Genomic DNA, 54,209 nt, shown 5'->3' with positions numbered 1-54,209 from the left:
ACAGATGAGCAGATCAATGAAGCAATCATGGCATTCTGCCACCAACCACTATCATTCGAATCGACTTGCTCTGTTCAAACAAAAGGCCCAGACGAGGCAACCGGTTTTGGGAAAATGGCAACCAGGATCTTGGAAAAGAATCCTTTGCCTCAGGAAGCCATCACACCTAAGAAGGAGCTGAAGAAATTGCCCGAGAGTCTAAAGTATGCCTACCTTGGATAGGATGAAACTTTCCCAGTGATAATAATAAGGCTACTTGGTAGAGGAACAGGAGACTGAGTTACTGGAGGTAATTAGAAGGAACAAGAAGGCCAAATGATGGACTCTCTCAGACCTGGTAGGAATCAGCCCTGATCTTTGTATGCACCACATCAGACTGGAAGAAGACGCAAAGGCCTATAGAGATCCACAGCGAAAGCTGAACATAAGGGAAGAAGTTCTGAAGGAAGTCCTAAAATTGTTGTCCTTGGGAATTATTTACTCCATTCCAGATAGTGAATGGGTTAGCCCAGTTCACATAGTGCCTAAAAAGTCAGGGATACAGGTTATAAAAATGAATTGGTACCGACTCAGTTGGTGACTGGATGGAGAATGTGCATTGACTACCAGAAGCTTAACGAAGCCACTAGGAAAGATCATTTTCCCCTACCCTTCATCGACCAGATGTTGGAAAGATTGGCCGGGAAGCAGTACTTTTGCTTTCTTGACGGATACAGTGGGTACTTCCAGATATATGTAGACCCTGAAGACCAAGAGAAGACAACCTTTACCTGCCCGTTCGGCACTTATGCATACAAAAGGATGTCGTTTGGTCTATGCAATGCACCTGGAACCTTTTAGCGCTGTATGATGAGCATCTTTTCAGATTTGCTGGAAGTGTGCATTGAGATTTTCATGGATGATTTCACTGTGTATGGAAATTCCTTTGATTCTTGTTTAGCCAACCTAGATCTGGTACTGAGAAGATGTCAGGAGAAAAATTTGGTCCTAAACTTTGAGAAATGCCATTCATGGTGCCGGAAGGAATAGTCCTAGGTCATGTGGTCTCGGAGAGAGGTATTCAAGTGGACAAGGCCAAGGTGGATGTTATCTCAAAACTACCATACCTTACGAATCAAAAAGAAGTCAGAGGATTCCTGGGGCATGCAGGATTTAATAGGAGATTCATCAGGGACTTCGCGAAAATTGCTCAGTCACTTACTCATCTCCTACACAATGATGTGGAATTCGTCTTTAATGAAGACTGCAAGAAGGCATTTTAAATGTTGAAGGATAAGCTTGTTTCTGCCCCGAAAATCAGAGCACCAGATTGGAATCACCCCTTTGAGGTGATGTGTGATGCAAGTGATTTTGCAGTAGGAGTGGTCCTGGGTCAGAAGATCGAGGGAAAGAGTTATGTCATTTTCTATGCCTCGAAGACCCTCAACCTGGCTCAGAAGAACTATAACACTACAGAGAAGGAGATGTTGGCCGTGGTATACTCATTTGAAAAATTCCGACCGTACTTACTAGGGTCGAAGGTGATAGTCTACACTGATCACGCAGCCATTAAATATCTCCTGGCCAAGAAAGAGTCTAAACCAAGGTTGATCAGGTGGGTTCTACTACTGCAAGAATTCAACTGGGTGGTATAAGATAAAAAGGGCACAGAGAACAAGGTCGCAGATCATCTAAGTCGAATATTTCAAGGGGACATAGACGAAGCAATACCTGATGCCTTCCCCGAGGAACTTCTTTACTATCTTGGGAAATCTGCTAGACCTATTAACTGGGAAACAGTGTTGGTAGTAACGGGTCCAGGAACAACAGACAAAGGGAAATATCCGATGAATACAGAGTCATGGTTCGCTGACCTGGCCAATTACTTAGTCACAGGAGAAATGTCAGGTTCCCAAGAAATTTCCCGGGCCCAGAGGATGAAGTTGAAGAGTGAGGCCAGATACTATTTTTGGGGCGATCCTTATCTCTGGAAAATGTGCTCAAACCAAGTAATTCGACGATGTATTCCAGAATGGGAACAGAAGGACGTGCTCAACCATTGCCACGCCCTGGCATGTGGAGGTCATTTCGGACCCAGGAAGACTGTCAGAAAGGTCTTGGATAGCGGATTCTATTGGCCAACCCTGAACAAGGATTCTTTCGAATTCTGCCAAGTTTGCGAGAGATGTCAACAGACAAGAGGTATTTCAAGAAGAGACGAGATGCCCCAAGTTCCAATAATAGTTTGCGAAATTTTTGACGTCTGGGGAATGGATTTTATGGGACCGTTCCCATCTTCTTATGATAACACTTACATCTTGGTCACGGTGGAATATGTGTCCAAATGGATAGAGGCAAAAGCTACACCCACCTGTGAATCAAAAGAAGTAGCTAAGTTCCTGAAGGCGAACATTTTCAACAGGTATGGGGTGCCTAGAGTAGTCTCAGACCAGGGAACACACTTTTGCAACCGCACCATAGAGGCATTGATGAGGAAATACGGTGTACACCATCGGTTATCTACCCATATCATCCCCAGTCAAATGGTCAAGCTCTCGAACAGAGAAATCAAGAGCATTCTAGAGAAAACGATGAACACCACAAGGAAGGATTGGAGTAAGCGCCTTGATGATGCTCTCTGGGCCGATAGGACAGCTTACAAGACACCAATTGGGATGTCACCTTATAGATTGGTGTTCGGAAAAATGTGCCATCTGCCCGTGGAAATGGAACACAAGGAATATTGGGCCATAAAGGAGATGAATATGAAGGCGTTGGCTTGTGAAGAAGAAAGGAAGCTGCAACTACAGGAACTGGAAGAACTAAGGCTAGAAGCATTTGACTCAACAATGTGGTATAAGGAAAGAACAAAGCTCTGGCATGATAAGAACCTTTGGGTCAAGGAACTACGAGTTGGGCAGAAAGTACTTCTTTTTCAATCTCAGCTCAAGCTGATGCCTAGGAAGTTGAAATCCAAGTGGATAGGACCATACACTATCGTTGGCCTTCGAGCAAATGGAGCAGTGGAAATCTAAGGAAGCACCCCAAATTCTGTTTCCTTCCTCGTCAATGGACATCAGGTAAAGGTATTTAGGGATAATTCGGAATTGTATGTAGTAGAGGAAGTGCCACTGCATGCATCTGTAATTGTTGCCTAACTGGTCAGGCAAATGACTATTCTCAATTAATTCCTAGGTCGAGTAAAATGAGAAATACAAGTTTATCTGTGCACTGACCTAGGGGATCTTGAGAATACTTTTTTGCAGGTGTAAATAGTTTAACTGTTTTCAAAAATACGAAAATCCAAACAAAGAAAAAATTGAATCTTCCAAAAATATTTTCGAAGCACCAGGCTCTTCAGGGAAATTGTTGTGTCACTCATACTCCTCAACCTGAGAACTTGGTATTTCACCTTTATTCTTGTATGGAGTCGTGAGTTACTAGGGAGAGGAAGGATTTTCAGAGCAAGATTTTGGTATTTCACCTTTATTCTTGTATGGAATCCGCTTTTCTAGGAGGCGTACAGTTGCTTACATCACCTTGCAACCGTTCGCCTGCCTCTTCTAAAAAAACAAAAAAAATTATTCTCTTCCCTTTCAAATCAAAAATTTCAACCGACCTTTCTCGCTCTAATCTCACGATTCTCTCTCTCTAATCTTTACCAAATTCTCTCAAACCCTAACCCCGAATGTTACCCTAGATTTCGTGAATCTTTGCAGAAAAACCATAGAGAAGGCACCAGATACTACTGCAAGGAAGGAAAACCTCACCACAAAGCCACCGTCCGGCGATTCGTCCAAACAGCCGGTTGTTCTAGCGCAAGCAACTTTTCCGGTGCTGGATATACGATCTGAGTGGCGTTCAACCTCAGTTTCGGAACCCCCTGCCGTCGAGAACCCAAAGGAGGCGGCGTTCTTGAAAGAATTGGAGGAAAAGTTTGGCAGCAAGGAGAAGGCCAGGAAAATCTTTGCCCGCTTCTCGGCGATTCGTCAAGAAAGGTCTACCGGAACCACAGCCACATTGCCGCATCCGCAAATAATCCCTGAAGAATCAACAGCCCAACCGCCGATTCCACACTAAGAGGGGGCCCAACCCTCAACCGCTTTAGATCAACCACATGTAGAAACTGAGCCGAACCCAGACAGCGTAGAGCAAGAAGGCATTGGTGGACGTGAAGGGGAGCAGGAGAGTGTTCGTGGCTTTGCTGAAGAGCTTGACGGAATGACGGTGGACGATTTTGGGAATGAGGACGCAAAAGAAGGTAATGTTTTTGTGGAGATGTCTGTTGAGGGGGAAACCCCTGTCTTAAAATCTACCGTGGGGAAAAACCCAAGGAATGTCGAGGAGGAAACCCCAAATCTGAATGTCGAGGGGGAAAACCCAAATTTGTATGTTAAGGGGGGGACCCCGTTTGAGTCTGAGGGGGCAACCCCGACCATGTTTGCTGAGGGAAAAATCCCTTAAAAGTATGAGGGAGAAATCCCTGAAAAATCTGTTAGGGAAACCCCGATAAACACTGAGGAGGAGACTCCGAAACCATCTAAGGGGGCAACCCCGACCATGTTTGCTGAGGGAGAAATCCCTGAAAAGTATGAGGGGGATGAGATCCCCGTAATTGCTGATACACAGGAGCCCAGAGAAGAAGGGCTGAAGGTTATTGTAGATTTGGTGGATGCACCGAAAAACGACGATACACCAGTAAAGCGGAAGGAGTTTAGGAGAAAAACAAGAAGGAGTCTGCTGGATGAGGTCGGCGACATTGACCAACCCCAGGAACCAAGAGGTACACAGGAAGTAGCAATCCCTGGGTCAGAAGACAGTGAGGAGGCAGAAGGGAGTCGCGTAGCAATGGAGCGGAAGCGTAAAGGAAAGCACGTGGCCACTCCTCGACCTAGGAAATCAACAAGAGTCGCTTCCATCAGAGAGGAAGAGTCACCACTCCCCGCACCTATCAAAGTTCCTTCCACTAAGGGACAAGCAGTTTCTGGGTCTGGCAGTCTGGCAGAGGAGTACGAGTCCGAAGAAGAGTCTGAGGAAGAAGAGGTGCCGAATTATGAGCAGACAGAGATCTGGGTCACAAAGAAATTGCTGGTATCCATGGCGAAATTCGATGACCCCAAGCGAGCCCAAACATACAAAGAGAGGAGTGCAGTGGGCAAGTTGGCTAAGTCTGGAAAGCGCTTTGATATGAAATCCCTAGAACACATCGAGTCAGAAGAAGAATTTTTGTCCTTCATCAAGGACATTGGCTTCGAATGGTTGCTAAACCACAGTAACCAGGAGGTACCGCTCATAGCAGCGAGGAATTTTTCTCAACTTTCAAGCTCAAGGCAACCACTGACCCGGATGCAGACTCGATCTCTTTCCGCCTTTTCAACATAGAGCACGAGATGAGTATCAGAGAATGGTCTCTGCGTATGAGACTGTTTACTAATGCAGAGGATGACGAAGGGATCTGGAATGATCGGATGTTTGGACCACCAAAGCATACCCCAGGTTTTACACCATAGACCGCATGGGAGTCTATCACGCATGGAAGGAGTGGACAGTTCAAGACGAGTGTCTCGAATGGTCTACACATCACAAACCATTTCTTGAGATTCGCACAGGAATTCATTGGATACAATCTGATGGGAATCGCGAGCTCCGCCCTTACCACCACCGAGTTATACTTCACATGGTGCATGTGCAAAAGGATCAAAGTCCACTTGGGTTATTGGTTAGCCCAAGCCTGCCATCAAATGGCCGCAAATTCCTCTCGCCACATGTACACTTGTCAGTTGCTGGGTGCCTACATCCAACGTAATTTTATAATGAAGTTCGGGAAGGCAGAACCGGATGTGACGATGTGTGATCCACCGGAGGTGTTTAATATGGACTATTTTTTCAACAAGGGGCTGTTGTACATTGAGGGAGAAGAGGTGTGCTTTTATGATCTAGGGGCAAATGTGGACAAGGTGAAGAGGGAACCGGACCTGGTGGAAGGTGTGATGACTGCGGACGTGGCAGAGCTGCGAAAAGAGATGGTTGTGATGAGAGAGGAGCTCGGAGGAGTAAAAAGGGGGCTGTAGGAAATCAAGGGGAGTCTGGATGTCCTAGCCGAGAGGTCGTCAGCGCAGAACGAGAGGATGACCGATGCGGTCAAATTAATGAAAAGGATGGCAGAATGGCTAGAGGAGAAGCTTTCCCAGACCCAACAAAGGCAGCCTCTTAGACCCGGTAGTGCGAGCACGCAGCCAGGTCAAGGCAGCTCATCCCTTCAGAGACCCCCGCCTGCGTCAAAGCCTTTGGAAGCCCCGTCTGTGTCTGCAAAGAAACCCTTGTCAAAAACCCCCGTAACAACTGAGGAAGAAGTGCCGGCACCGCCGGCTAAAAAGAAGTTGAAGTTGAACCGCCCCAACGTACCATCCAGGTCTGGCTCCAAGGGGGCCAGACTCAGAATTGAAACCCCCCATTGACCAAGTAAATTTTATATTTTAGTCGTTTTTTTTTAAATTTTCTTTCTTATGTTTGTGTTTTATTTGTGCTGAGCATGTGTAGTTGTTGTTCTCCCACTTAGCCCAATCCTTGGTCTAAGTATGAGAAGTTTTTGTTTAAGTTGAGCATGTTGTTTTTCTGTTATAATTCTGCTTTCTCCCACTTAGCCCAATTCTTGGTCTAAGTGTGAGAATTTTATGTGTATACTCAGCATGTTATTTCTTGTTTTGTATATCTGTCTTCTCCCACTTAGCTCGTTGTCCGGTCTAAGTGTGAGAAGTTTTCTGGTGTTTTTAGTGTGTTTTCTATGTTTTGTTTTGATTGTGTGCACCAACTCCCTTATTTCCCCTCTTCACTAGGATAGCTTGGAGACAAGCTGGAGTGAAGTGGGAGGGAGTGGGGGAGTGAGTGCAATCTGTGCTCAGCATGTGTAAAAGTTATTAGGTCTAGGAGTTAGTTTTTTTTTTTTAGGATTTATATATTTAGCATGAACAGGTGATAATAATAAGGCAAGATTCCCTTAGTAAGAGTAATTGAAGATAGGATGCACTACAACTTTGAGATCTCTTTCCTTTAAAAGTTGAAATTGGTTTGGAAGAAGCAAGATCGATAGAAGGTGCCTTAGCTGACCTAGTTGTGAAGCCCCACTATATAAGTGAGTTATAAGCCTTAACATTGAGTGCTAACATAAAAAAGGGGCTACCACCTGATGCTTAAGGAGAAGAATTTAGGAAGGAGAAAATAGGGGAGGAAAAAAAAATTAAATATCTGGAGGAATAAGCCGGATGAAGTCCAGAGGAAGAAAATGGAAAAGAAAAAAAAATGTATTTTGGAGGTATAAGCTGGACGAAGTCCAGAAAAATGAGGAGGTATAAGCTGGACGAAGTCCAGAGTAAAAAAAAGAAGAAAAGAAAGAAAAAGAGAAAAGAATAGGAAAGGAGGATAGAAGGAGGAATTATCATAACCCGAGGCATCAGTGGCAGGAAATAACTAAGAGTGATCGATCCTAACATCTCTGGTGAGGAATGAGTGATCGAGCGAATCCAACAATTAGTAAAGCTATAGGCTATCTGGACGAGCTGACAGACCGACTAGGTAGATGAAGGGAAGAGGAGGATTTGGAGTGTGTAGACTATTTGATTGACCTTAAGCTTGTGGGGACGACTGCTTAAAAGTTTGAACTAGTTCATGCCTATATGTCTTGTTTTCTTAAGTGTTTGTTTTTCTTTTACTTTCTCTTTATGTCAGTAGAGTGTCTAGGTCTAGGAATCTTTAGGGGTCGGTCATGGAATAACCATGCATTGAAATTCGCCTTATTTCTCTTTCTTGTCTTTATACTTGAGGACAAGTATGGTTTAAGTGTGAGCAGTTTGATAAGGCTAATTTCATGCATTGGTTATGGGGTTAAATTTTGTAATTTCTTGGGTCTAACACGGTTTATAAGCCAAGTGTGTAGAGAAAAATGCCAGATCCAGGAAGAAAGAAGAAGATTGCCTGGAGAAGGAGTCTGGCAGAGAAAGTGAGCAGAAGGAAGAAGAAAATCACCAGACGGAGGAGGATTCTAGAAGAAGGGCAGAATGAAGAATTCAAAGAAGGATCTAGAAGCTCAACTCCACTTTTATAAATAAGAGCACGCAACAAGCCTGAGGGCATCCACGAATCATAATCACCTTTAGCTCTTAGCTCATCTTTCATTCTCTACACACACACGCACTGGGGGAAAATCAAATTGGGGGTTACGGTTCAAAGTTCGTCGGTAGTTGTGTAACACCGTCTCTGCGGGAGGCGAAGATACAATCTATTTCTTGCTTTTTAGTTTACATTCCAGAATTTCCCGAATCTTCGCAGTTCGAAGCTCGGCAGTATTTTGTTAAATTCCCGTTGGATATTGCGCTCTTTTGCTATGGAATTCACTACTATGGTTTGGTTTCATGTTATCGCTTTGTTTTCTGTTTGCTTTGATATTTTTGCGATGAATCTGAGTTGTTGAGTTGAAGTTACGTGGAGGTTGTTGTTAATCGGCTGAATCTGGTTAAATCTGTGTGATCGGAGATGGAATTTGCTGTGGTTTGTGGTGGATGGCTTGGATCCGGAGTGGATGAGGCATCCCGTAGCTAGATCTGTTCATTTCATGCATGGTTTTTGAAGTTTAATCTCTGTTTTCTCGTTTACCTCGTCTAGTAATAGTAGATCTGCTTTGGTTTCAGTAGTTGGTCGCATTAATCGGTTTAATTTAGTTTGCTCTGTTTCGTTTTATGTTTATTGATCTGTTTTTCCTCTGCATTTCGTGATCAAGGTTTTTGAGAAGATGAAGTCACTGTTATTTAAGCTTTTAGTTATTTAATCTGCTGCTTTTCATACGTACCCTGCTATTTTGGGAAATGGTCCCCACGCTCTATTTTTCCTCTGTCTAGGCTAGTTTTGGGAAGTTATTCGCTCGACCTGGTAATTGTTTTAGTTGAAAGGTTATCTTGAGTACGTTTGGTGATCATTATTCATGTTTCTGTTATTCCTGTCTAGGTCTAGCTTTTAGGATGGAGCATTTCATTTCCCAAGTCTAGGAATATAATCTCAACCCCAAAATGCGTGGCAGCAGCCAAAAACAATTTCCAGGTCTTCTTACATGGTACTTACATGTCCCAATAAATATAAAACATTAGGTTATCGGCACAGAATTTTATAAATCATTGTTCTATGAATTAATGAAGCCAGAGTAAAATAAGAGAGATGCAAAAATAGAGATGGTATTGTTTTCATTTTAGAAATTGTTTCATTTTTAAATGAACAACCTAAAAAAGGAAAATATTTTATTTTTAACGAGATAGAAGGATGTAATTTGTATGCTTCATGGCGGACACTAGTAATTATGGGGCTGCAATTTATCAGAAATCAGTTATAATTATGCTATAGTAGTTGTACCAGTGGACATTCAATCACCAATCCGCTACTAATAGCGTCAGAGTAAATTTCGATGTTAACACAAGTTTTTTTACGCACAATGAACATGTTTTCTTGTTTTACAGAAATTGATCGGCTATAAATGACTGCAAAACAAGTTTCTTGTTTTACGCACAATGTAACGATTCCATATTCGTTTGGAGTCGGGTTGGGTTGCTCTCACGGGTCATCGTTTAACATCTCTTGCAATACTTCCACCACCCCTCCCAAACCCTACATTTATATTGGTTATAGTGATACCCCTTTCGAAGTGGTCAAAATAAGAGTGGACAAATGAGGACGTCCAAGCGTGAAGCCCACTTGCCCCCGACGAGCGGACTTCTACTATGACCATTTTAAAATTCATTTTATTTAAAGAAAATTGTAAATTAATTTTTTATTCAACATTTTCACTCCAATATTCTAAATATATCCGTTATATTACTATTTTTTACTTATTTTTTTTTTCATTTTTTTGTAATATTTTGTTTTTTTGTTTAAGTAAATTTTAGTTAAGTTTTTATTTATATTAATAATTTTTTAATTAACTGTAATTTTAATTTAAAGAAATAAAAAGTAGTCAACTGAAGAAATAATGAATTCTTAGTGTTATTTCTTGGGTAAGGAATGGAGTAAAAAATTATGTGGGCTTATGAACAGTGTAGTCATGGTAGAACCAAGAGACAGAGACATGGGTCTTAATCCCCTACTAAACTCATTTTTATAAAATATTTGCTTAGATAAAATTCAGATTTCAGAATTTATTTAAAAAAAAAAAAATTAAAGTTAGGAACTAATTATTATACTAGGTTTAAAATAAAGACAAAAATAAAATCAGTAGTATACAAAATAATAATTGTTCGTATTTTATTTAAGAATTATACACAATATTTTTTAATAATTTGACAATATTAAAATATGACATGGTAGTAATTTTATAGACTATAATATGACAGTATCTTTATAAATTTACAAATTACTATTGGTTTTAACTTTAGTACGGTGTATAATAGAAAATTCATCTAAAAATATATAAAACTTAATCCTAAACTAAAAAATACTTAGTGTATTAATGAAAACAAGAAATTTTTAAAAAAATGAATGAATCTAAAAAAATAAATGTAAAAATCGAATTTATGAATTGAAATTTTAAAAGTAACTAGAATTAAATAGAAAGGGTAATCATAGTGTAAAGTTTGGAGCATTAAATGAGATATTTAAACCACTCATATCCATAACATCTAAATTTACAAAAAAACATTTTATGGATAATAACAAAGTGATTGCATAGATTATAATTTATTGCTCTTTTTATCCCTAAAAGAGCAATAAATTAACTGCATAAAATCTCGTGCCACCCAAGTAAGGGGTCATCTTCCTTGGAACAGAGGGAGTACATGATCTCAACTCTCAAGGTAGATTCTTTTGGTGGAGTAATAAGAGTGACAAGCCCTTGTCCGCAACAAGAAAAGTTGTAAAGTAAATGTAAATCGACACCTAATTTGCATGTTACGAGGATCAGTTTCTATAATTTCTATATGCGGCTTGCTAAATTGGTTTTAGAGATAGATCTATTTTCTAAATAAGTACTCCGTGTAATTTCGTAAATATCCTATGTGATCTTTCTATCTTGGGAGTGTAAGAACTTCAATAATTTCCCAACAATGAAATCATCTTGTAGTTAGCATGGTAAGTAAGATTAATACTAACTATTTCTCTATTCAATGCGTAGATGTTATCTGTTACTTCTGAACAAACTGTCTATAACGTAATTGTGTATGGATATCATTCTAAGTGACCAACTATGAACTTCCAGGTTAGTTTATCCTTAATTGAATCATTGTCAACTGAGAATGATTTAACTACTTATCTTCAAGCTATGACCTGCTCAAAATACATAGATTATATTGGAAATTTTCCTAAAATTACATATGTTGATCTTGAGTAACACTGTCAAATGTTTGATTGATTTTGAATTCTTTTAGAAAGTAATTCTATACTAATTGCCTAAATTTAGATTAACCTAAAATTTAGTACTCCTGATTAGACTAATTGAAAACAATTGAAATTATGAAGAGTAAAGGAAGTTCCAAATAGGAATCTAAACTCAACGTACCTTGAATTCAAATAGAAGCATATTCCATTAGTCCCGCCCGATTCTTCTTGGTCCCACCTATATAAACCGACTTGTCTCTGTCACTCAATTCAATTGTATCGCCGCATTCTCCGCAAAATGGCGTAAACGAGCTCTCAACTCCCTCTCGATAGCGACGGCATCTGCATGCTCTGTAAAGAGAAGCCTTCCGAGGAGGCCACTCTCTGCTGCGCCACGTGTGCCACGCCTTGGCACATGTCCTGTCTCTCTCAGATCAAAAATTCCTCCCTAGGGTTTGAGTGCCCTGACTGCTCCGGCGACGCCCTCACCGGAGCTCCCGCGCCGGCAGACGCCGATAGCAAAGATCTCTTCGCCAAGATCCGTGAGATCGAGGCTGATGATTCCTTGTCGGAGGCCGAAAAGGCTAGCAAAAGGCAGCAATTGCTGTGCGGGAACATCCAAACCGATGCTGGAGAAATTTCTGAGGAAAAAGTGGACAAATCGTGTGATATTCTGGCTGTGATGGGCGAGACTTTGAAGTGTGCTTATTGTATGGAGCTTCCGGAGAGACCTGTTACGGTATTGATTTTGCTTTACTCTTTACTTATTTAGGCATTTCAATCGATTTCAATTGAGATTAGAAAGCTAGGGCTGAGAATCATTCAATTGAAACCTAATTGAAGTGTTTTGTTTGAAAACCAGACGCCCTGTGGGCACAATTTTTGCTTGAAATGCTTTGAGAAGTGGATCAAGCAGGGAAAGCGTACCTGTGTAAAGTGTCGTAGCAACTTGCCGGACAAAATGGCCAGCAGGCCGCACATCAACTCTGCGCTTGTGGCTGCTATGAGAATGGCGAAGCTGATGAGAACAATCACCTCTGGCTCTGTTGCCCCCCAAACTATTCATTGCTACTTACATGACCAGGATCGTCCTGACACAGCTTTCACTACTGAAAGGGCGCAGAGAGCGGGAATGGCCAATGCTGCAAGTGGGAGGATTTTTGTGACTCTCCCGAAAGATCACTTTGGACCTATCCCGGCAGAAAATGAGCCTGAGAGGAATCTAGGGGTTTTAGTTGGAGAAACGTGGAAAATGCGTATGGAAGTCAGGCAGTGGGGTGTGCACTACCCTCCTATAGCTGGAATTAGTGGGAAGGCACATTATGGCTCACAATCAGTTGTCATTTCTGGAGGTTATGAGGATGATGAAGACCATGGTGAATGGTTTATCTACACTGGAAGGTTATTCGCATTTACAACTGTTTCTGTTTTTATGCTGTGCTTTCTGTTTTTATTCACATTTGGAAGGCTATTCACATTTGCAATTGCAATACTTCAACTATTTCTGTTTTTGTGCTGTGCTTTTTGTTTTTATCTTATGTTTATGTTCACATTTGGAAGGTTGTTCTGATTTGCAACTATCTTGATACTTCAACTGTTTATCTTATGTTTGTCAAGAGTGTAATATGGAAAATGGACGGTATTCCCATCTTATATTTGATGATATATGCCATGTTTCCTTTTACACCCATAACATTTTATGGATAAGAAAGTTCACTAATCTACTGTATTTCATGTATGTTACTTGTTACTGTATTTTATTTTCTTCTCCTTATTGTTTACGTTGATTTCCACCACTAACTGCCTAATCTTCATTACTAATCTTCCTTATTTTTTTGGGCTTTCTTTCTATGCAGTGGTGGGAAACAGTTAACTGGAAATAGACGCACAAACAAGGAGCATTCATTTGATCAGGAGTTTACAGACAGCAATCAAGCTTTGAGAGTTAGCTGCATGAAAGGTTATCCGGTTCGTGTTATCAGGTGATAGTTTTATGCTTTCAGCTTTCTACACCTTTATTAGATGTGCATTTATTGCCTATGCACGAGACAGCTCAGCCCCATAGGAGTTGTGCACTTCTCTTTTTTCGCTCTTTAAAGTGAAGTTCCAAATCCAATCTCTATAAAATTACTATATGCAACCCTAAGATTTTAAACCTTTAAAGAACAACTATTTACTCCAAAGTGGAGCATATAATTAATTTTTATGACGATTTAGAGTAGAAAATCTTTAAGTTTTGGCAAAAAGGCAATAAATGTACATGCCAAAGTCGCCAAATTTTAAGAAACAAACTTTTATTACACCTTCCTAGACAAATTATGTTTCTCATATATTAGTAGTAGTTTTCTATATCAAATCAAATACATCCCTACCTTATATTTGTATATTGACTTTAAAGCTCAAATTTCAACTTTTTAGCTATTTATTCAAAAAATTCTAATGTACAAAGCCGTACTAATCGATACATATGTTAAATATAAAATTGTTTTGTATGCCTTAATGTCTTGATGAAACATCGAGAAATGTACATATGGAGTATTTACTGATCATTCTTGGTCTTGCTTCCATTTTGAATGCTTGCTAAAATCTTGTTTTATCAACTTGCTAGATGATTCTGTATTTCTGTTGTTTTAATTGATACCCTAATCAGTCCAAATTTGTAAACCTAGTTAGAAATATTTAAATGAAGAACACTTCATGCTTAGTCTTTGTTTATTGAGTCCCCAATAACTTTTTCTGTGGTTTGTGGATGTGTAATGCATGTAGTCACCCATTGACATTGGCAACCGCCCTTTCGTAACTCAAAATCAATAACAACTTAAGTTTTGAGTTACCTACATGATTGATATAGTTCATGGTCATACTATGTTAGTTTTTGAAACACCATATAGTTGTGATCCACTTAAACATCAATGAGAGCACAAAGTATATTTGACAAAGTTTTTGGTATGCGAACTATATAATTTGTGGATGCAAACTCAGTATAATAAATAGCCCCTCATTTTTTTTAATTGAACAGATCTGAAAAAGATAAGCGTTCTCCTTATGCCCCGGAGAAAGGTTACCGGTACGATGGGGTTTATAGAGTAGAAAAGTGTTGGAGAAAAGCAGGAATACAAGTATGGCATTTTGTCTTGATGCAAACCTTCCATCTTATCTTTTTGTCTGTGTTTGCTGATTATTGTACCTCTTTTTCTCTCAGAAGTTCCTTGTTTGTAGATATCTATTCGTAAGATGTGATAATGAGCCTGCTCCGTGGACAAGGTTCTTGTTAACACCTGGTCTTATTTATGATTAAATCTGAGTATACTGTTTTTTCAATTATTTTTATCACTTGTTCAGCGATGAGCATGGAGATCGCCCTCGGAATATGCCAGTCATTGCGGAGCTTGAAGAGGTTCTAGATGTTTATGAAAGGAAAGATAGTCCTTCGTGGGATTATGACGTAAGCAGTTGTCATTTTATATTGATGTCATTGATCTCTTAAGATTTTATGTTTTGTAAGTGTATGAACCATATGACAAAGTGAAGAATACATAGAATACACTATTAAAAGATTCTCTATATGGCTTGCTGATTGAATGATTTAAGTGCAAAGCAGTCAACCAGTTATTTAAAATCCATTTAAAGTATAGTCTCCATCTTAGACCCTTTTTGTGTTCACGCTATGCATTCATTCTTTTTGTTCACCATCACTTTTTTACTAAGTTGGGTATAAACTCATCGCTTAAGTCCATAGAATTCCAAATTGTAATTGAATTAGCATTCAATTCCAAACCCTATGTTTGGTAAAATGGAGTATTTGATATGGAATTGAATTTGAAAAATTTGTGCACACATTGCGCACACTCACACGCAATGCTCACACGCAATGTGTGTTTGTATGTGTGTGCATTGTGTGCAGTGTGTGTGCATTGTGTTTATGTGTGTGTGCTATGGATATATGCATTGAAGGTATCTAATTTATAACTATTTGGAATTCCAATTGTCTATTCTAGATATAAAATTCAAGTTGTGGAACTGAGGGATTTGGAATCTATATATATTTTTGTGATACCAAACATTGGATTTGGAATTGAACCTTCAATTCCAATTCCACACCCCAATTCCAAGTACCAAACGGAGCCTGATAGTTAACTAACCATTGCCCTTTGATTTTGATCTTAGGTGGTAGAATGTTGTTGGAAATGGATCAAGCCACCACCTCATAGTGAAGAAAAAGTGGTCGATGTAAATCCCGAAGACAGGGCCAAGGCAAAATTGGTGATTAGGAAAGCTCAAACAGTTTCAATGAGTGAAAAACTTCTACAAGGTATTATATTCCGTAGTTTGTGGCACTTAATCCAAACCACGTGACCAACTTCTGCTTGTTAATATTTTGTCATAATGGTTATTGTAGACGATTGTTTCACTTATGGTGTTATTTTGCCCAGTGACAATTTCCATTGAATAACATTTTCCATTGTTATTCAATCCGTTATTTATTGTAACCCACAAGGAAACATTTCTATATCAATATAGAAGTTGAGATCAACAATTTCTTTATTTTTCTTCTGTTTGTTATAGGGTTCTGCTGCCTCATATGTCTTCTGTTCGTTATAGGGTTCTGCTGCCTCATTTGTAAAAAAGTGATGAATCAACCCTTGACGACTCCCTGTGCACATAACTTCTGCAAGTCTTGTGTTGAAAATGCATTTCAAGGCCAATCATTTGCACAAGAGAGGGTATGCCAGAATGGGCGAAGGCTTCGCTCGAAGAAAAATGTACTAACATGCCCTGCATGCCCAACTGATATTACTGAGTTCCTTCGCAGTCCTCAGGTATGCTACCTATGTACTTAAAATATTATTTGGATCTGTTCAGTACACGGAATTAAAATTAGAATTCTACATAATTGAATTATAATTCAATTCTAAATCCTTTGTTCGGTATGTGAAGGTGCCCAATTTTATAACTATTTGGAATTCCAATTGTAGAATTGGGAGAATCATTACAACTCCAAATATTTTACGGTACCAAAGATTGGATTTGGAATTGAAAGTTTCAATTCCAATTTCCGCAGCCATGGTGCTGAATGAAGCCTTATAACCATTTCTTAAAGCTTGAATGTTGGCCTATAAACTAAAAAATGTCCAATGTTCCTCATATTTTAGGTAAACCGGGAAATCATGGAGGTTATAGAGAAATTGCAGTCTGGAATTGATATGTATGCAAACGGTGATGCCAAGGGCTCGGAGGAAAATAGTACTGGGAAGGGGAAGGACGACAGTCAACCCATCAAATGAAGAAGCAGAACGCCAACATGAAAACTGGCTTAAGAGAAAGAGTAGTTCGGCTAGCTTCTCCGATGAAGAAGTGAATACTGACATTTCCAAGAGAAGCAAAGTGGATGTTGGTGATGGCCATTCAAGTAATGGTGATACAACTACTGTCAAGGCAGAAGCCGAAATTTGAGATATGGAAAGTCTCTCTCTCTCTCCTCTCTCATCTGTTTATGTTCTAGCTTCATTTTTTTTTGAGCACCACATATTTTGTGGAACCACAATTTTTTTAATTTACAATGTACAGTACAGTCATGAAGTTTTGAAAATTTATCAGCGGGAAATGAAATGAATTTTCCCCATTTTGGTTTTTAGATTGAACCATTGTTTCATCATATTATATTGCCCGGAGAGCATGTTTCACAAGTAAAATTGCCAAGATTGAAATATTTGTTCATTATAAATAGTAAAGGTCAATTTTAGTCCTAAACATATGACCAAAAAATTTGAATTTGGTTCAAAACATTCATTTTTTGAAAAACATGTCCATAACAAATGAAAATATCGACGAAGTAGTCCTTTTTCTGAAGACACGTCAAAAACTTAACGGTCAACGCTAGTGGCATGACCGTTAGTTTTTTTACGGAACTGTAAAAAAAGGATCATTCCGACAAAGATTTTATTTGTTATGAACCTATTTTTCATAAATGGAATGTTTTGGACCAAATTCTTATTTTGATAATATGTTTAGGATCAAAATTGACCTTTACTCTTACAAATAAGCAACTCACAGACCATGTGCAATGTTTTTCTGTACAATCCGACGTAGCTTTATTAGTATCATTTTATTGTTTATTTTGGTGTAGTGAAAACTTAGGATAGTTATAAAATTTTAGCAAGGAGAAATTTTACGATATGAGTCTTAATTTGCTGACCTTTTATATAATTTGAGAATAAATTCACTGACCTTTTAGAAAATGATATTGAAGCACGCGAAATTTTCAGAATAACAGTGTGTTTGGTTTGTCATTTACAATGATCCACATGATCCCGGGCAATAGCAAAGTTCAGTGCTCCATCAAATAAGAACTTCGAAAAAATACTATGCCAATAAGAATATACACTGCTATTCTTGAAGGCTAAAGGACTATTGAAATCACTAAGTACTTCTAAGTATCACATAATAGGGAAAAAAATGTTCATCAACACAATGGAAAATGGTAGAGAAACAATTGTGAACAATAGGGTTTAAAAAATGAGAATTCCCAATTTTCTTTCATCTCCACCAGTTTTGCTAATCTGGACAATTCTATCAATTTGCATTAGAATTCTCCAAGATTTCTTTTTCTGTAGTGTTGATTTGAGATTGACAAGTAGGTTCTAATGTGACGAATAGACTGCCACTGTGTGTAGTGTATATTATGTATACTAATAATTTCGTTCTATGGTAGTGATCCATAGTACTCCCTCCGTCCCGCTTAAGATGACACGTTTTGCTTTTTAGTTTGTCCCAACTAAGATGACACATTTCCTTTTTTGGTAACTTTCTCTCTCCAATTAATACACTCAACCACTTTTTCTCACTCCTATTAAAATATTCATCTTTCTTTATCTCTCTACTTTAATACTTACACCCACCTTCTCTCTCTCCAATTAAACACTTTAACCAATAACTCATAAAATCTCGTACCGGCTAAGCAATGTGTCATCTTAGCCGGGACGGAGGGAGTACATTGCAACCGACTAGTTTATGTAACGGACTAACGGGTTTAAGTATTGAAATGTTTCGACCGTATTGAAAGGTTTCGAGCAATTATTGAATGACACTGCCAAATATCCTAGTTAATTATTTTTTCATTAGAAAGTAATTGTGTCCTAATGACCCTTGGCCCAATTTTGATTAACCTAAAATTTGATTTGGCTCCATTGAACAGTAGACGAAGTTTTTAAAATGGAATCTAAACTCAGCCAATCAGAAACAGAAGTACTCCTCTATAATATTTTCTCTTATAATTTATTTTTTCTCTACTATAATTATTTATTAATTTTTTCAAAATAAGTGAAATGCTTCTATCAAAATAAACTGATGGAATAGTATATTTCATAGGATTTGAGTGCCCTGACTGCTCCGTCGACGCCCTCACCGGAGCTCCCGCGCCTGCAGACGCCGATAGCAAGGATCTCTTCCCCAAGATCTTGGAGATGGAGGCTGATGATTCCTTGTCGGAGGCGGATAAGGCTAGCAAAAGGCAGCAATTGCTGTGCGGGACCGATGCTGAAGAAATTTCTGAGGAAAAAGAGGAAAAATCGTGTGATATTCTGGCTGTGATGAGCGGGAGTTTGAAGTGTGCTTACTGCATGGAGCTTCCGGAAAGACCTGTTACGGTATTGATTTTGCTTTACTCTTTACTTATTTAGGCATTTCGATCGAATTCAATTGAGATTAGAAAGCTAGGGTTCCATATATGTTAGGTTCATTCTATGTTAGTTGAAGATTGGAATTTAATTGAATTGTTTGTTGATGTTTTGTTTGAAAAGCAGACGCCCTGTGCGCACCATTTTTGCTTGAAATGCTTTTAGAAGTGGATCAATCAGGGAAAGCATACCTGTATAAAGTGTTGTAGCAACTTGCCGGAAAAAATGGCCAGCATATGAACTCTGCGCTTGTGGCTGCTATGAGAATGGCGAAGCTGATGAGAACAATCACTTCTGGCTCTGTTGCTCCCCAAACCGCAGAGAGTGGGAATGGCCGATGCTGCAAGTGGGAGGATTTTTGTGACTCTCCCGAAAGATCACTTTAGACCTATTCCGGCATAGAATGATCCTAAGAGGAATGTTGGGGTTTTAGTTGGAGAAACGTGGAAAATGCTTATGTTAGTCAGGCAGTGGGGCGTGCACTACCCTCCTATAGCTGGCATTAGTGGGAAGGCGCATTATGGCTCACAATCAGTTGTCATTTCCAGAGGTTATGAGGACGATGAAGACCATGGCGAATGGTTTATCTACACTGGAAGGTTATTCGCATTTGCAACTATCTCGATACTTTAAACTGCTTTCTGTTTTTATCTTATGTTCGTATTCACATTTGGAAGGTTATTCACATTTGCAACTATCACGATACTCCAACCGTTCCCATTTTTGCGCTGTGATTTCTGTTTTTATCTTCTGTTTGTCAAGAGTGTAATATGGAAAATGGACGGTGGTCCCATCTTATGTTTGATAAAATATGCCATGTTTCCTTTGTACGCCCATAACATTTTATGGATAAGAAAGTTCACTAATCTACCATTTTTCATGTACGTTGCTTGTTACTATATTTTATTTTCTGTTCCTTATTGTTTACATTTATTAATTATTGACCTGATTATTTCCTTTATATGTAGAGGACATTGTTTTAATTGTATCACTAACTGCCTAATCTTCCTTACTAAGGCAAGGCATATCTGATTTTACTATTTTTTTGGCTTTCTTTCTATTGCGGTGGTGGGAAGCAGTTAACTGGAAATAGACGCACAAACAAGGAGCATTCATTTGATCAGGAGTTTACAGTCAACAATCAGGCTTTAAGAGTTAGCTGCATGAAATGTTATCCTGTTCGTGTTATCAGGTGATAATTTTATGCACTCTACACCTTAATTATATGTGCATTTATTGCCTGGGCATGAAACAGCTCAGCACCATATTAGTTGTGTGCGTCTCTTTTTTCTCTCTTTAAAGTGAAGTTCCGTTCCGTTCTCTATAAAATTATATGCAACCCTAAGATTTTATTTCTTGAAGAACTACTATGTACTCCAAAGTGGATTACATGTTTAATTTTATGATGATCTAGAGAGAGAGCTTCTTTAAGTTTGGGCAAATAAGGCAAAATTTGAACATGCAAAAGTTGACAAATTTGAAGAAACAAACTTTTATTGCGCCCTCCTGAACCAATTATGTTTCTCATATACACATATACTACTCCCTCCGTCCAAGTTTAAGAGTAAGATTTAGTTATGGCACGAGTTTTAAGAAATTGTTAGAATGTGTAATAATTGAAGTGAGGTAGTGGTTGTTGGAGTGCGTAATAATTGAAGTAAGGTAGTAGAAAGGGGGACCCTTTTGACTTTTTGTATGTTTAGAATTTTGTTTTGTTTTATTTTTATGTAAATAATGGCATTTTGATGTAAATTTGATGAATAATGGGGATAAATTTTATGTCCCAATATGATAGAGTCTAATTGTGACTCTTAAACTGAGACAGACTTAAATGGCAAAATGGCAAAATAGTACTCCCTCCGTTCCATTAGCGTATTCCTTTTTGGCCCGTCGGACTATAAGTGGGACATTTCCTTTTGTGGCAAAAAATCAACACTATCTCTCTTTTACTTTATCTCATCTCCTATTTTTCCTTTATACTTCTTTCTCACTGCTACATTATTCTCTCTTCATTTAACCATTAAACACCACTACATAAAAACCTGTGCCCAAAAGAATGAGTCACATGTAATGGGACGGAGGGAGTAGTTTGTTATATCATACGCCCTCCGTCCACAAAAAATAGGGCACATTTATCATTTTTGGCCGTCCACAAAAAATAGAGCACATTCATTTATGGAAAGTTTTTTCAACAAAATAATAACCCTACACGTCATTTTATTTACCACATATGCCATTAGAATTAAAACTTCTCTCTTGCACTAACACTATTTCTCTCGCCTTCTCTCTTACTTTTTTCCCTTCTCTCTTATTTTACCAATTATACATTAAAACCCGTGTCATTCACCAATTGCCCTATTTTTTGTGGACGGAGGGAGTATCAAATACATCCCTACCTTATATTTGTATATTGACTTTAAAGCTCAATTTTCAACTTTTTAGTTATTTATTCTAACAGCAAGAATGTATCAAGCCATACCAATCGATACGTATGTATTTTTTTTTTTTCTGAAAGCGTACAATTGAAAAAAAAAGATGTATGCAAGAAAACATTAGATCCAAAATAAGACATAGGAATAACAAGTTAACAATCGAGAGATTTAAAAAAAAAAAAATACTCCCTCCGTCCCTCTATAGCTAAGTCATTTCCTTTTCTGGAAACAACACCTTTTTTTCTCTCATATTTTGTTCTCTCTTTATCTCTCTACCTTTTTTCTTGTCTACTTTATTCTCCCGTTACTTAACTCATTTAACACAATTTTTCTTAATTCCCGTGTCGAAGAGAAATGCCTCTACTACAAAAGGATGGAGGGAGTACTAACACAATTTTTTCTTAATTCCGGTGTCGCAAAGAAATGCCTCTACTACAAATGGACGGATGGAGCATTCCCTCCGTTCCATAATATAGTGGAGCCATTTTTTTTCAGCTCGTGATTTAAGAAAATTTGTGATAAGTGAGTTAAGTCAAAGAATAATAAAGTTGGAAATGAAAAAGGTAAAGAGATGAAGAGAGTATAAAGTAAGAGAGTGTAAAGTAAGAGAAGAAATGTGTTGACTTTTACTAAAAAGGGAAATGTCTCCACTACTATGGAACGTACCAAAATGGCAAAATGACTCCATTACTATGGAACGGAGGGAGTAATATTTTTTATATAATGCAACATTTGAAAAATAATGTAAATTAGTATAGTCAAAACCAAATTTGCTGAGCTACAAACCTAACCGAATCCTATCAGTTCTGGGCAGTTCCTTAGTGCTGGTTACCTTATGCTCACCCCTAATTATTTAAAATAAATTTATGCCTTGATGTCTTAATGAAACATCGAGAAAAGTACTCATGGAGTATTTACTAATCATTCTTGGTATTGCTTCCATTTTAAATGCTTGCTCAAATCTTGTTTGATCAGCTTGATAGATGATTTTGTTATTTTAATTGATATCCTAATGAGTCCAAATTTGTAAAAGCAGCTAGAAATATTTAAAGTGACGAACACTTCAAGCTTAGTCTTTGTATATTTGTTTACATTGTATTAGCATAGTACTTCTCCAATAACTTTTTTTTTGTGGTTTGGGCATTTGCTGATTATTTTGTTTGCACGTGAACTCCATAGCTTTTCCATTCAAACTCACTATATAAGTTCTCTCTCCCCCATGTTTTTTAATTTAACAGATCAGAGAAAGATAAGCGTTCTCCTTATGACCCGGAGAAAGGCTACCCGTATGATGGGGTTTATAGAGTGGAAAAGTGTTGGAGAAAAGCAGGAATACATGTATGGCATTTTGTCGTAAGATGTGATAATGAGCCTGCTCCAATGGACACGGTTCTTGATAACACCTCTTATTTATGATTTATTCTGAGTATATAGTTGTTTCAATTATTTTCGTCACTTGTTCAGTGATGGACATGGAGATCACTCTCGGGATATGCCAGTCATTCCGAAATTGAAGAGGTTCTCGATGTTATGAAAGGAAAGATAGTCCTTCATGGGATTATGGCGTAAGTAGTTGTCATTTTATATTGACGCCATCGATCTTTCAAGATTTTATGCTTTGTGAGTGTTTGAATCATATGACAAAGTGAAGAATACACAGAATAAACTATTAAAAGCAGTTATAATGAATGATTTAAGTTGCAAAGCAGTCAAGTAGTTATTTAAAATCCATTTAAAAGTATAATCTCCATCTTTACACCTTTTTATGATCGCGCTACGCATTCTTTTTGTTCACCGTCACTTTTTACTGATTTTAGTATTCTAACTTATCGCTTACTTCCATAGAATTCCAATCATTTTCCACCGAGGGTCCGTTCAGGACACCAAAACGATTGTTCTGAAAAATGATATAATTGATATGACGTGTGTGTACGTGCGCAATGTGTGTGCAGGGTGTGTAGTATGTGAAGGTACCAATTTTATAACTATTTGAAATTCCAATTATCTACTTTTGATATGACATTAGGAGGAATTGGAATGGTAATTCAATTCCAAATATTTTGCGGTATCAATCATTGGATTTGGAATTGAAGGATCCAATTCCAATTCCGCAGGACTGAACTGAACGGAGTCTCATTATTATTTCATCTTAGGCGGTAGAATGTTGTTAGAAATGGATTAAGCCACCACCACGTAGTGAAGAAAAAGTGGTCGATATAAATCTTGGACAGAGCGAAGGCAAAATTGGTGATTAAGAAATCTCAAACAATTTTAATAAGTGAAAATCTTCTACAAGGTATGATATTCCACAGTTTATAGCACTTAATCCAAATCATGTGACCAACTTCTGCTTATTAATATTTTGTCATAATGGTCCCTTTAGACGCGATTGTTTCACTTATGGCTTTGTTAACATTTTTATTCCTATAAATTTGTTATTTATTGTAACCCACAAGGAAACAATTTTATTTCAATATAGAAGTTGAGATCAACAATTTCTTTTATTTTCTTCTGTTTGTTATAGGATTTTGCTGCCTCATATGTAAAAAAGTGATGAATCAACCCTTCACAACTTTTGCAAGTCATGTCTTGAAAATGCATTTGAAGGCCAATCAATTGCACAAGAAAGGGTCTCCCAGAATGGACGAAGGCTTCGCTCGAAGAAAAAATGTACCGACATGCCCAGCATGCCCAACTGATATTTCTGAGTTCCTTCACAGTCCTCAGGTATGCTACGTTTGTGCTTTATAATATTATTAGGTGCAATTCAGTTGCCATGTCTAATTATCATGAAACTATCCATCTAGGATTAAGTTGTGGGACTATTTTAGTTGGAGGGGGGTGGCTATGACTATGACTAATTATCATGAGACTATCCAGCTAGGATTAAATTGTGGATTCAATCTTATGAACCAAACATGATACATATTTAATCATGTTATCAACTGAACACCCCCTTTGGAATTGAAATTGTGGGACTAAGTTGTGGGACTATTTAATCTTATTTACACAGAATTGAAATTAGAATTTGTATAATCCAATTCCAAATCCTTTGATTGGTAAATATAATAAATTTGATATGAAGTGCAGTGTGTGCGCAATATGTGTAGTGTGTGTGCAGAGTGTGTGCAAAGTGTGTGCAGTGCTCAATTTTATTATTATTTGGAATTCCAATTGTGGAATTTTTAGAATTTGAATTGAATTCCAAATATTTTGCGGCACAAAACATTGGATTTGGAATTGAAGGCTCCAATTCCAATTCCGCAGGCCCTATTTCATGATACTTAACGAAGCCTATAAACTAAAACATATCCAATGTTCCTCATATTTTAGGTAAACCGGGAAATCATGGAGGTTATAGAGAAATTGCAGTCTGGACTTGATGCGTATGCAAATGGTGATGCTAAGGGCTTGGAGGAAAATAGTTCTGAGAAGGGAAAGACGATACAGGAGACCCACCAAATGAAGAAGCAGAGAGCCAGCCTGAAAATTGCCTTACGGGAAAGAGCAGTTTGCCATCGGTTGTGTTGATTTGAGATTGACCCGTAGGTTCTAATGCAAGGAAGAGACTGGCCACTAATGTAGGAGGGGCAATACCAGTTTCTTTCTGGGATTCGTAGAAGTAGAGGATCCAAGCAATATCTATGATACTCGGAATCACATTTATCACACAATAAAACATTGTCACCATCCTTGTCCCTTCCACAGACTTTACATAGTCCCTCATCCCATGGAGCTCTAGGGTGCGCACTATTACACACCTGAACAAGTAGATGATCTCTCTTTCAGAGTATCAACACTTGAAACTTTTGCATTGGAAATATCAACCATTTTTTTTATGTGTCAGAACTTGTAATTTACATCAAACATAAAAAGTTCAGGAAGAAGAACAACGAATCCAAAATGAAAACCGTAGTCTGGGCGACCTCAAATCCATTTTTAGAGATTTTGTATATCATCCATGAGTTCTATATAAAGTGAACAAGATAATTTTAAAGATTTTATGAATTTCTTATTAATCATAATAGACAAAAAGGCTAAAAAAGGTTAATTTCTAGTTTAAGTAATAAATTAATACTCCCTCTGTGCCATTAAATATGCAACATTTGGGAATCGGCACGGGTTTTTATGTAGTGTTGTTTTGTGAGTTAATAAAGAGAGAGTTTAGTAAGAGAGATGAAAAGGTAGAGATAGAGATGTTTCCATTTTAGGAAACGTTTCATTTTTAATGGGACAAACTAAAAAGGAAAACGTTTCATTTCTAATGCGACCGAGGGAGTATGTTATAAGCAGCAAACACACTATTTGTATTCTCCTATTGGAAGGAAATACAGAAATGAGTGAGAGAGTAAAATAAATATTAAATGGGAAAATCAATTAAGTGCAGTTCTAGTGCAATTTCAACTAGGCATGGACTTATTTGTTGTTCATCGCTCTTGTTGTGATTACTCTCGATTAACTTAATGACGATGAAGTACAAATTAATTTGCATGACATATCCTCTCATTAACAAATGGAGTGTTTAAATTATCATGATTACAAAAAAATACACTCCATCCCTTCTCCTAAAAATAGGAATTTGGAAACGACATGAATTTTAATAGAAAATTGGTAAAATAAGAGAGAAGAAGAAGAAGAAAAATGGGTAAATTAAGAGAGATGAAGAGAAGAAGTTGTGAAATTAGTGTTCATTGGATGGTGGGGTCTATTTCATAAAATGAAGAGTTTCTATTTTTAGGATACGAACTAAATAGGAAAGAAAGAAATTATTACGTATTAATTATTTTTTATAAAATAAACTGCCGAAATCTTGATTTGGATCAAGAGTGCGTAAAACACAACATTAGGCACACTTACGTATTAATTATATTTTATAAAATAAACTACCGAAATCTTGATTTGGATCAAGAGTGCGTAAAACACAACATTAGGCACACTCCCTATTAATGTAGAATACATGTTAATTTATGATATACTAGTGTAACACCCGTAGGATGCACAAACCATTAATTATCTTTATATTCCCTCCGTCTCGTTATAAGTGAGGTGTACTATAAGTGAGACATTTTCTTTTATGGCAAAAGCAACACTTTATCTCTTTCTTACTTTATCTTCTCTCCTACTTTTTCATTCTACTTTATTTCACTCATAAAAACTTGTGCTTAAAAGAAATGTCTCACATGCAATGAGATGAAGGGAGTATTAATTTAAATATTTAATTTGTTAAGAATTGATTGTGTTACCTTGAACGTCGCCCAAAACCAGAACAAACGATTTTGAATTGTTTTGTTTCTTATACATCAAAATATGTAGAACAACTATTAAATGTAAAAACACAACACATTGTGCCAAAATAATATGTTTTATTCGTTGGAAAATAAACGAAGAATTTTTATAACAGAATCAAAAAATGCTTTACAGTATACAAAACTCGAACAATCTCCAACTTATACTCAAACATGCTTTTGAGTATACTAACTAAAATGCAAAAACGCCAAAAATCTCCCACTTATACTGAAAGCTAGATGAGGTCTCAAATCAGTCGAACTCCTATTCCATTCACGTCACCAGCGATGCCCTAGGGTTTGAATGCTAAACTATTATGTTTATTTATAGTTTATAGTTAAAATATTTACATTCCAATTCATGGAATCAAATTTTATGCTCCCTCTGTCCCTCTGTAGCCGAGTCGTATTCCTTTTTTGGTTGTTCCACTGTAGCTGAGTCATTTCCTATTTAGGTAAAAAAACACCAAGTTTACTCTCTCTTACTTTACTCTCTTTTACTTTATTCTCTCTTCGTCTCTCTACATTTTTCCTTTTCTACTTTATTCTTCCTTCAATTAACTCACTTTTAACACAATTTCTTAAATCTCGTGCCGAAAAGAAACGCCTCTACTACAGAGGGATAGAGAAAGTATTTTTTAGCTTCAACTTTTATACTTTTTTTCTAATTTAATTTAGGGAGTATTTTTTTAGCTTCAACTTTTATATTTTTTTTTCTAATTTAATTTAGAGTAAAGGTCAATTTTGATCCTAAACATTTGATCAACATACAAATTTGGTCCAAAAGAGCCACTTTTCGAAAAATGGTCCATAACAAATGAAAATGTCGTCGAAGTAGTCCTTTTTTAACTTGGCCCAGCCCAGCCCGACCCACTTACCAACTGGGGCTTGGACTGGGCTCATTCTATAAACCAAAACCCAGGCCCGGCCCGCCACAGATATGGGCCTGGGCCGAGCTGGGCTTAAATCTCACCAGGCCTCACCGAGCCCAGCTTGAAGACTTCTTTTGCACATAATTTTTGCAATCTTGTCTTGAAAATGCATTTGAAGGCCAATCATTTGCACATGAGAGGGGCTGCCAAAATGGATGAAGGCTTCGCTCGAAGAAAAATGTACTGACATGTCCTGCATGCCAAATTTCTGAGTTCCTTCACAGTCCTCAGGTATGCTACCTATGTGCTATGAAATACTATTATGGTTCATTTTGTATGGGGTAGTTCATTTTTTGTTCTAGGGTATAAATGCAGTTACATTTGTGTACTGTTCTTTTTTTTAAAAATTTCCAGTTTGTGAGCGACACGTGGGGCTCATGTGTCGTCTATTAATGAAACGCATGTGCCCCATGCATCTTTGCCTAAAACGCATGAGAGCAATGCATCTCTAATTTGTAAAAGATCGATTCCCAACTCCACAAACAGAACAGATGCGAGTTCTTTTGTTTGATAAATGTAATATAATTAATACAAAATGCAGCGTGTGTTTAGTGTGTGTGCAGTGTGTGTGTGCAGTATGTGTGTAGTGTGTGTGCACGTCAACGTATAGTGTGTCCAGATGCATCAGTCTGTTCAACTCCCGCAATGCTGCTGCACTAGCCCTCGTCGTTACAGTCAATGGAAAACAGCCAGCAGCCCTCGGCTAGTACATTAAAACTTGTGTCGTTCCCAAAGTCTAGGAAGTACTCCCTCCGTCCGCGAATACGAGTCCCGTTTTTCTATTTTAGTCCGTCCGCGAATAGGAGTCTCGGTTCACTTTTACCAAAAATGGTACTAGGGTCCCACATTCCACTAACTGATTCCACTCACATTTCATTTAAAATTAATATATACAAGTGGGACCCATGTTCCACTAACTTTTATCTACCCACTTTTCTTAACATTTCTTAAAACCCGTGTGCTGCCAAGGAATGAGACTCCTAATGGCGGACGGAGGGAGTATATGGTAAGTTCGGATGTATAAAGCACTAGGAACGAGAGTGATGCATACATGGTTCTATAAGTTATTTTGAGTTTGTCAACTCCCCCAACCTTAAACACTTGTTTGTCCTCGAACAAGAAGATAGAAGCAAGAATTACAAACTCATGTAATGATGTTGGAGTGTCATCGTTGTCTCAATAGAAATAAAATAGACAACAAGTATCAATGGCCTCGTATGCATCTAAAACGTTATAAAGTGCTTCAAGTTACTATCATGTAATCAACCTTGCCAATTTGTCCTCACAGGGAGAAAATGCAATGTGCATTTTGGAAATTTCATTCACTCTCAAAGTGTATAAGCTCATGACATCACTCTACAAACATCAAGGCATGCATAGTTTACCATAGGCTTGCTCGAAATCTACACTCTCGTCTACTACGGTGTGACTAAAGATCAAAGGTCTGAAAAGTTTTTTCTATAGGTTGTGTGGGCTCTTTGGATAAGTGAGTTAATTTTGGCTAAAGTGACTTTTATCACTAAGATATAACTTATTCAACTTTATCAACTTTCTTTCTCAATCTGAGCCCACATTTCACTTTTGTTCTTCACCTCTTTTTCAACCTTCAAGACACCTTTTTCACCAAATACCAATTATTCACTCTTTTCATTTTCCTTTTCCTTTTCTTACTCTTTTTTTTTCTCCATACCTTGCATGGTACTATCACTACACTTCTCTTTTTTTTGTTTTCTTTTTTTTTTCTTTTGCTTTTCTACCTCAACAAGCTTGTTTTTCATTTGCACACCACTTTCAAACTTTCATTTTCCTTTGATTTTCCAAAAGTAGCACAATAGAAATCCAATGATTTTCCTTTCATTAGAAAAAGGTTTATCGGCTCAAAGTGGACTAACAATGATTATTTACATGATAACGGGTAAGAGTAGGATACGGCTAACAAGGATGGCCTAACGTCCTCTCTTATCTCTATAACCACAACGTAGATTCAAGAAGATCGCGAGGAAGTTCTAAAAACATATGGCATGCTTGAGATAAAACACACATTTAATAACACAACAGGCTCAATTCTCACAAGGTGTTCTTTTGACAAAAGGCAAGGCAACATGCAATTCACTAGGCAAATTATGATGAAGAAATACAAGTTACTTAGCCACTTCTAATTAAGGATGGATTTAGGGGAAGGTGTTATCTATATTTTCGTTGTTTGTGTATAAACTAAGAGCATATACAGCCATATCTTCCAACTCAACTATTCTCTTCAACTAATTGTGCACTTCACACCATTTTTTAACTCATCTCTTAATATAGAGATAACACCTACAATTATAACACATCATCTTTCTACAGTCTTCTCTTAACCTTTTATGGATTAAATCTTTCTTTTCTTCCTATCAATTTAATTTAAATTAAACATTTTATTAAAATCCTAAAAATGAGATTTTATTAAAAAAAATAGTTACATAATTGAATCATAAAATTACAATTTATTGTAAGAGATAATATACATAATCATAAAATCAAATCGGTAGAACAAGCTATCTGTAGAATTTAGTGGTAAAATTATAATTTATTGTAATAGATAAAATACATAATCATAAAATCAAATCGGCAGAGTTACGACTGAAAAATGTGACTGAAGATCGGCTACTAGCTGCCAAATCTCGACCAAACATGTTCAATTAGACCTTCCTGGAATTGGGTGGGGGTGATAGAATCGTGAGTCGTTGCCCGACCTTGTAAGAACTCGAGGAATGGTGTCGGCGCACCCTAGCGCGGAGACGGTTTGCGGCGGAGCTACTGAAGGTATCTTTGTTAAACCAATTGGTCGCGTTTGGTCCTTCGTTTTCAATTATCATGTTGTGCATTGTAATATACGCATACATGATGTTAGTGAATACATCCATATACAAATAACGGCCTAAGGGTCTTGACAATGTGCAAGTACTCGTTGAAAATATCTGATTTTTTCTCAGTAACAAGCTCTAGGATTGCATATGTACACTTTTGCAAGGGTTGTAAGAATCTGCCGACGATAGCGTTAACTCTTTCTTGGAAGAACTCGTCACGGGCCGCCAAATTATTTGTTGTCGAATCGTGTTGGGTAAGAAATCGGTATGTGAGATCGTTGATGGGAGAATTTATGTTTATGAATATTTGGAACAAAATCCAATAATTGGGCTTACTTCATCTAGCCCAATTATTCCTATTAAATGAAGTCATTTGTGGAGCCCAAAACCAATTCTTCCTTACTCTATTCCAATCTTTTCACCTGCCAACTTCACACATCATCCCACTACCAAAAAAAACCTCCAACAAAGAAATCAAATCCTCACAAAATTTGATATATATTCTTTCCCACAGCTTCAGTCAGTTACCATGCTCAATCAAATTTCACGCTTTCAAAATAAAGAGAGATCCTTCCTTCCAACATGGTATATTTGTTGGAGATTTAAGGATTACAAGAAGGAATACAAAAAAGAACTGAAACGAAAATTACAAATGGAAATCGAAACTACAAAGTGTAGAACAGGAAAGAGCCGAGTCGAGGAGTCCTCTTTCCGCAAGACGAGATACGCCCCGGTAGTGCTCTTCGGATTGGCGTTTTGTCCCCAAAGATAAAACGGCTACGTCTCTGGTGAAGCAGCACCGCTATCAGCAGAGCTCTGGCGAACTGGATGGAGGAGAGGGCAGAGCTTCGACAGAAGAACAATGCAGAGAGAGAGAGCTTATGATGTAGAATGCTTTCTAGTGTTTGATGTGTGTAGAATGCATGGAATGACTAGCCTATTTATAGGCTCGGTCCACTGCAGGGGGTCAACGGCCATAATGGCTGTCATCAATGCCAGACCGTAACGGTCGTCGGTTACGAAGCGTTACAGAGCTGAGAGTCTGAGTCTAGAAGCTTCTAGATTCGTTCATGACGTGGACTATCACGTGTCAGCCACGTTGGCTTACCGCGTCATACTGACGAGGTGGCATCCCGCTTGGCTCGCTGACGTGGAAACGGTGGTGGTCTAAAAAGAACTAGACCCACTAGACTTGGGCCAAGCCCGCAACTAGGCCCAAGCACCAAGCCCAAAGACCACCCAAAGACCAATTGCCAATTGCCAAGATCCAAGTCCAAGTCCAAGTCCAAGTCCAAGTCCAAGTCCAAGGACAAGGGCACGGGCACGAGCACGAGCGCGAGCGCGGGCGCGGGCTCGGGCTCGAGGCTCGCGGCTCGCGGCGGGGCGGGCGGCGCGCGTGTGCGCGCGTGTGGGCTCTTACAGCCCATCTTAGTCCACTATAATTATTACATGTAATAATCCTTCTTATTAAATACTAGTTTAATAAGGTTGAAACTTTCAATGTGGGATAATTAACTCTCTTAATTATTCCCTAATCTCCTCTCATAGCTCATTAAGTTTGCAATTTTTGCACAACTTTAAACAATTATTTCTCACTCACCGGGAATCGGATTTGAGAAAATAAATATACCACGGTCATCTACTCCGAACGTAGATCGACGCTATATCATTTAATTTTACAAAATTAAATGTCTCGTTGAAATTATAATTGGTCAAAGTCCATTGACCGGGCATAGATTCCAACAATATTCTTTTCAATTCCATGAATCAAATCTCTACTTAATGATTCCATAGCACAATCTCTAGATATCACAGTTTGAAGGAGAACCGAGTGAGCTGTGATTTCAATTCCTCCTATTGTTAACAAGTTTTCTTCTTTCCAAAGGTATATCCACCAATTCCTGAAATCCTCAGCATTCCATTCTTCCATGATATAGCTTTCACCTAATCATAGTAGTTCATGAATCATAAGTTAGAATTCTTTTTGAAATTCTTGAAACTTGTTGAATGATATACTCTTGTTAAAGTTCCAATCTTTAATTCCTATTGTTGAAGTGCTTCAGCTCCTTTGAACCGAATCGACTCCCAATACTTTCTAACATCCTTGAAATTGAATAAAATTTATGAATAAAAAGTTTTATTAAGTTTAGAAGAGGGTTTTACCTGACGTGAACGGGCTGACGGCGGACAGAGCGAGTTTTACCAGCAGTGAGGAGAGACCGAGAGAGAGAGAGAAAGATGGAGTCACGTTTTGCTCCTGATTTGAGAGAGAGGGCCGCTGGAAATCCCATTTTGTGATTCCAATGTGAATTTTTAGAGAATGGCGTGAGAGAGAGATGGGAGTCTGTTGAGGACCTCCTCAACGACGATCGGCGTCTAACGTGCGGTGATCAAAATCCGTTCCGGCGCCCTTCGTTGGGTCGGCGGAAGTTATTAGTTTCAAGCTGTGCGCGGTTCCTTCGTCGGGCAGCGAGATAACTAGGGTTTGTAGAATAATTTCACGAGATATGTGGGCAAATAATATTTCATTCATAATTGTGTTAATGAACAAAAGCCTTATTTATAAACTAAGGACCCTAGGGTTGATTCGACCTAATCATATTCATCTTGGGAACGAATCAACAAAGAAAACCCGAAACGGAGCTTATAATTACGCTCGACACTTACCAAAATAAATAAAAATAAAATACTAATATCCAAAAATAAGCAATAAAGAAAATAACAAAATAAAATAACGAAATAAACCATCGACTTATTTGGGAACGAAGTCCCCCAACTTCTCGGGCGGACATACGTTCCTCTTTGGCTTCGACTTCGCAATGGACGTTTCGTTCCCCAAGTCTGCCACGTCTTCAAACGCCGGTGGCTCCTCGGTATCACCGGCTGCCTCGGCCAGGGAATGTTGCGGGACTGTATCAACTCCCCCCTTGATAGCGACCTCCTTGTCCTCAAGGAGCACATTCGGAAATTGCCTTCTAACGACGTCCCACGGTTCCCACGATGGCAACTTCGATCCATCTGACCAACGCACCAAAACATGCTCCTTATGCCGATTTTCATGTCACAAAACCCTTCTATCCAAAACTCTCATTGGGTAAACAACTGGTCTGTCCCCAAAAAATTCAGATGGAAGCTCCATCCCCTCATCGGGGCTCCCCCCGGCCACAAACGCTCGTAGGAGACTGAGATGGAAAACGTTATGTATTATTGGGGTCTAGCTACCGAATGCTTCCTGTAGGGCTGGAGCTGCAACAGAACCCGGTAACCCACCGCAAACTCCACATGACGACAATGCTTGTTAGCCGACTCGCGTATCCGTTGCTGCGCCCGCTCCAAATTACGCTGTAACTCAACTAGCAGCTTGCCCCTTTCGCGAATCAACTCCGCCGCCGTTGGTGGGGTCGTTGCTGACGGCTCGGCGAAGATAAAGCTCGGCGGCTCGCGCCATAGAGCACCTTGAACGGCGAAGTCCCCAAACCCGCGTGGTGAAAGCAGTTCAGGGCCAGCTCTGCCCATGGTAGAAAATTCGCCCACTTTGCCGGCCTATCCGCAGTGAAAGCTCGCAGATATTGCTCCAAACCCCTATTCCGCACCTCCGTCTGGCCATTTGACTGCGGATGATAGGCAGTCGAAAAGTTCAGCTTCATGCCACTTAATCGCATCAAGTCCTCCCAAACTTAATTCAAAAAAACCGAGTCATGATCCGAGACCAATGTCTTGGGAAAGCCATGGTGGCGGACCACATTGTTAACAAATAAATGTGCGACCTTCAACGCGTCAAATCTGGTCGGTAATGGCGCGAAATGAGCATATTTGGATAGCCGATCCACCACAACCATAATCACAGTATAGCCTCTCAATTGTGGCAGCCCGGTTACAAAATCCATCTACACATCCTCCCAAACCTGCGTCGGAATCGGGCGTGGCTGCAATAAGCCCGCAGGTTTCTGGGTCGAGTACTTCGTTGTTTGACAAACTGTACATGCCTCCACAAAGCGTTTCACATCCTTTTTCATTTTCGGCCAGTAAAATCCCGATGACACTTGCCTTAATGTCCTTTCGAACCCCAGATGTCCTACAGATTGCGAACCATGGTACTCCGTTAATATCGGGGTTCGCGCTGATGACCGCGAACTAACAAAAATCTTGCGGTGGTAATACACAAGCCCATCAACCAGTTTGATAAGGCTAATTTCATGCATTGGTTATAAAGTTAAATTCTGCGATTTCTGAGGTCTAACAAACCTTTTTGAGCCAGGTGTGTAGAGAAAATGCCAGCCCCAGGAAGAAGAAAGAGATTGCCTGGTGAAGGAAGCTGGCAAGGAAAATTGAGCAGAAGGATGAAGAGCCACTAGACTGAGGAGCATCGATTAGAGGGCAAAATAGGAATCACAAGAACAGTCTAGAAGCTCTATCCACTATAGAAAGGAGCACGCACTTAACATGAAGGGAGTCTTGATCATCATTTTTTAGCTCCTAGCTTAGTTTTCCAATTTTTCTACACACTCACGAACTTGGGGGAAATCTGAAGTCTGAAGGGGGGGGGGGGGGGGGGTGGGTGGGGGGGGGGTTCTCATTTTCATCTGAAGTTTAGGTGCAACACCGTCTCTACGGAGGCGAAGAAACAATTGTCTTTAATTTTCTGTCTACTTTTGGTACTCGCCGAGTCCTCGCTGTTCGAGGCTCGGCTTTGGTGTTGTTTCTATCGTTGGATATTTCGTATTCTGCAATGGATATGTCTGTTTATGTTCCGTTTATCTTATCGTGTTGTTTTGGGTTTGGTTTGCTGATTATTGTTGGATGATCCGAGTTTGAAGATGTGTTGTAAGAAATTGTTTGTGATCGATTGAATCTACGTAGACTTGTGAGGATTGGAGGTGGAAATGATGTTTGGTTGTTGTGGATGGCTTGGATCCGGAGTGGATTAAGCGTCCCGTGGTTGGATCTGCTTGTTTGTGTTTCATTTAGTTGTTTAAATTCTGCATTCTTATTTTGCCTCGTCTAGTAGTTGTAGATCTGCTTTAGTTTTATCTGTTCTTAATTTCTGTCGGTTTAATTTGGTTTCCTTTGTTTCGATTCTCGCTTTGCTCTGTTTTAGCTGGTTATTTTCGTGCAATATAATAGAGAAGATGATGTCGCTGTTAGTTAATCCTTTAGTTAGTTATTTTGCAGCTTTTTAGTCGTATTCTACCTTTTCAGAAAATGGTCCCCATGTTTAGCTTCTTTCCCGAGTCTAGGTTAATTTAGGAAATTGTTCATTAGATCCGGTAATTGTCTTGCTCTATTTTGATTTAATATGCATATTCTTGAGTTTCTGCCTAGATCTAGCCGTTAGAGTCAAAATATTTCAATTATCAAGTCTAGGAATTAAAGCTCAACCCCAAAATTGCGTGGCAGCAGCCAACAAAAAAAAATAGTTCCCGAGTCTTTGAACATGTTTACTTGCACATTCATCTCTGTGGATTCGATCCCTACTTCCATGTACTAGTTTTTCTTAACTAAAGCGGGTTGAGGGTTTTTGAAGAGGGAGTTAAGGTAGTGATTGTGTGCCCAACGACAGGTAGCTCAAGGTTCTCTAAGTTCCAAGACCCAGTGTCTAGCGGATTTCCTGGACTGAGGGTTTTCTTCATTAATTTTAGAACACACTTTCGCTAACCATCATTAGCTTCTAACAACCAAAACACGACTCTTCACAGTGTCAAATGAGGCGGCACCCTTCCTTCCCTGATTTCCTTCGTGATTTCCCTCATCTCCGGCGACGATGCTGCTTCGCGACTGAGTAAATCAATGAGCTGCGGGATTGGGTGGGCCACAGCATCGAGCCTCGTCCATGTCCGCGTCGATCACAGGAGGGGTAAACCCTGACCCGACGCCCTGTCAGGCCTTGATTCAGCGCGGCGTGGTAATGCATCCGCTTAGCAACCTTCTTATACTCGATAGAGAACTTATAGACCATAAGATTCCTCACATACAACTGTTGATCCGGCGTCTGGATGATTTGCTGAAGAAGTTCCTTCAAACTTTTCTTATCACTCCGAATAATGCATTCACGCCCCAATAAATACTGCCTCTATAATAGCATATAAATCCCTGTGGTATGTCGAAGCGGTGCGCCGTCGAGGGCCCAGCTTCTTGCTAAAATACGCAATCGGGTGGTTTTCCTGGAGTAGGACCACCCCAATTCCTGTGTCGGATGCGTCTCTCTCGATGCAAAATTGTTTCTCAAAATCCGGTAGGCGTAGAATGGGCGCTGATGTCATCGCCTTTTTGAGGTCTATAAAGCTCATGCCTGCTGCAGAAGACCACTCAAAGGCGTATATTTTAATCAAATCTGTTAACGGGGCAGCTATCAATGCATAATTGGCTATGAAGCGACGATAATATCCGGTCAAGCCAAGGAACCCCCAAAGTTGCTTTACATTCTTAGGTAACGGCCATGCCGTCATCGAACTGATCTTAGCCGGGTCTGCCTTCAACATTCCCACAGATATCAAATGTCCCAAGTACTCCACGGAAGAGCTGCAGAAAACACATTTAGACAACTTCACGAAAAAATTATGCTTTTGCAGGATGGCCAGCAGGGCTGCTAGGTGTTGACTGTGGCTTTCCATTGAAGGACTGTAGACCAAGATGTCATCGAAAAACACTATCACGAATTTTCGGAGCAACGGCTGAAAGATCGAGTTCATCGCTGCTTGAAAAGTGGATGGGGCATTAGTTAATCCGAACGGCATCACCAAAAACTCGAAATGGCCGTAATGGGTTCGAAATGCTGTTTTGAAAACATCCTCATCATGCATCCGGATTTGGTGACATCCCGAGCGTAGATCCAATTTAGTAAACACCCGAGCTTTTCGCAATTCATCAAACAGCTCGTCCGCGGTGGGGATAGGAAAGTGGTCCGGTATTGTTGCTGTAACAGCCTGGATTTCTAGGGTATAATAAATACGACGACTGCTACCAAAACGGACTTAAAAGCAATAAAAACATAGGCTAGGGCCATTTAAAGAGATTTGACCAAGGTATTAAACTAACTATCAAAGCAATAAGTCAACGGTTTAACCAAGAAAAATCAATGAAGATTAGATACCAAAAACTATGATCAAAAGTCAAGGGTTAGACATAAATTCAACAAAACCACAACATGTCTCAATCTTCTAAACCAAAGGGAATAAGTTCAAAATAGCCAAATGATACTAATAAGTTTCAAAAATTCAGCGGAAATGACCAAGAGAAAGTGAAGCCATGTATGACAACACAACTACACTCGAAGTTCAAAATATCCATCTTATTTAATTAATGTGCTCAACACCCGCCACCGCTCGTCGCCGTTCAACCTGCACATAAGGAAAACACATGCAGGGCTGAGTATTTTGAAATACCCAGTGAACTTGTTGCCAAAACATTTTAATAGTTATACCACCCTGATCATAGTGAACTCGAGTTTTTGCAGTTATCAAAATAAATATCATCGAGTATCACAAAAATATTTTCATAGACTGGCCAGTCAAACAACTCCCCGATTTTCTCAACGATTTCCACAATCACAACCTTTCCATAGTGCGACGAAAGTGTGGCCACACTTTTCGCCCACGAGACCGGCCGACTAGCAAGGACGGCTCCCGATCCCATCGTGTACACTAGCCTGGTAGGGTTTGCGGCCCTACACAGTCCCGAATTCATTTATACATGTCCATAGCCCTATAGCCCAATGGAGCGAACTCTCAAACTAGGCATCAGGCGCACAACATCATCAAAACAATCACAGGCATGGCATAACAGTTTAAACCACCCTTATCTCTCCACATTCAAAAATTTGCAACATAAAAGAGTTTAAAAATAAAGCCCACCTTGACTGCTTAGATTTCAAGTATGTTTCTCTCTTTTGTTATCCTGCTTCGCAACAGAGGTTTCACCTTTTAATCACATATGCACATATCATGTATCAGTTTCAACATCAACTCCGAAATCATGCATGTCCCAATGCTTCCCTTTTTCCCACCGATCCGGTTTATATTTATCATTCAAAACCAAGACACACTCATCATATAAATTTATACACTCAACAATCTTAGATCTATCATCAACTTATGTCACACACGAGTGTTATTCACACGTCACATATACACACGCGCACACACGCACGCATACACACACACATGCACATGCACCTCCTATATACCATTTATCCCACTTTCACTCAATCTAGATGCATGAGGGTTCAAGAATACTGATTAATCGGTTAGATGAAGAAGATTAATATATAAGTACCTTTTCTTGCTAAAACAAACGGTAGAAACAAAGTAGGGACTTGATTCTTCAACGATTCTTGAGCCTCAAACTCTAATTCTTCTCAAAAGATGAAGAATTATTGGAGAAAAGTAGAAGAAAATTGAGAGAGAGTGGAGAGAGAGGAGTGGCGTGTGATATGGGGTGTGTGGGGAGGGGGGGGGGTGGGGGGGATTTTTGGGGGTCTAGGGTTAGGTTTTGCTCCTATTTATAGGGTTCAATAAAATCTTTAGGTAATTAAATAGAATATTTGGGAAGATTTGATTCTCCTCAATTAAATAAATAAATAAAGATTTGGAGAGATATGGTGGGAGAGATTGGCGTTAATATTGATGAGGAATAAGGGGATTTCGAAATCTTAGGCTATTTAATTAGACTATGATTTAATTTAGATATTTCACGGAGTAGAATAAAATATCACGGAGCAGAATAAAAATAATAATTCTCCCACTAAGAATAGGGAATAGGCGTTAATATTGATTCCTCCATAAGGAATCAATTCCAAATATTAATTAAAATAAGATATGGCAAGATCTCCTTGAGATATGGTAAGATTTGCTAGAATATTTATATTTATTCATGGAAGAGAATAAATAAGGGATCAAATAATATAATTAAATATTCTCCTCTCCCATAAATAGGAGATTTTCGAAAATCTCCTTATAATAGGCATGAGGGTCGAAATTTCATGAAGGAAAATAATGTAAAATCGGACTTTGGATTTAATTTAGGTAATTATCTCAAGCAATAATTCAATCCAAGAAAAATAGAATTCCTTCTCCAATAGTAGTAGGGATCGAAAATTTCAAATAAATAAATAATGATCCTATTAAATCTCACTCATCCCATAGGTAAATAATTCACCACAATATTATCAACAATATTGACTATTTAATTCAATCTCAACTCCAATTCGCAATTAGGTCACAAGGAATCATGAAATAAATCACTCATCATTTAATTCACGTCTCCCACGCCATCAATAGTATTAAATAAAAATTTTACGGCTCTAAAGTTAGGGTTCGGAATTTCGGGATGTTACAGTTGCAGTGTTTAGCGTGCAATAATTGATGCAGAACAGGAACGTGCCGTCCTTTTTACGGATAAGCAGGATGGGCTAAGAGAAAGGGCTATTACTTCTTTGGATAATACCTTGGTCCAGCATGTCCTTCACCTGTCGCTCAATCTCGTTCTTTTGAAAATATGGGTAGCGGTTTGGTCGGACATTGTTGGGTTTCATGCCCGGTAACAAATGGACCCGATGATCATAAGGTCGTTGTCGTGGCATCCAGGTTGGAACACTGAAAACTGGCCGGTAGTTCTTTAATACCGCTGATACCCCGTCGGTAAATCCGGTGGAAAATCGTCTCCATCATTCGTCGCGCTGGTCGCCGGTTCTGGGTCCATAAGCAATATCTCAGATCACTCTTAATTTGCCGTAGATGGTAGTAGCGAGGTTAGAGAGTGCAGGTTAATCTGGCGTGGAGAGAGTAAAATACCCTTAAGTGTGATCGGTTTATCCCCATGGGTGAATTCTAGTGTCTTGCCCACGAAATCTGTACCTTCCCCAAAGATTCGAGCCAATCCATTCCCAAAATCACATCCGGCCCATGGACCGGCAAGATGTGGAGGTCCCCTCGAAAAACTGTCCCCTGAATTTCCAACTTCATCTGCCTAGACACGTGGGTACATAGTAGTGCTTCCCCGTTTCCCACATACACTCTGAAGGTTCGTATAGGCGAAAGTGGTAGGTGTAGAGATTCCGCGATATTAGGATGTAGAAAATCCCTGTCACTGCCTGTGTCTATGAGTACGCACACCTCCCTATCCTAAATGATGCCTACGACCTGCAGTGGTCGTGACCTGTGGCCACCGTCCATGGCATGTATATACGCTACTTCTATCGTTCCAATATCTTCCATTGGGTATTCCTTCAAAGTACCTACCTCCAATACATCCTCATCCTCAGCGTAGAATAGTACCCGCTGTTTACACACATGCCCTGTCACCCACTTCTCCGGGCAGTGCCAACAGAGGCCTAGACGCGAACGCTCCGCTTTCTTTGCCTGTGAAACACGAATCCCCGAAAATTGTGATTGGTTTGCATTTCGGGCAGTCTGTACTCCAGCTTGCCCGGATCTTGAAGCTCCCTGGGCCGACGACTGAGAGTGCGTGGCCGCGAGCGACCCCTGTTCTCACGGTTCTACCACGTCCGACGTTGGTTGGACGACTGATTAGCACGGTCGGTCTCGATATCTCCTAACTCCAAAACTAGTACCATTGTAGCTGCCAGAGATGAGGGTCGGTGGTGTTTCACACATTCTTGCATGTCCGGTTTTAGCCCAGCTACAAATAGCGTAAACAACTTCGACTCAGGTACCCCCTGGACCTGGTTCAGCTATATCTCAAATGTATCATGATATTCCAGCCCCGTTCCTGTGTGAGTCAACTTGGCGATCAGGCCAAAGTAGTCTTTGAAACTTTGTCTGTCGAAGCGATGTCACACGTCGTCCAAGAATTCCTGCCATGTGACAAACTCGTTGTTGGCACAATAGTTAAATACCCATTCCGCGACCGGCTGATCAAATAGCATCACGGCGTAGTGTAGACGTTGGGCATCATACATCATTAAATGGTCAAAGTAGTATTGAACCCTCGATACCCAATTGGTGGCATCTGACCTGTCAAATCAAGGTGGGTCCATCTCACACGGTGTGGATTCTCGTACCCTGATGCATGAGCTTGATACCGTTGAGGCAGATCCCAACATGACGTAGGGTGATCGTAAGAGTAATCGGCTCCACCAAACTGCCGTCACGGCTGCCTTGTTCTGGCCGTCTCCCAGCCTGATCCCTCACGTTCTCTACCGTCACGACGCCCCCATTCGCCGGGCTGATTGTCCCGAAAACCCAGATTAGGGTTTCTGTTATGAAAACCCCTCTCTCCCAATTTAAGGCGACGATAATCACCATACTCCGCATCGTCTCCTTCGTCAAATCTCTGCTGTCATCCTGCATCACGAGAGAGAGACGAATCCAGACTCTCAAAGTGACGATCTGTTTCTTCCCTCCATAAATCGAACTTGTCGAACTTCTCCAGCAAAATGATCTAACTTATTACCACCCTGATCGTTGGCACAATTGTCCTTTGTCGGACGTCCCTCGAACTCACCGTCACCCAGCAGCGAGCGGTAATAACCGCCCCCTTCTCGGCCGCCCCCGTTTGGCTGGCGACCCCCGAACCGGTTTGGAAGGAAGGAATCCAATCTCGACATCCCCCAAACCACCTTATCGTTGTTGTTGTTGAAGCGTTTCATGAGTAAATTGATGATAGCACCAGTTGTTGAGGACCTTCTCCTCAACAGCGATCGACGTCTAACGTGCGGCGATCAAAATCCGTTCCGGCGCCCTTCGTTGGGTCGGCGGAAGTATTAGCTTCAAGCTGTGCGCGGTTCCTCCGTCGAGCAGCGAGATAACTAGGGTTTGTAGAATAATTTCTTGAGATATCTGGGCAAATAATAATTCATTCATAATTGTGTTAATGAACAAAAGCCCCTATTTATAGACTAAGGACCCTAGGGTTGATTCGACCTATTCATATTCATCTCGGGAAAGAATCAACAAAGAAAACCGGAAACGGAGCTTATAATTACGCTCGACACTTATCAAAATAAATCAAAATAAAATACTAATATCCAAAAATAAGCAATAAAGAAAATAACAAAATAAACCATCGACTTATTTGGGAACGAAGTCGCCCAACTTCTCGGGCGGACGCACGTTCCTTTTTGGCTTCAACTTTGCAATGGATGCTTCATTCCCCAAGTCTTCCACGTCTTCAAACACCGGCGGCTTCTCGATATCGCCGGACGCCTTCGGCTCTTTGGTATCACCGGCTGCCTTGGCCAGCGAATGTTGCGGGACCGTATCAGAGTCACAACCTATTTTAAATTTGAGAAGGTTGACATAGAGAGAGTTAGAGAATAATTTTTATTGTCTTTTGTTTGATGTCTAGGGCCACTTTATTTTCCTTGTTTGTTTTGGGCTACTTACTTATTTCTCCCTGTTGGGCTGAGCAAATGTTGTGTTAGTTAATACTCCTAATATTTTTGGGTCAGTTAAATATTTGTTCAGTTGGGATTAGTTAGATTTTTTTTATGAAAGAGCACAAATATAGGATGCATGCATTGTTTTTAAGAATTATTTTGCAATGTATAATTTTAGCATATCATGTTCTTTCGAAAAGAGTGAACTTTTGCATGTCGTTTGAGGTTGAAAATGAAAGTTGATTGAGAAGTTTAGCGAACGAAGTGGGCTTTGTTTTTAAATAAGGACTATATCCTAAATATATTTTATGTGAAAAGGAGGTGAAGTATGTTTGTCTTACCATTTTTTTTTTGTTTTAATGGAACCTATCTGAAGTGACTTTGTATATATGTTTAATCGAATTCAGGTCCCAATAGGGCCACAAACACTACTCGGACTAGTGTACACCCCATAGATCAGGAGCCATCTCTTTCGAGTTGGCCGCTCTAGTGACTTGGTTCGTGACCACGTTCCTTGTCATGTATGTTCAGATACGCATTCATCTATGTGGATTCGATCCCTGCTTCCATGTACTAGTTTTCTTAGCTAAAGCGGGTTGAGGGTTTTTGAAGGGGGAGTTAAGGTAGTGATTGTGTGCCCAACGACATGTAGCTCAAGGTTCTCTGAGTTCCTAGACCCAGTGTCTAGAGGATTTTCTGGATCGAGGGTTTTCTTTATTAATTCTGAACACTCTTTTGCTGACCATTAAACTCTGACAAGCAAGCACTACTCTTCACCTGCCTCATACTTTTCCTCCTTCTTTGCGGGCTCCACAACTCCACCTTTACTCACATTGAATCCTGCAGGGGGCTGCAAAAAGTTGTTGGTAGAGTACGAAAAGTTGGGGTGAGGATGGTCCCCATTATAATTATTGTAGTTACCGCCCCCGTGGTTAGGGCGATAATTACTGTTATTAAATGAACGGTTGGGACCACTTTCTTGTTGCATGTAGTTGACATCCTCAGCGGGAGTGGATTCAGCATCGGGTTTAGTGATTGCTATAATGGAAGTCGGTGGAACCGGATCTTCTCTGCTCAATGTGTCCATCTGATTCACCCTAGCCCTAAGCTCTTCCACCTCTTTTGCAAGGGAGCCTTCCTCGTCTGTCTCTACTACTGCAACTCTTCTCATCTGATGCCTCTCCATCGACCACCCGCAGCTGTTGGTAGCAAACTCCTCTATAATTGCCATAGCATCTACCCCGCTTTTCCTTAGGAATTCTCCGTTGGCCCCTGAATCCAACATGACACAAATTTGCTCGTTAAAGCCTTTATATAATATGCCTACCTGATGATCCACGGTAAAACCATGGTTAGGGCATTTGCGGAGGAGTCCCTTGAAACGAGCTACGGCCTCAAAGAGAGGCTTGTCTGGGCACTGGATGAACTGGAAGATCTCACTCTTCAGCTTCAATATGGTGCCCGGCGGGTAGTACTTGTCGAGGAAAGCCGCCACTATGTCTTTCCACGTGGATACTTGCTTTGTAGGTAGACACTCAAACCATTCCTTAGCAGAATCTATAAGGAGAAAAGGAAAGAGTCATACCCTAATAACATCGTCGTCGACACCATTCAACTTGAGCGTATTAGAAATCTCCACGAATCTCGAGAGGTGGCGGTTTGAATCTTCCGTGGCCCTTACTGAAAAAGGATGCTGCTCAACCCTTTGAATGAGGGGTATGCGCAACTCAAAGTTGTTAGCATCAACCTGAGGGCCCTCGGGAAACGTAAGAACATTCCCGTGGTTGAACATGTGCATAACAAGGAGTATCTCCTTGTTTTTCTTCTCCTGTGCCTCTCGAGCGAGCTTTTCGTCCATCAAAAGTTTACTTAGACCTGCAGCCTCTCCAACTCGGTCATGTTGTCTTCCTCTGCCATTGCTAGTCGTCCTCTTCTTATTATTCTTATTATCTTACGTGTCCTTCCAAGTTCGAGATCGAGCGGCTCTAAGCTTTCCTTCCCAGAGCGCGTTCGCATAAACTACCTGAAAGAGACAAAATAATAAAAAATTAAAATTAAAAATCAAAAAATTGAAAGCAAGAGAATCCAAAGCGGCTATAAGCTGTCAATCACAAGGTGATATTATTCCCCGGCAACGGCGCCAAAAACTTGATTCACTATTTATTAGCACTAAAAATACCTGCAAGTATACAGGGTAGATCTAGTATAGATAAAGGTCAGTATCGGGTTGTCGAACACGGGGAATAAGATCACCGATTGGCTACCTCCTACTAAGCCTCTTTTACTATTTGGAAAACAAAGAATTTTTTGAAAACAGTTGAATTGAAAGCGATGAATGGATGAATGCAACACAAACTAGAGGTCAAATAAATGAGATAAGAGAATTCAAGGGATGTGCGTTCACAACTATGGTTATACAAATTCCTACTACAATACCCTACCACAGTTTATACTTCGATAGAACGAGTCACACTAGTTATGCCCATGCGGTACAAACGTAGATTACTACCACTAGGGTTGTCTATCCTAGATTCGTAACTCCTAATAGCTCCTAAGACCATTGTAAAGTCCTCACTCTCAATTAACAGTGTCATTTTAAGGGAAGCTAATTATAGTGTCTATTAAGTGGATCTAACTAGCCAACCTCCTCTCACGATTATGTAGCAAGTTATATCAAATCAGCATCAAATGTGTCACTCAAACATGAAGTATTATGAAATAACTTAAGGAAGAAACAAAGTATAAACAAAACGGATATTAAATAGAAAACGGAATTTGTATAAACCAAAAAGAGTTACTAGCACATCCCTAGAATCCTATGAATTTAGTTACACATGATAGAATAATCTAAAAACATAGTTTGAAGTGAAAACAATGTAAAAATAAGAAATAAAGCGACAAAACCCAAAGGTAGAATCCTGTAGCCTTGATCTTCACTTGACTTCATCTTCAACCTCTTGCGCAGCGAAGATCTCTCAAATATCTTGCTCTAGAATTGTGAGGCAAAGAGTGTAAAGAGTGTGTTGTTAATGAAGAGGTTTAAGGGGGTCTATATAGGGAGTAGGTCGAATCCTATGGATGGAAGGAAAAGGTTGACTAATTTAGGTAAAATATGGAGAAAATCTAATTAAATTCGTGCACCGCCTTTTCGCAGCGAACCCCTGCACCTTGACCAGTAGTCGCTGTGCAGTTTTCTGAAGCCTCTGCGGATTTGGGTAGCGGTCACTGCATATCCTGCAGCGGTCATTGTGGATTAGTCCATTGGCTACGGGATTTCTCGAGCAGTCGCTGCACACGTCCCAGCGGTCGCTGGGCGTCTTCAGACTTCTCAGCAAAACTTTTCCGGAGCGGACCGCTTCAAGCGTAGCGGTCGCTGCGACACACGTAGCGGGCCGCTAGGCGTCTTGAACGTTCCAGAATTCCATCTTCGACTTTTTCCTATCATTTTGACTCAAATATGCACAATTCTCAGAAAACATGTCAAAAAACCAAAATAGATAAAACATGTGAAATATGGACACTAAAAATAGACCAAATAAGGACCCTGAAATAGTGGATGAAGCCACTAGTTCTAAATCAGTGGATGAAGAGCCCGAATCGCGTAAGCGTGCAAAGCCTGATCCAAGTGATGCAGTACTAAGATGTGGTATTAGGGTCAGAAAACCAAAAACATTTAGTCCTGACTACATTGCTTTTATATTGGATGAAGAGCCAACGTCAATAAAAGTAGCCTTCATGGCCCAGACGGGTTACATTGGAGAGAAGCTGTTCGAAGCGAAATTGACTCAATTTTGCTAAACCACACTTGGGTGTTAGTTGATTTGCCTGAAGATGCGAAACCTTTAGGGTGCAAATGGGTGCTTAAAAGAAAATTTAAGGCCGATGGAACAGAGGATGAGTTTAAAGCCCGACTGACTTCTTCGATACCTATGCACCTTTAACGAGGATTACATCTATCTGAGTGCTTCTCGCGATTGCTGCATTGCACAATCTTGAGATTCATCAAATGGATGTTAAGACTGCGCTTCAAAATGGTGAACTAGAGGGAGAAATCTATATGGAACAACTCGAAGGGTTTGTAGTACCTGGACAAAAGAAAGAGGTATGCAAACTGGTTAAGTCCCTCTATGGATTGAAACAAGCACCGTTGCAATGACACTTAAAGTTTGATAATGTGATGTTATCAAATGGGTTTAAAATCAACGAGTGTGACAGATGTGTCTATATTAAGAGCACTGATAACGGGTATGTTATAGTGTGTCTTTACGTTGATGACATGTTAATCATGGGTAGTAACACTCAAGTGATTAACGAGACAAATGCCATATTAAAGAGAAACTTTGACATGAAAGACATGGGTCTAGCCAATGTAATTCTTGGAATGAAAATTCTAAAAACATCCGATGGAATCATCTTAACCCAATCTCATTATGTTTAGAAGATATTGAAGAAATTTAATGCCTATGATGGCGTGCCGGTTAAGAATCCAATTGAACTCGATGTTCACTTGAGAAAAATCAAGGGCAAACCCGTTGCACAAGAAGAATATGCATGGGTCATTGGGTGCATTATGTACTTGACTAATTGCACTCGGTTGGACGTTGCTTGTGCCGTGAACAAGTTGAGTCGTTACACGAGTAATCCAAGCAAGGAGCATTGGAGAGCTCTTGTAAGGGTTTTTAGGTATCTAAAACATACTCAAAATCATAGGCTACATTTTTCGAGATACCTCCCGGTACTTGAAGGGTACTGTGATGCGAATTGGATATCCGACAATAAGGACTCACGTTCAATCTATTGGGGGTGTTGTTGTCTAGTGGAAATCCACGAAACAGACATGTATAGCCCGTTTAACCATGGAATCGGAATTCATAGCTTTAGATAAAGCTGGGGAAGAAGCCGAGTGACTTAAGAACTTCCTTAAGAATATTCCAGGTTGGTGTAAGCCAGTGCCTCCAGTGTTGATTCACTATGATAGTGAAGCTGCTATCGGAAGGGAAAATAATGGCTTCTATAGCGGTAAGTCTCGACATATTCGTCGAAGACATAATACCGTTAGACATTTGATCACAACAGGTGTGATTACAATTGACTATGTGAAGTTAATAGATAATCTAGCGGATCCGCTAACCAAAGGGTTAAACTGTGATCGAATGAATAAGTTGCTAGAAGGAATGGGTTTGAAATCCACAACTAAAGAATTGTCATAGTGGTAACCCAACCATGATGACCGGAGATCCCAAGAACTTGGTTCAACGGGAAAACTAAGCTATGAGAGTTCGTGTGAAACACTCATCTACATCTATTCCCTAGAGAGTTCGTGTGAAAACTTGCCTTGTGATAAGGATAAGTCTATGATTCTTAAGGATCTCAAGGAGATTTAGTTCTCAAAGAGACCGAGTAGGGCAAGATACTCGTGTAGGAATCACCTATGTAAGTGTGAATTGTGGTCGCTTCAAATTACACACTTATGAATCCAAAGTGGTGTCCAAGGCCGCAAAGGACACAAAATGTGAGAACGGATGAGGTTGAGGTGTTTAAGTGTTAACACCATTATCTTGGTGCATGCCGTGGGGGATTAGTTCAAAGCACCGCGCTACTACGCCGTCTGTGTATCCGATGGTGTTGCCTAAGGAAGGTTCAAAGCTAAAAACTACCTATCTTTATGCTTACATATCTCTCGAGGGTTGAGCTTGTGTCTGCATGCATATGCATTTGGCTATTTCCGCTCATGTGGGGGATTGTTGGAATCTATGTCCGGTCAATGGACTTTGACCAATTATAATTTCAATGAGACATTTAATTTTGTGAAATTAAATGACATAGCGGCAATCTACGTTTGGAGTAGATGACTGTGGTATATTCATTTTCTCGAATCCGATTCCCGGTTAGTGAGAAATAATGGATTAAAGTTGTGCAAAATAGCAAACTAAATGAGCTATGAGAGAAGTTAGGAGATTGATTAAAAGAGTTAATTATTCCACAATGAAAATAACAAGCTTATTAATCAAGTATTTAATAAGAAGGATTATTACATATAATAATTCTAGTGGACTAAGATGGGCTGTAGAGCCCACACGCGCGCGCCGCCGCCGCTCGCTGCTCGCCTCGAGTCTCGAGCCGCGAGCCCGTACCCTTGGACTTGGACTTAGATCTTGGCAATTGGTCTTTGGACTGTTCTTTGGGCCGGGTCGTGTGGTTCAGTGGTTGGGATCGACCTTAGGCTGGTCTAGTTCTTTTTAAACCAGCACCGTTTCCACGTCAGCAAGCCAAGCAGGATGACACCTCGTCAGTATGACGCGCTAAAGCCAACGTGGCTGACACGTGTTAGTCCACGTCATGAATGAACCTAGACGCGTCTAGATTCATCTTGTTAGCTCCGTAACGTCTTGTAACCGATGACCGTTACAAGTCTAGCAATGATGACAGTCATCATGGCGGTTGACCCCCTGCAGTGGATCGAGCTTATAAATAGGCTAGTCATTCCATGCTAAATACACACTAGAATTCACAAAGCATCCTGCATCATAAGCTCTCTCCCTCTCTGCATTGTCTTTCTGTCGAAGCTCTGCCCTCTCCTCCATCCAGTTCGCCGGAGCTCTGAGCGGTGATGCTTCACTAGAGACGTAGCCGTTTTATATTTGGGGACGAAACGTCAATCCGAAGAGCACTACCTGGGCATATCTCGTCTTGCGGAAAGAGGACTCCTCGACTCGGCTAATTTTGTTCACGGTTTATACTTTCAATTTCCGTTGTAATTTTGTTTCGGTTCTATACATTCTGTATTCCTTCTTTGGATTGTATTACGCCCGATTATCTCATGTAATCCAGAAACCAACAAAAACCAACTTCAATAAAACAAATAGAGTTATAATTGGCGGAGCTAGAAATTTATATGGACGGAGACAAAAATATACATGCATGAGCAAAATTATAAAGTTTTAGAAGGAGCACTTAGTTGGATGACAAATTTGTTAACCCAAGACAAGATTAATTTTTTAGGAATAAAATGAGATGTTTAATTTCTCTATCCAAGATAAGGATATATTTAGGGATAAAAAGAGATGTCTAGTTTGCTACCCCCACCGTCTGCCAATACTTGACACAAGTTGACCCGACGCGTGTTTACAGAAATGTAATAGAATGTGAGTTGAAAAAATTAGTGGAATGTGTGTCCTACTTTTATATGCTCCATTTGTCCCGCGTGCTAGGGATTGGTGCCCCTTGCACAGTGGAAGTCATGCATAAACAAATAAATCATGCATCCAGATCTATTTGACTGATTATGAGATTAATTAACCACATGTTAAAAAATCAAAAATGCATTCAAGAACGCACATAAATTCATGCTTAAGGAAATTAAACCCTAATTCATGAATTCTACGGTTTAGAATTACCGATCTGATTCTCCAAAGAATCGACGATTGCTTGCTCCTTCTCCACATGAAGATCTTCGTACTCGACCACAAATCTTCTAATCTGTATCCCGAACTCAGATAATGACCTTTGGGTGGACAAAGCTTGTCAGAATAAAAAAAGGCTTGATTAGAAAGAAGATAGAATTTCAGATCTGGAGAGAACTTAAAAAATCTTTCACTGCAGAGAGCAGAACAAAAATTATGAATTAAATCCTAATTAATCTTCTTTCTAATCTCCTTTTATATAGAGTTATGATGGGCCAGATTAGGAATCCATGGAGGTTGGACTTGGGCCAAACCTGTTGGACTTTTACTAATTAAATTGAGCCCCAATTCAATTCAAGTCCAACAGAATATTATAATCAGCCACTACAGTAAAATAATATTGACTGCCCGTCCAATCCCAAATTACGAGTAATCCGGGCTTTACCTCTTTAATTTATTATTTCCCGTGTTTAAGATATAAATATCCATTAATTAATTTAAGTCTGCTATTTGACTTTAATTAATTAAAATCTTTTTCCAAGAATTGTCTAGTTCAAAATCTTTATTTATTATTCTGGAATAACAATACTAGCACCTCTAGACATTGATCACCACTACCCAAGATATCAGGATTCTTGGATTGCGAAAAATCCGCACCATTTGATAAATCAAAGTAGGGCATAATCAATATCGTATGCTCAATGTTATATCAACAATGATTAAGAAATAACAATCACCGAGACCTCGTCTTTCAGTAAATAGCAGGAAAGACTTATCTCAACTGTTAGATCATTCAGTGCTATACCACACAAGTGTCGTTTATTTCCTAAGGTAAGGAAACATGCGGACTGACACTACAACCTTTCACGATAGGTAGCCAAAGCCTATCTAGGTTGTGAAATTCTATTTCTCTTCTACAAAGAACCGACTGCGTCACCTTCTGTGAACGTCGTTCACGACCAGTCTACTATATAGAAAAATTAGACTTGTTTGCTTCTTATACATTTAAATGTTTGAGAAACATCTTATAAATGCACAAGCAAACATCAATGCGATAAAATTACTTCTTCTCGCTTTGGGTTAAAAGTGGATTGTAAAATTTATTGTATACAAGCAATTCTATCCGTGCAACATGCTCGAAATATGCTTTTCAGTATACCAATCCTAACACCACCTTGCTGGAAGCATTTCTTTTTCACAGTCGTTTTAAAAAAATGATAAAGTGGATAAAAAATAAAGAGAGAGAATAATATAGAGAAGAGTTTTCTCAAATGGCCAGAAAATATGCTGGAGAAAAAGTACACAAAATTAAAAGTTTGTAATTTTAATTTTAATTTTCTATCTTGAAGTTTGCATGAAAAACTGAAAAATGATATAAGTTCCTGACATTAGTGGCTATTATTTCAACAAAGTTATCCTCAAATTTCGAAACATTCGATTCAACAAAGATTAAATAGTTAAGCAGAGGTGGTACGTTGCTTCGGATAATGCTTATGCTTGGTTATGTATACTAAAGAAAATAACTACACTTCATTATCTCTCCTAAATGCGACCTCTGTTGCTGCAAATTCATCAGGTAATCCACCAATCTTCGATGCCAAATTAACACCAAATTATTCACCCAAAATATCAGCCACCAGATGGACTTCCACACATTCGCCGGCCGGATCAAGCAAAGGAAAGTCTGCCTTCTTGTAGTCCAAGCTTTCCGAAAGACCCAAAAATGCTATAAACGACTTATCTTAGAAATATTTTGACTTGGTACAAATAAAGGGTGGGCAAACACATGGACTTAAACAATAGAGATTAAAGAATCCAGTTTTGCCATTCTTTTTTATTTTGCTTAATTTATCTAACAAACAAAGAAGATAAAAATTGGATCAAAGAAAAACATCTAAATTGTTTTTTTTAATAATGCACATGTCACATCAGGGACGGAGCCATGAATTCTACGTAGGTGGGGCAAAAATATAAAAAACATATTTTAATGAATTAAGAAGGGACATAAATATGGATATTTCAAATTAATATTAAAATTAACTATTGAAAGTAGCATAAATAATTTTTTTAGGTGTGGCATTTGCCCCTTGTGGAATCTAGGCCCTTCCGGTGCCTTGTCACTTCAAAGTAAAACTTATTGCAGAAAACCCCATGCTCACACTTAGGGATATAGATATACATGTATTAATTTTTTTCCAATTGGAATTACACTCTCGCAATTACACTCTAACAAAGTAACATAACTTATTCCACAAATTGCACATGGTATAAAGGTTTCAATTCACACCGGGGTTAAAACGAGCATATTTACGAATAATATCATTTTTCTCAAACCCTGCGACATATTTTTGATTAAGCACCACCGATGCTTCTATTCCTCCGGATTTCGAATCAAATAAGTTCACAAAATTTCTTCCAACCAAAGTTTCAAATTCAGAGTATTGCGGATTGAAGCTTGACATCCACACAGGTTTTCCCCACCCAAAATCAACCTCGGAAAGACCAATATTTGCCCAGCTACTGAAAGCAAGATAAGTAGCTTCTTGAGGCAACTCATTCCTCAATTCCTCCAAAAGTTCATGCATACAATCGCTCCTCAATCGTCTCACAAACTCACCATCTATTTTTGCTATCACTTTTTTCACCTCACTCACCAACTCCGTCAACTCCTTTTCCTCAGGCTTGCTCCACAAGCCCATTGCTGGCCACACTAAATTACCAAAAATATCACCTGGAAGCGGGGGCGTCGCCTTTCTCCGTAGGTTGACCGCTTGAGTCATCAGCACTGGTTTCACATCCTTCCCCGCAGACTCTTCCGCCACGGCTTCCATGAAACATTTCCATATCACAGCGGTCACCACATTCACTCGCGACACGGTGGAGCTAGGGCTAGAGCTACTCGCTTGGGCCTTAAGAATGGATAGGGCAGAGGCATCGAAAACGTACCTTCTCAGCACAAACTTCCCGGTGCTCAAGTAATTGGGAACATAGCTGGAGGGTGAGAAGTTGTTTGGCACTGAGAGATGTTGTGGAAAGGGAGATTGGGATATACGATTGATCAAGGGAGAAAATCCTAATCCCTGTGCATTTGCAGCCCAACATTGGAGAAATGTGGAGATTGAAACCATGTCCGCAATTACATGATTAAATTTGATACACATGGCTATGCTGCCGCACTCGAAACAGTTCAACTGAATCAACATAATGCTATCACCCGGGCCCGGTATCTTCTCATCACCTGGAAAGAACTTGTTCATCAATTCAGCATTAGGGTTTTGTAGAAATTTACTCAATCGGGCCTTCACTTTGGCGACAGAGAATGGAATGCCTTGGTCATTGCAATCTGCAGAGAGTGCATCTTTGATAATTCCAGCAAAGGGATAGAAGGTGACCAGAGTCTGAGAAAGTGACTCCTTCAGATGTTGTATTATGTCACTATTGTCATTTCTTAGGTAGTATAAAATTACGGGGACATATATAGCTCCCACCATCTGATCTAGCAAAGAAAGGTTGTAAACTCTAAGGTGAAAAGGTGTTGGCAAAGAGGGTTTTATTTTCTCCACTGAAATAATATTGCTAATTTCCATTGTGATTTTCTTGTTCTTTTTTTGTTTACTAATCAGGTTGATTTTTAATTCCCCTTTATAGAGTAAGTTTTTTTAAGCTCTAAGAATAGGGAAATTAATTTTTGGAGATTTCATCAGTTGGCTTTTATATTATAGGTTAGGGCTGCGCACTTACTTCATCGGTCCAGCATATATTATTTTTCCCGATTTGCATAGAAGAATAGGCCAATTAGTCGGCATACAGTAAAGCTATATAACCACCACATTTTGAATGTCCATAAATGGCATTTAAGTAATATAAATGTTATGAATACTAATATAATTTATTTAGTCTCATTTATTGCTCAAATAACTTGACACAATTATCGTTTCTACTTAATTCTAGTTTCTTTTCCGATTCTTAAATT

At 39.5% G+C, this 54,209-nt stretch overlaps 2 protein-coding genes and 2 pseudogenes across 3 annotated transcripts; 2 read left to right on the top strand and 2 right to left on the bottom strand.

Moving 5' to 3' along the window:
- Positions 1 to 11,593: 11,593 nt before the first annotated feature.
- Positions 11,594 to 16,944, top strand: LOC125207225 (E3 ubiquitin-protein ligase ORTHRUS 2-like). The gene is made up of 9 exons (XM_048106473.2): positions 11,594 to 12,067; positions 12,191 to 12,729; positions 13,185 to 13,310; positions 14,348 to 14,447; positions 14,531 to 14,592; positions 14,671 to 14,773; positions 15,496 to 15,640; positions 15,931 to 16,148; positions 16,482 to 16,944. The coding sequence occupies exons 1-9, from the start codon at positions 11,675 to 11,677 to the stop codon at positions 16,611 to 16,613; spliced, it is 1,818 nt and encodes a 605-aa protein (XP_047962430.1). The 5' UTR covers positions 11,594 to 11,674; the 3' UTR covers positions 16,614 to 16,944.
- A 1,650-nt stretch (positions 16,945 to 18,594) lies between these two features.
- On the top strand, positions 18,595 to 25,279 carry LOC125207226 (E3 ubiquitin-protein ligase ORTHRUS 2-like; annotated as a pseudogene). Its single transcript, XR_016132257.1, has 8 exons — positions 18,595 to 18,974; positions 19,131 to 19,603; positions 20,084 to 20,196; positions 22,675 to 22,774; positions 22,901 to 23,001; positions 23,590 to 23,732; positions 23,961 to 24,163; positions 24,770 to 25,279. The product of XR_016132257.1 is annotated as an E3 ubiquitin-protein ligase ORTHRUS 2-like (transcript).
- Positions 25,280 to 40,617: 15,338 nt separating this feature from the next.
- Positions 40,618 to 42,104, bottom strand: LOC148923086 (uncharacterized; annotated as a pseudogene).
- A 10,266-nt stretch (positions 42,105 to 52,370) lies between these two features.
- Positions 52,371 to 53,828, bottom strand: LOC125208501 (epi-neemfruitin B 7-O-acetyltransferse L7AT-like). Its single transcript, XM_048108138.2, has one exon. It carries the CDS (start codon positions 53,821 to 53,823, stop codon positions 52,513 to 52,515), a length of 1,311 nt encoding a protein of 436 aa, XP_047964095.1. The 5' UTR covers positions 53,824 to 53,828; the 3' UTR covers positions 52,371 to 52,512.
- Positions 53,829 to 54,209: the final 381 nt, after the last annotated feature.

Source organism: Salvia hispanica, chromosome 6 (genome assembly GCF_029641045.1).
Source record: "Salvia hispanica isolate PSC_SH4W2 chromosome 6, Shi_PSC_v1, whole genome shotgun sequence".
In the NCBI taxonomy this organism is placed as follows: Eukaryota; Viridiplantae; Streptophyta; class Magnoliopsida; order Lamiales; family Lamiaceae; genus Salvia; species Salvia hispanica.
Note: the sequence above shows the minus strand (reverse complement) of the source record. Positions and strands in the feature narration are given on the sequence as shown.

Coding starts and splice junctions, on each gene's coding strand:
- LOC125207225 (XM_048106473.2), top strand. CDS start 11,675: ATGCTCTGTAAAGAGAAGCCTTCCGAGGAGGCCACTCTCTGCTGCGCC. Junction 14,448..14,530: donor GGAGAAAAGCAGGAATACAA/GTATGGCATTTT, acceptor TTTTTCTCTCAG/AAGTTCCTTGTTTGTAGATA. Junction 15,641..15,930: donor GAGTGAAAAACTTCTACAAG/GTATTATATTCC, acceptor TGTTCGTTATAG/GGTTCTGCTGCCTCATTTGT.
- LOC125208501 (XM_048108138.2), bottom strand. CDS start 53,823: ATGGAAATTAGCAATATTATTTCAGTGGAGAAAATAAAACCCTCTTTG.